This window comes from Leopardus geoffroyi, chromosome C2 (genome assembly GCF_018350155.1).
Source record: "Leopardus geoffroyi isolate Oge1 chromosome C2, O.geoffroyi_Oge1_pat1.0, whole genome shotgun sequence".
Lineage (NCBI taxonomy): Eukaryota > Metazoa > Chordata > Mammalia > Carnivora > Felidae > Leopardus > Leopardus geoffroyi.
The window spans coordinates 146424146-146496234 of record NC_059333.1 but is presented as its reverse complement, the minus strand read 5'-3'; the positions used below and the strand labels follow the sequence as shown (position 1 = coordinate 146496234).

Genomic DNA, 72089 nt, shown 5'->3' with positions numbered 1-72089 from the left:
TTGACATCTTGGGATGTTTGTGGGGGAGAGGGAAAGAGAGAGGAAGAGAGAATTTAGGGAGATACTTCTTTAGTCATTTTCTGGATTCCTTTTTTTTTTTTTTTTGGTCCAAACCCACACCTAAATTATTATGTCTCTGCTTAGTTTGTATGTATGCATGTATACATAAAGCATTGTACATATGTGTCAGGCTTATTTCATGCAGGATAACACTAACAAGGTGATTTTTGTAGGCAGGGTGCACTTGGTGGATGGAAGGAAAGAAGGAGAGGAAGTGTCACAGAAAGGGCTTGTATGTACCTGCACTCGCCATCCCCACGTGATGGCCTCAGTGCTGGGAGAAGGGAGCTTACATGCCTATAAAGGGAATCCATGCATAAACATCCTGAGGCCCTATGAAAGGCAGGGTGGTAGAGTCTGTTTAGGGTAAATGATTGCTCCTGCTTCCTGTGGTCCAGAAGTGGAAGAAAATAATCCTTTACAAGAGTCCTCATCCCTTCTGGGAAACAGTGTTTCCGGTCTGATCAAGAGATGAACAGCTTTGAGGACAGAAGCATAGAGAAGATGGGCGGATCCGTTCTTGTGTTGGAATTTTTGGCAGAGACTACTAATTAGCGCCCAAAGGCATTCTTCTCTGTGGCAGATTGTATCGTTGCTCTAAATACTTTCCGTCCCTCCGTCTCAGTTTGGATTCCCAGAAGGAGACCCTGAAGCAAAAACTCAAGTGCAAGTAGTTTATTTGGGAAGTGATCATAGGAAATACTAACATGGAAATGAAAATCAAGACAAAAAATGGACAGACGCCAAACAAAGGGTGTGTTATGAAGCAAGTTACCGCTGAGAGCAACTGGAGCTTGATTTTATCCCAGTAGAGACCATGAACTTCAGAGTTGCCCTGAGGGATGAGAGACCTGGGATGTTTACTGGATGAGGTTGCCCATGGGAGCGGTGGGAGGAGGCTTTATTGGCTCAGCATTATGGGCCTGTTCTAGGCAGGGACAAGGAAGAATCCATGCTAGCAACTGGATGTAAGGCTGATTTGTACTGAAATAGCAAGCACTAAGCAAATATTCATAGCGGGCTCACTGTATCCACTTTACCCTCCTGACTACTTAATTCAGAATTATTTTATATGGAAAAGAAACACAAACTTTAATCTCTTTAAGGCCACTGGAATTTTTTATTTCTATTACTAATATCTGAATGCGAATTGAAGCTGATTTAATGTAGTCATAAGACTCAGAGGAGGGTTGGCTCTAGAAAATGTCCAAGACTTTGGCGAGCATGGGCAGAGTTTGATCGGTGTGCATTCCTCTGGGAAGGCCTAGATTGAGGCACCAGGTTGAGATGAGGAGTATGTACCTCCATGCCAGGGGATGCTGCAGTGTGGTTTGTGGATGGGCTAGCAGGAAGGGCCGGGACAGTAAGCGGCTGGCTTAGCTGATGGTGGCCTGAAACATCAGCCGTTAGTTCTCCTTAGGCTTGCCTAGGAATGGCACACAGTACAGCTCTGGTAGGAGTTTGTATTGTCTGCCAATCACTATGAGTGATCCTTCAGGACGAAGGGGTTATTCTTCTCATTATTTGCATAGTAATTCCTCTTGTAATTATTTGTGGCAAAATGTGAGATGAGGACTCACTTTTTTCATTATCTACCTCTTCCTCTTGGTATTTTACTGTACTTATGGAGTCATCTTGAGCACATTCTACAGAATTCTGATGAAAAGCATGCAATTCCATGACATGGAGAACTCGGTGATAATTAGCTTTATGTTTTTGACAAACAAAGGAGTGCTTGTTCAGCACAGAGATGGGGCCGATTTAGGGCAAGTATGGATTCCTTTATCAATACTGAAGTTCACCTTCCCCTTAGTGAACACATCCTGTAGCTACTGGCCTCACAGGACTGTGAAAGCATTAACAAAACCATTGAAACATAAAATAGGCCTTCTTTTTCTAGGGTCCATTAATTATTTGCAAAGAATTGCCATGTCTGGTTAGTAAAGAAAACCTCGATAAATTCCAAATGTGTGTGTGTGTGTGTGTGTGTGTGTGTGTGTGTGTGTGTTGTCATGGAAAAAAAAAGTGAGAACGTTACTTCACTAGATTCACAAGTCACTAGACTTCAGCAAATATAAAGCATTGATTTGTTTAGATTCAGATTCAAACAAACCAACTATAAAAAAAAAGGTTTTTGAGAGAGTTGGTCAAACTAGTTATGGACTAAGATTTATATGATGCCAAAGAATTATTGTTCATTTTGTTAGGGTGATAATCACAGCACTGATTCTTCCTTCCAAACGTATGAGTTTCTAATAAAATAAAATTTGTTGAGTGGGAGGCAGAGGATTTGGCTACTGTGGACAACCTGTCACAGCCTGGCCCTGCCACTTCTCCAGCACCATCTGAAACCATCATAAGAATATGTGTTCCAGCCAGGCTGCTATCCTTGAAATTACTCAAACACACTCTCCTTTTCCAGAATTCAGTACCTTTGCAAAAGCCATTCCCAGGAGTTTGCCTGAAACCCCCTAACCCTGACAAAACTATCCTGTAAGACTCAGCTCAAAAATTGCCTTCCTATGTTCTTTCCTCAGCAGATGTGGCACATAAGTCCTTGTGTTCCCACATTTTTCAAGCACTTACGCCATTAGACAGTATCTATTTCTTGGAACACCTGTCTTTTCCTGGTGTGCCCTGTATATGCTTCCATCCTGTCACCTCAGTCTGTCCATTTCCTTCAGAAGAGAGGAGTCTCCATTTTCTTAACCTCTCCTTACTTTACTCCACACTCTATTTCATTATTGCTTCCCCACCCACCTCTTCAGTGAACTGATTAACAGTTCCAACCTTGACTAAGGAAATTACAATTATGGGCCATAGGACTTCATCTTGCTAACAACTGTGTAATGAGCTATGAGGGTGCACTTGAGAATGTCCATCCTGAGGTTCATAAGAAAGTCATATTTACTCACCATTTTCCATCCCCCACTGGTCAAGAGTTGCTCCATCGGCTGTTAACAACCTTGTACTTCTATGCTTCCATGAGTGGAAGACTTGTTGAGTGGATCCTTGCAGGTGCCCTTCTTGCTGATGGCAGCAAATCCCCACAGCAAAAATTTCCAGTTACTTGTTATAGCTGTGACAAGATACTTTCAGATTACGTTTGAGCTCAGCTGGTTGCTCCAAAAATGACAAGGTTAAGAGTGGAAGTCCTAGCCTCAGCAATCAGACAACAAGAAGAAATAAAAGGCATCCAAATCAACAAAGGAAGAAGTCAAACTCTCACTCTTTGCGGATGACAAGATACTCTATATAGAAAAACCTTCACTGTTTGCGGATGTCAGGATACTCTATATAGAAAACCTAAAAGACTCCACCAAAAAATTGCTAAAACTGATACATGAATTCAGTAAAGTCACAGGATACAAAATCAACATACAGAAATCTGTTGCATTGCTATACACAAATAATGAAGCAGCAGAGAGAGAAATCAAGGAATCAATCCCATTTACAATTGCACCAAAAACTATAAGATACCTAGGAATAAAACTAACCAAAGAGGTAAAAGATCTGTACTCTTAAAACTATAAAATACTGATGAAAGGAACTGAAGATGACACAAAGAAATGGAAAAATGTTCCATGCTCATAGATAGGAAGAACAAATATTGGTAAAATGTCTCAGTAATCTACACATTTACTGCAATCTCTATCAAAATACCACCAGCATTTTTCACAAAACTAGAACAAATAATCTGTGTATGGAATCACACAAGACCCCAAATAGCCAAGGCAATCTTGAAAAAGAAAAGCAAAGTGGGGTGCATCGCAATTCTGGACTTCAAGTTTTATTACAAACTTGTAATTACCAAGACAGTATGGTACTGGCACAAAAACAGACACATAGATCAATGGAACAGAATAGAAAACCCAGAAATGGATCTGCAAATATATGTAAACTAATCTTTGACAAAGCAGGAAAGAATATCCCATGGAAAAAAGATAGTCTCTTCAAAAAATGGTGTTGAGAAAACTGGACATCAACATGTAAAAGAATGAAATTGGACCACTTTCTTACACCATACACAAAAATAAATTCAAAATGGGTGAAAGACCTAATGTGAGACAGGACCCCATAAAAATCTTAGAGAACACAGGCAGTAACCTCTTTGACATCAGCCATAGCAAATTCTTACTAGATATGTCTTCTGACACATCTAGGAATCAAAGAATAAATAAACTATTGGGAAACAAAAGCAAAAAACAAAAAAACAAACAAACAAAACACAAAAAAACTGTTGGGACTTCATCACTATGAAAAGTTTTTGCACAATAAAGGATACAATCAACCAAACTAAAAGACAGCCTACATAATGGGAGAAGATATTTTCAAATGACATATCAGATAAAGGGTTAGTATCCAAAATCTATAAAGAACTTATCAAACTAACATCCCCAAAACAAATAATCCAGTTAAAAATGGGCAGAAGACATGAATGGACATTTTTCCAAAGAAGACATCCAGATGGCTAACAGACATATGAAAAGATGCTCAACATCACTCATCATCAGGGAAATACAAATCAAAACTACAATGAGATAGCACCTCATACCAGTCAGAATGGCTAAAATTAACAACACAGGAAATGACAGGTGTTGGTGAGGATGCCAAGATAGGGGAAGTCTCTTAACTGTTGGTGGGAATGCAAACTTGTGCAGCTACTCTGGAGAACAGCATGGAAGTTCCTCAAAAAGTTAAAAATAGAACTACCCTATGCTACAGCAACTGTACTGCTAGGTATTTACCCAAAGGACACAAAAATCCTAATTTGAATGGCTACATGCACCCCGATGTTAAGAGCAGCATTATCAACAATAGCCAAATTAGAGAAAGAACCCAAATGTCCATCGACTGATGAATGGATAAAGATGTATGTTTATATATACATATAGTAGAATATCACTCAGCCATCAAAAAGAATGAAATCTTGCCATTTGCAAGCTCATGGATGGAGCTAGAGAGTATTCTGCTAAGCAAAATAAGTCAGAGAAAGACAAATACCATAAGATTTCTCTCATATGTGAAATTTAAGAAACAAAACAGATGAACATAGGGGAAAAGAAAGAGAGAGGCAAACCAGAAAACAGACTCTTAACTATAGAAAACAACTGAGAGTTGCTAGAGAGGAGGTGGGCAGGGGGATAGGTTAAGCAGGTGATGGGGATTAAGGAGGGCACTTGTGATGAACACTGGGTGTTGTATGTAAATGATGAATCACTACATTCTACACCTGAAACTAATATTACACTGTGTGTTAACTGGAATTTAAATGAAAATTTGAAAAAGAAAAAAACAAAAACAAAAAAATGAAATAATAAAATAAATGCAGAATTATAAAAGGAAGGAAGGAAAGAAGGAAGGAAGGAAGGAAGGAAGGAAGGAAGGAAGGAAGGAAGGAAGGAAATCAGTAGGGCACAAGAAATGTTCATTTTTTTCCTGGATCCTTGTACCCTACTAGTCACTTACGTATTGGTGTTCCTCAAGGCTAGTCCTCAATCAAATGCGACATATTCATTCATCCTTTCATTCATTCAGGAAATATATATTGCAAACCTATTATTTTCTAGGCAGTTGAGATTCATTAATAGACATCATATAAAGGTACCTGCATTTATGGGCTCAGCATTATGGTATTACATAATAAATAAGTACATTAGCATATTAGAAATATTATGCAAAAAAAATTAAAAGAAGATTGGAGAAATCAGGAGTTTTGGGAACAGGGGTGGGTTTGCCAGGGGAGATTACATTAAGGAAGTGACATTTTAATAAAGTCTTAAAGGAGGTGAGTGCATTCTCTATATGAACATCTGGAGGAGGAGATTTCCTGACAGAGGGAAGAGCTGGTTCAAAGACCCTGAGGCAGCAGCATGACTAGCTACCATGTTTGAAGGCTAGTGAAGAGGCCAGTGCAGTTGGTCATGCTGAGCGTGGAGAGGGTGGTAGGAGACAAGAGCAGAAATGTAACAGGGACTGGATAATGTAGAGCATGGGAAGCCGTTGTAAGAACTTTGGATTTTACTTGGGGTGAAATGGGAGTCATTGTAAGGTTTTCTGAAAAGGAGTGACATGACCTGACTTACAAAGACATCATCTGGCTGCTGTGTTGCAAATAGGCTGCCAGGAACCACATGCAGCGGTAAGTTAACCAGAGAGGAAGCTGTGGTAGGCAGGCTACTGAGAGAGCCCCCAGTGATTCCCAACTTCTGGAATTCACATTTTTCATGGGATATCCTACCCTTGAATGTGGGCTGGACCTAATGAACAGACTATGGCAAATAACGGATGTCACTTCCCAGATTAGGTAATAAATTCCTCTCACTTGCCCCAACGAAGCAAGCTGGCGTATTGTGAGCCACCCTACAGAGAGGTTCATATGACAAAGAACTGCAGGAGGTCTCTGCTCAGGAGCCACTGAGGAGCTGAGGCCCTCAGTCCTGTCGTCAATCCACAGGAAATGGATCCTGCCTGCAACCTCATGCATGAGCTAGGAAGTAGATCCTTCCACGTTTGTGCCATGCTAGGTAACTCCAACTGACACTTGGAGCCTGTGAGAGACTGCAGAGTAGAGATGTCAGCCAAGCCACCCCTGGATTCCTAACCTACGGGAACCGTGAGGTAATGGGTGTTGCTGTTTCAAGCCACTAAGGTTTGGGGGGAATTTGTTATACAGCAATAGATAACCATATGGCTGTTATTGCTGTATTCTGAGTAAGAGGGGATCATGGTTTGGAATAGGGTGCTAGCGGTGGAAGTGGTGAGAAGCAGTCAGCTTTGGCTTCGAAGGAAGAGTCAGGAGGATGTAGGAAATGAGAAAGAGAAATGGGCCAAGAGTGATGTGCAAAGGGCTCAAGTGACATGAGTGACAGAAGGTCGTCAGGTGAACAGGTTCCCTGTTCCTAGGTTGTCTATGAAGGGATATTCTTGGGCCAAGAAGCAGATGGATGAGCTTAAAGAGAAGGGACCTACTCTCCTCTTGTCCTCCCTTTTACAGGAGGGGGAGGGAGAGAGCAGTCTTACCAGTAAGGATAAACAGATCTCTGAGGTGTCAAGCCGGCTAGGTGTAGGTCATAGGTATTTACAAAAAATTGCTACAAAGGCCAACTGCCGGGGTGCCTGGTGGCTCAGTTGGTTAAGCGCCTGACTCTTGATTTCAGCTCAGGTCGTGATCTCATGTTTGGTGAGATGGAGCCCCGAGTCAGGCTCTGCACTGACAGCGTGGAGCCTGCTTGGGATTCTCTCTCTCCCTCTTTCTCTGCCCCTGCCCAGATCTCTCTCTCTCTCTCTCTCTCTCTCTCTCTCTCTCTCTCTCTCTCTCTCCACCCTCTGTCTCTCAAGATGAACAAATAAACATAAAAAAAAAAAGCCAACTGCTAACTCCTGACAAATTTATGGGAGGCTGAGTTTGAGTGCAATCTCTCTAACTGTAATAAACTGGACCAAAATATGTATTTTTAAGATGGGAGAAATAACAAGATTTTCCAATGGCAATGATCCAGTAAAAGGGGGAAAATCAGATAAGGAAAGACAAAATTGCTGGAACAAAGTCCAAGAGTAAGGGATCCACTACATGAGTTTGGTTTTAGATAGGCACACACAGCATTTCATCATTCTGTCTACATGTTCTCTCTCGGTAAAGCAGGAGCAGTAAAATCAAATTAAATGCCTCCATTAGACTGTGGCATGCAGGAGAACACCCGCCTTGTCCAACAGAGTCACTTTCTAGACACCTCAAGCTTCAGCCAATTGTTGACAGCTCAGGAATGTGGACCTGGCCTTGCCAAGTCTTTTGATTTTCAAAAGAAGCCTGTTATGCTGCTTTTATGTGAGATCTTCCAATTTTTAAATGCTTGCCAACTAATTCGGAAAGGGGAAAAAAAGCACTCCACAGGCCAAAGCACATTAGCAGGTTGAATTGAATTGTGGTCTTTGCCCTAGGTAATCACATGCAGGTTCACTATTTTAATTAACATCTCCTTTTCCACATGGTAGCTGGAGTGGGTTTTTAGGATACAAATCTAATCATATCACTACCCTGCTAAAAATCCCGTCAGTTGCACGAGGGACAAAGTTTTGCACACTGGATAAAGTTTAAACTCTATAAAGCAGGTTTTCCCCATGATTGTGCCTGAGCTAATTTTCCCAGTCTCGGCTCCTGCCATTCTGCTCTTAGACCTGACACTCCAGCCAATGGAACTTCTTCGTCTTCCTCAAGACTGCCATGCTCACTCCTGCTTTCTGGTCATTGCACACAAAGCTTCCACTGCTTAGAAAGTTCTTTTCTTCCCTCCTTTACTAACTTTTCCATTTCTACTAACTCCTCAGGTCTTGTCTTCATTTTCTTTTTTCCTAGGCTGCCTGCCCCAGTCCCCTTCCCCCACCCATGCCACCTGGAGACCAAACTCTGTAAGGAACCCTTCCTATGTTCTCGTCATACCTTGTATTTCCTCCAATAGCATGAGTATCTTCTGCTACATTTGCCTTGTCATAAATCCCCTATTTAAATCCCCTAGATTCTAATACCTTTGGGGGTAGGGACATTTTTGATCTTATCCACTGGGTGTCTAGTTTAGTGACCATTATGTGGCAGGCATTAAGTAAAAAAGTGATAGAATTTGGTGCTATCCATATCTTGATACCAATTGTTTCTCCTAAGCTCTGTAGGGCCATTCTCCAATTATCTCTGCATATCTGGATGTCTACTGGCCCTCCAAATTCAATATGCCCCCTCTCCTTATTTTCCTTTCTCAACTGATGATACCAAAATCCATTCATTTACATGGGCCACAGAACTGAAGTCTTTCTGAGCCCCACATCAGGCATCACCAGATTCTGCTGACTATTTCTTGACCATCTCTTAAGTTAAGCTGTTGTTTTCCTTCCCACTACTACTGCCTCTGATAAGATCCTCTTATCTCTCAGCTTATATATATACCCAGAAACATCTCCCTCTACCTGTCACCCACTCATCTCTGCATCTACTCACAACCCCGTTGGCAAAACCAGTCCTATTTTCTTCTGCTTCAAGTGCTTCACTGATGCCTCATAGGCATTTAGGTCTACTTCAAATGTGGTAAGGGGTTCCTGACATTCAACTCTTACCCATTCATGACCTACCCAGCTTACATTCCCTATGGCCTCCCACCACACTGCCCCATCTTGCACATTATGCTCTAAAATATCAAGCCTCTTGTAGTATCCTAAATGTGATTTCCGTACCATGTCTTAAGTGCACTTACCCGGACTGTTATTTCTACCAATATTCTGTTTCATCTCTCCATAGAGACTGTTACTCATCTTCTGAATTTGGCTCAAATATCCCCTTATCTAGGAATCCCTTTGTAAAATTTCCCTCTAAGAATTACTCACTTCCTATGAGCTGCTTGGATGTTTATTTATATTTCTGTTGTACTTACTTATAAATCTGTTTCTTCCCCTAGACTATGAGATCTTTAAGAACAGAGACCCGGCTTCACTCATCCCTGTTGTCCCAGCGACAAGCACAGAACCAGACACACGGTGATTGTTTATAGACTGTGTTTCGTTTAATGGCGGCCATACTTTTTCATGGGCATCTCGAATGTACCATTGATTCTGAGACCACTAAATACTCCTGCTTGTATTTAAAGTAGTTACCAAAGCGTTTAGATTTTAATGTACAAGGAAATAGAAAGGATCTTGTTGCCCTGCACTTGAAGTCAATAAGCATTTATCTGCTCATATCTGCTGCGGAGTAACCAGGAAAAGTCTATGCAAAATTGTGAGGAAGTGGAAGTTGTCTTTGGTATCTTCCTTGTTTCCTTTCTACGGTTCATTTTTCTCTTCTGAAATGTTTTTCCTTCTAACTTTCTCTCTTTACCCCCAACATGCTTTTCATATTTTCTCTTCCCAAGGCACATCATTTTCTGGAATCGCACAGTATCAGAAATTTTGATCAGCAATAATCTTTAGAGTAAATTGAGTTTCTTCTTTGAATTCTTGGTCTGAAAGGAAGGAAATCACTGGTGAGAACAGAGGGACAGGATGTTTGAAATTGAGTCTATTCCAGAAAATGTATGATATATGTCCCGTGTTACTGAGACAGGGAAACTGAAGGACTCCATAAAAATCTGCTTTTTGCTCCTTTTCTTGTTTCTGTTCTCACTAGGACCTGCACCCCAACCCCACTTTACATATGCCTTGTAATACAGATGGCATGTGTCCTCCCTGTGAGGGACAAGGAGCTAATGATTCTCTAAAATAAATAGCATCTAAGGAAGGACCAGTTGAGAATGATAGGACGAACCTATCATATGCAAATTCCAGACCACCTAAGCTAGACATCTCTACACCAAGGCGCCCTTGGCTCCAAGAAATAGCACCTGGGTCCTCATCTTTGTTCTAACTGGTTCCTGGATGCCTGAGAGGATGCATACACCAGGCCACCATAAGCCCCAGACCCTAGACAAAGATGAGATCCCTTCCTTTTCCAAATCTCCCAGATCCTCTGAGTGTCTATTTCATATATCTTCAGTAAACTCTGCTTTCATCTCCTGCTGGCTTGCATTTGACTTCCATCCTGCAAGAAAGCCACGTACCCTCTTGGCGGGTCCTGCAGGACCCCCTCTGGGTCCTTGGACCCAGCCTGCTGGCATCATCACCAGAAATGACTTTGCTTCATACTTTATGGATGAGAAAGCCAAAACCCTCAGACACTGCCCAAGGCTGCACTGCTTAGTGGTTCCAGGACAGTCTTCCATACTGCCATTCACAAATTCTCACAAGGTATTAGGCAGGTAAGAGCAAATCGTTTTTCTACCACATTTCCAGAGGGAACTCTTAACATTGGAATACCATAGAGGATATAGATAAATAAATCTCCACTGATAAAATTCTGAACACAAGTGAGTGAATATTACATGACATTTAATTACAGGCATTATAATGAACCACAAATGCCACATGGCACAAAGAAGAAAACAAAGTCAGGCCAACTTCCTATAATTTTTCTGTTCAGAATCTCAGAGGGACAAAAAAAGTGAGCACACAAACCCAGTTCTGGTTTTCATGTGACGAAATTTGTGATGGCACATTATAGGAAATACCTATTGTCACTAGGATAGATCTGGGAGGTTTTCTTCTTTCCTTTAGATAACAACCAATATGGTGGATATCCTTTGGAGAAGATAGCAATGGCATGGTTTTATTTATTTATTTATTTATTTTTAATTTTTTTTTTTTCAACGTTTATTTATTTTTGGGACAGAGAGAGACAGAGCATGAACGGGGGAGGGGCAGAGAGAGAGGGAGACACAGAATCGGAAACAGTCTCCAGGCTCTGGGCCATCAGCCCAGAGCCCGACGCGGGGCTCGAACTCACGGACCACGAGATCGTGACCTGGCTGAAGTCGGACGCTTAACCGACTGCGCCACCCAGGCGCCCCAATGGCATGGTTTTAAACAGCTGATACCTCAGATGCTACAAATGAGGACAAAAAAGGCTGGTAAGATTTTGGAATTGTGGCTAATCAACAGGCCTGGCCTTGCTAATCGTAGTGAGTGTCAAACTGCAAATTTTGCTGATTGCAGGGCCTGTCTGGGAACTACACACCCCATCTCATAATGAGTGGGAACAGCATTAATAATCTTCTGACAAACACCTTCACCCAGCTCTTTGTTTTTCTGTTCAATTCCTATAGCTCTTTTCCCTGGGTTTTCTCTCTGGAGTTGGAGTTAGGAAGCTAGATGATAAACACTGAATACTAATTATTCACTAGTCACTGTGAAACATGTATTATTTCATTTCATTATTAAACAAGCTACAATAAAGCCCATACTCTCATCTACAGATGTGGAGACTGAGGCAAAGTAAGTTTAAATAATTTGTTAGAGATCATAACAGCTAGTAAGCACATCGCCACATCTTTGACAAGCCTTTTTTCCCTTAATTTGGAGATACAGGTGTGTAGTGGGTAGGACCTTCAGTTCCCAAACTCAGGTGGGCAAGAAACATAACTTCAGGTTTCCACACAGAACACAATTTCCACTATAAATCCTCGATCTGACCAGTTGATAGAACCTTCGGCTCCATCAATTCTGGATTCCTCCTCTTTGCCCTTTCCTTGGTAGAAATTTATTTTGGTCAATTATTTCTCTCTTGCTTATTTCTTGGAGTGCTGTCTAATTCCTGGAAGGCTTGTGTCGCAATATCAGTGCTTCAAAGGAAACACAGAGGGTGGGCCATCAACTCTCCAAGCTGGCACCCACTAGGATGGCTTCATTCCGGCCTGTCTTTGGGTGCTGATCCAGGCAGGTCCTTCCTGAGTTGGTCTTAATAACCAGGCTCAATCCCCATAGCCAGGTTCCTTTGGATCCAGCCCTCTCTCCTTTAACTCTCAGAACCTTCTTGGGATTTGGAGTCATTTCCCAAATCCAGACTACCCTGGGATTAGGAAATTTGGTTTGACCACCTATGGCTCTCCCGTTATTTCCATGTTCGTTTTGGATGCTTGCACACCTCTACTGTGCCTGTGTCACAATGGAGCAGTGGGCAGATTTTGAAGCTGTCAGTGCCTCGTGCCTGGACAGTCCACACAGCCATTTCTAATATTTTTTTTTAATTTTTTTTTTTTCAACGTTTATTTATTTTTGGGACAGAGAGAGACAGAGCATGAACGGGGGAGGGTCAGAGAGAGAGGGAGACACAGAATTGGAAACAGGCTCCAGGCTCTGAGCCATCATGAGCCATCAGCCCAGAGCCTGACGCGGGGCTCGAACTCACGGACCGCGAGATCGTGACCTGGCTGAAGTCGGACGCTTAACCGACTGCGCCACCCAGGCGCCCCTCACACAGCCATTTCTATTCAGACATCTTGCTATTACCCTGAGCTTGGTCTGTGAAAGGGAGCATAGGTTTCCCCTGCACTGGACTCTCCAAAATTATCTCAGGTGACTTGCATATCTGTATACCCCAAACTGATGCCAGAAAGGGGCAGGCTCCAGCCCAACCCATACCTCCATGGCTTATACCACCATTCCACCCCGTGTTAACTCTTTCAATCCTTTCTTCTACCTCACCAGGGTGGTTTTCATTTGGGGAGGGTAGTGTATCCTGATTCTTATTCAGAGTAAATCCATCTTTTGTCCCAATTCTTCTATATATTTTACACGTATACTTCTTTTCTCTTGAAAAATCTAGATTTTTGAAAGAAAAAATGTAATATATTCCTTTATTTTATCTGTTAGCATTTCCACCTTTCCTTGAGGCAATGACCATAGACCTCTCTAAACATCTGCGTGAAAAGAAGGATCACGAAGTAACAAGAAATCTATAAGATGGGAAGCACATTGGTTAATTTTTCAAAAATATTATTTGACCACATTCCAACATGGAGGAATTAGTCATAAAGAGTTAAGGCTGGACTGTGATTGGAAACGGAAGAGAACACAGGTGGTATAGCACAAATTAAATGAAAGTAGATTCTAGAAAATAATCAGCGGTATAATGTAAACCTAGAGAAGCACCTGTTTTGTGTCAGGCTCACTGCTCTGTACTTTTAAGAAATTCCCTTTTATCTTCTTCACAAATCTACTGGACAGGTTTCATGGTCTTCATTTTACAGATGATGAAAATCGAAGTTTAGAGAGAGAAAATGACTTGTACAAACTCATCTTGCATAGCATTTTCCACAGTTAGAAAGGACTAGAAGCACAGATACTAGTCATGTACAAATTCTTCCAAAAAATATGAATAGAAAGGAAATTATCCCTTTCTTTTTGAGATGCTAGAATTCCAAAACTGGATGAGGACTATAAAAGAGAGATAATTATCAGGTCACTTCATTTATGATAATAGATGTAAACATTTTAACTAAAATATTAACTAACTGAATTTAATAAAATATTAAAATACATCATGATCAATTAGGGTGTCTTCAAGGAGTGCAAAGAAAGTTTAGCATTAGAAGATCTGTTTATGTTAATCACCTCCAGGATTGGGCCCAAATGAGGTATGTGAGGGATCTAGGGTGTACTATTTAAGCACTCCCAGGCTGAGAACTTGCTTACATTTTGTGCCCTACACTCTCGGTTTGCCTTCTTTAGTCCTGGCTCTGATGACCATATGAGGGATTGAAGAAAAAATTCACATCTGCTACATAAACAGCATTAAACAGCATTAAACATCAACCAATTTGTATCAGAGACTCTCAGAAAATGATTTTGAAAAGGGAACTACTTTCATTCATAAAAGTTGGACATCCAAAACTTAGATAAACATCAAATATGAGAGAAATTTTAGATGCCTTTTCTTTTAAAATCCAGAAAAAGGTGAAGGACCTTGTATCGCCATTATTGTTCAACATAATTTTGAAGAGTCTGTCCAATTAAAGCACTAAATGTTTCAAACCCAGGAAGAGAAAAGATAAAACTGTTATTATTTGTAGATGACTTAATCATCTGCATAGAACCATTAAAAATCACAAATTATTAGAATTAATAAGAGAGTTAGCAGGGTTGCCAAAGATAATATAGATAGAAATTGATAGTGTTCTTTTCACAGTAATAATCCAGGAGAAATTATAAACAAAAATAAGATAACATTCTCAATGTGCTACAATATTTAGCAATAAACTTAACAAAGACAATAAAAGAACCATAGAAAGGAAATATTTAAGCTCTATTATAGGAGATTGGTAAGAAATTTGAATAAATGGAGAGCTATACATTGTTTATATTTGCAAAGACCTGTAAAGATGTCAATTCTATAATGTCAACCTATAAAGATTGAGTCAGTTCTCTCAACGTTGGCTTATACATTCAATAAAATTCCAGAAAGATATTTTTGAATAAAATGGCAAACTTATTTTAAAATTCATATTGAAGAATGGAGGTCTAGCCAATTTGAAAAATAAGAACAAAGAAGAAGGGCTCCAGCGATCAAAGTCTTTGAGGCAGTGTGGTGGGAAAGGATTTTATAAATCAACGCTATGCCCTCTTTCACGAATCATAAGGCAAAGATTAATGAACTTGACGAGTCAAAATTACTACTACAGCAAGTTTGTGTTTAGTGCAGGTCACACCGAACAAAGCTGACAGATGTCATCCTGGAAGATGATATTTGCAAAAAAAAAAAATGGCAGTTGTTAGTGCGAATATATCAGGAGTATTCTAATCAACAGGACGAAAAGACAAAGGTTAGTAGGAGAGATTAGAATCAGCAATCGCCCAAAGGGTCAATAAGGATACAATATTGGAAGTGGGCACTGAATTTGGAGCAAAAGCCAAGGATAAAAGGAGCTAGAAGCACAAATTTAATTTGTCTTGAAACTCTGACATGGAGCTGGCATGTCGATGTTTAAATGATTAATGTTTGCAGCTGCTTCCCATGGCATGTGCTGCTGTGATAGGATTTGTAGGCAACTCCTACCACATGGGAGGGTCGAATTTGGAATTCACAGATTGGACGGTGATGCACTCAGCACCTCCCCCCACCATGAGGGGTCTACTTCTCTTTTATTTACAATCGTGTTTCCCATTTGGATAAGGGATTTCATTAAGGGTGGGGACTACCGTTTACCATTACAATTGCCCTATGGACACAGCATAGCATTTGGCACATTGTTTGGGTGTATGATCAACATTTGAAACACCACAAAATTCAGTATTGGCTAAGGATGACGGTCGAAAGGAGCCCTCTAGAATGACCTTTGATTCTGCAAGTGTTGCACACCTCTTTTAATAAAAGAAATATTTTTACAATTTGCCCTTAAAGAGGAACATTCCCTATCTCATTGCTTTTTTAAATTGACATATGTCAGATTAAAAGCTATATGAAATAGGCATGTAACACGTTCTCAGAAATAATCTGTGTTACCTGCCTTATATTTATTCAGTTTCCCAAGCTGTAGAAAAGTGTGTTAATTTCTACTTTAAACAGAAATCTAAGCAAGATACACATGCATTTAAAAGAGTTTTACAGGGCACCTGGGTGGCTCAGTCAATTGAACATCCGACTTCAGTCCAGGTCATGATGTCATGGTTCTGGAGTTTGAGCCCTGCATCAGGCTCAGTGTTGTCAGCTCAGAGCCTGCTTCTGATCCTCTCTCTCCCTCTCTCCCTGCCTTTCCCCATTCACTTCCTCTCTCTCAAAAATAAATAAAACATTTTTAAAAAACCCAGTTTTGGGGCGCCTGGGTGGCGCAGTCGGTTAAGCGTCCGACTTCAGCCAGGTCACGATCTCACGGTCCGTGAGTTCGAGCCCCGCGTCAGGCTCTGGGCTGATGGCTCATGATGGCTCAGAGCCTGGAGCCTGTTTCCGATTCTGTGTCTCCCTCTCTCTCTCTCTGACCCTCCCCCGTTCATGCTCTGTCTCTCTCTGTCCGAAAAATAAATAAACGTTGAAAAAAAAAAATTAAAAAAACAAACAAACCCAGTTTTATAGTCTTTTTATTTCATCAGTTTATTTATAGATTTATTTATATATATGTACATATATAATATGTATTATAAATTATAATATTGTATAATAATATCTTACAAAACATTAAACTACATACTTTTTTTTTTTCCTTTCAGCATTTCAGCTCCCAGTATAGTTACTAGCTTTGAAATGGTGAATATATTGACTATTTCTCTCAGGGGAAAATACTAAGCAAATATCAGCTGCTTTGAGAGTCTGTTTTTATTTTTTAGTGCCTGACGTGCTCTATCCATGAAACTATAGAACGTCTACAGTAAAAGATGATGCTATGCTCATAATGAAATATCTTTATGTTTGAGTCTAAGCCAATTCATGTAGTAAACAATGTGAAGGGAACATAATTAACATTCTTGGTTTACTGTCAAGGCCTGAGTCATGGGAAAAAAGGTGGCGTATATGGCAATGTCTTTAGGAAAGCATGTTTGAAAAGTCAAAAAGACTAACAAGTAAAGCTAAAGGAAGGAAAAAGCAGTATTTCATTGGTTAGCAGGTTTTGAGAATAAATTTGTATTCGGCACAGTCTTGCGTGGCTTGCTGAATACTAAACATATGGAGAATGATATTAACACAGATCCCACTTTGCCCTTTTATGTTAACCAAATAACCTAAAAAATGGAAAGTTATAACTGAAATACTAAAGCCATAACAATGTGTGAAGCAAACAAGCATCCCATTTTTAAAAGAAACTTGTGATTTTTAAGAAGGATGAAAGCTGTCCTAACACTGCAATCTGAAGGGGCTGGAACCCGCCCCAGTTGTGGCTTACTCCTTTCCATGTTAAACAAAACCTGAAAAAAATTGTTTAAAATAAATAGATCATCTTTTCTCCTCACATTTATTTTATCTACCCTGTTTCACTATGTTTGCAAATGGGTTCACTTTTATTCAAAGACAAGATGCACTTCATGTCGGTTTCAGACATTATGAACAAAGCAAGAAGCATTTCTTAGCAATTCTATATTTTCTGTTCACCAAATAAATGTTTTCCTATTCTTTTATTTGTCAAAGAGGAAGTGTTTTCAGGAAAACTGGGTGTAAACTTGGATGGTCCAATTGACATCGATCTAAGACTTTGGTCTGGAAGACTGCACTGAGAATTTGGAAAGATTAGTACAATTCAAACCCAAACAAGGGGATTCTGACTCCTCACGAGTCCGTTCCACTAGAGGACATTTGTCATTTGTTATTCAGATACAATTTTAAACCATGTCTTTGTGTTCACTGAGTTGTCTAAGATAAGGTGAATGGTTTATTTGTTGTGTCTTTATAATGAATATTGTTGCCACAATAATCATGAGGAATCCATTACTGGGTAATACTTTTCTATTAGTAGTAAGGCACTTCAAATTAATTTTTAAAAATAAATTTCTTAGCAAATAATGCAAATATTTGTTCCACCTTTTCATTCCCTATAAGTAAAAAAGCAATTTGATTGGTAAGTCAAGTATCAGTGCTAGGATATGAGACTTTTCTCATTGGGGAAAAGAATAGTAACTTGGATAATTAGACTTGAATTTTACCCTGGCCTGGCCCCTTATTAGCTGTGTGAACTAGACCATCACACTTCCCTTCTATGTGCCTCAGTTTCCTTTTCTGTACAATGCCCACCTCTTAGGGCATTTGTGAGGAGTGAATAAAATCACACTTGTAGAAGGCTCCAGTTGTTAATGTGCGAGCTGAATCCTGCCCATCAATATGGTTTGCCTCTCTTATACAAAGTTTAAAATTTTTTAAATTTGTTGATATTAGTTAAAAATTAGATAATTCAGATTTTTGCCAATTTGCTTTTAAATCTAAACACTGCAAAACTTACAACTGGCTGGAACTGAGTGTTGGCTTAGACACATTCATACCACCATCTTTTGTGTTCACCCATAGTGCCTAATAGATGTTTCCCCATTATTATTATTATATATATATATATATATATATATTATATATCATACAATATTATAATAATATACACATGCATACACACATATATTTATTGGCTACCCTAGTGACATCCTATTAAAGAAAAATTTTTCAGACAAGATCTCGAGCACAACAGGAAAGTAGTGACTATTCCAAAACAGGAGAGGAAAGAGATGCGTACCCAGATGACAGAATGTTCATACAAGCACTGGACAGTGAAACACAGATACTGGTTTATTTCATAGAGCTGTAAAACCATCTCTTTTACAATTGGTGTGGATTACATTTTTAGGACATGTGTGATTTGAACCATCCACAGACATGAATTAGCTGTTCATCAGAAAAAAATAAGTCATCTGTGTCAGACATAATAAGTAAATTGATCTGTGGCTAGTAATTAGTAATAGCAAGCAACAAGGATTTATTCCTTATACAGTGAGTGAGCGTGTATGCTGCAAAGAGTGTTAAGTACAGTTCAGCTAACAAAAACATGGGGTCCTGATTCCTCTCAACCAGCTATGAAAACTTTCTCCACATTGTGAATTAAATAGGTAAGCACAGTTTGATTACTTCTCAATTCAGACATAAATGCATTTTTCAACATCTTCTATCACCCCAGAGATCAATATTTCTTTTTTTTTCATATTTTCATCAAAGTATAAAATTATACAGAAAAGTGCGCAGGTAAGTGTCCAATTCATTGAATTTTCACAAATTGAACACACCTATGATCAAAAGCCAGGATAGTTGTCCTGAATGTCTGCTACCTCTAGTGTTCCCTCTGGACACTACCTGCCCACCCATTGCAAGGGTAACAGCTATCATGACTTTAAATACTTTTGCTTGCTTTTGAGCCTCATTTAAATAGAATCGTAAGACCTTTTCAATCTCTACTTTCTCGCACATATCATCATATTTATAAGATTCAACCATATTTTCAAGTATAGCTGTAAACCCTCTATTCACATCGCTGACTAGGATTTCATTGTGTAAAACTGCCACAATTTATTTATGCAACTACTGTTCATGGCCATTTGGGTAGTTTCCAGTATAAGAGCTGTTATCAGTAGTGTGTCTAGGAATATTATTGTACATCGTTTTTGGCGCACACATGAATGTGTATCCGCTGAGCTTTCCCAATTATTCCTACCATCCACTCTAAGAGATTCGCCATATGCAGAGTTCAGCAGAACTCCTGGATGCCCTCACAAGGGCTGTCGTCATTATCCTCTCTGAGGTAGAGGCTCCTCTGGGTTTCAAGTGTTCTTAAATTGCTGCTCTTCTGACCCCCTGCCTTCCTGGAGCATCTTCATTGTCCTCCTCTCTGTCACCTGACTACTCTCTCATCTGACTGTTTGCTGGTTCTGTTTTTCCGATGACATTTCTTGGGTCCGATCCCTCCTGTTTTTCCCTTCCCTTCTTGTCTTTCCTGTCCTTGTTTGCCATCTTTGTCTGAAGCACTCCTGTGCAGCCAATGATCCTAACATAGTTCTTCAGACTTTGCCATGTTAAAAAAACACTTGCCCATTAAAATAAGTAGGAAGATTGTAGAGCAGAGAAACGAAGAGCACAGGCCCTGAAGCCAGACTTTCTGGGGGGATAATTCTGGTTACCATTTACCAGCTGTGGAATAGTAGGGAAGTTTGCTCAGGGCCTCACTTTTCATATTGTTACAGTTTGAGAACTTCTATCCAATGATGCTTGTAATAAACTTATCTCTCTCTCTCTCTCTCTCTCTTTTTTTTTTTTTTTTCTAAACTACTTTTATTCTTCTTGACCCTATCTTGTGTTTCTGGTGGTTTCATGTTAATAACTCTTTGTGTATTTTGCTTACCCAGTCCTGTGTTCATCTCATTTCTCTTTACATGCATATCTCAATTAGCATTATCTTGCATAGTGATTAATCTTTATAAAGCTTGTTAACCAGAACAGCATCTCTCTTATGAACCAGACCGCGCGAGTCTCAGTTTAAGGCACAATGGCTGCATTCCTTTCCTGTTATTGCTCTGACCAATTGCCTCACATGCAATGGCTTAAAACTACATAAGTGTATTATCTTACAGTTCTGGAGGTAAGAAGTACAAAATAGTCTTGTGGACCTAAAATCAAGGGGTCAGCATTCGATCTGGAAACTCTTGGAAAGAATCTGTTTCCTTGTCTTTTTCAGATTCTAGAGGCATCCTGAATTTCTTGGCTTGTGGCCCCATCCTCCACCTTCAAAGCTCATCACTTCAATCTCTACTTCTGTCCTCTCTTTGATCTTAATCTTCTTGACTCCCTCTTAGACAGACCCCCTGATTAGATAGGCCCATCTGGATAATCCAGGGTAATTTCCCATCTTAAAATCCTTAATTTAGTCACATCCACAAGGTCCTTTTTGCCACACAGGCTAACATAGGTTTGGGGCTCTAGGATGTGGACATCTCTGGGAAGCCATTATTCAGTCTACCACAATGGTCAAACCATTTGTTTTAACTACCTAAGGTAGTCTTTGTTACTTTCTTTCCCTCAGGGAAGACTTACATTCACAGAAAATGATTTGCTTTCCAAAGGAATGAAAAACAAAAAACAGTATTATCCCAGTGACTAATGTGCTTGCTAGATATTAAAATTTAACTTTGTTATACTCTGGCAGGTAAATATCAGGAGAATGTGGGTTATGCTCTGTGTCTGGCTGTGCCTACACTTGAATAATACCACCTAATCTCCAGATAATAAAGACATCAATCAATGAGCATGTAATTACATATATAATAAATTCAGCATGCGGAAATTCCTCTACATAAGGATTACATCACAGTGGCTCTAATAGCCTTTATTCATTTAGCTCAAACAAATCCTCAGGGCTAAATGAGATGGGCCTGTGTCTTTTTGCTTTAACCTATTTACTATATATAGTCCTACCTCTTAGGAACATTTTTTAGGAAACGTGACTGCCCTAGGAGACCCAGAATGGGATAATCTCCACACATTTCCCATTTGTGACATCTATTCATCTTTACATTTTAGAGCATCTTTTGGCTGAGGTATCAAAAAAGAGAAATATAATTAACTCCTTCCTAAATTTATCCCTGCTTCAGCTAAGACTAAGCTTCTGCTTTATTCCTACTATTCAGTAAAGCTCCAGAAGATTCCTTAGAGCATTGATCTGACCCAGCACTAGATGTATATCTGGTGGCCTTCAGAGAATTTAGTATCATACATAAAGGGCCTAACAAGTTATTAAAATATAGACTGTGGACACAGAATCGCCTCTTGCTCATTTATCCTCTTTGGGGCCTATTTGTTGCCCAAACAGAAAACTTTTTTCTGAATTTGTGGAGACACATTTTTTTTTTTTTTTTAATTTATGTTCTTATATATGGAAGCCAATTGCATGGAGTATGATGCGACATTCTGGATAATAAACTGGTTCTGAGCATGGGGTTTGGACATGCATTTAGGATATAATAGAATAGCAGGAAATGGATGTATTGGGAAAGGCGTGGGCCTTGCTCATGACAGGGACTGCCATTCTGACCCATGATTTACATGTGAAGCAAGTCCAAGGAGGTCATAGCAACAATTTTTTGAAGTCAAAAATGACTTTTTAGGGGTATCTGGGTGACTCAGTTAAGCATCTGACTTCGGCTCAGGTCATGATCTCGCCGTTTGTGGGTTTGAGTCCCGCATCAGACTCTGGGCTGACAGCTCAGAGCCTGCAGCCTGCTTTGGATTCTGTGACTCCCTCTCTCTCTCTGCCCCTCCCCCGCTCGCATTCTGTCTCTCAGAGATAAATAAACATTAAAAAAATTTTTTTTGAAGGCATTTAAAACTAACACATGAAGGGAAGCAGCAAAATACCTCTTTGCACCAATCCTTTTCTCTCATCCACGTGCAAAGAGCTAAATAGAGACTTTAACAATTACTAAGATAATTCAGTTGCAAAACTTGATAATCAAACATGTATTAAAGAATCGAACTTACAGATACAGAGAATATATTTGGTGGCTGCCAGAGGTGGGGTATGGGGTGAGTGAAGGGGGTCAAAAGGTATAAACTTCCAGCTGTAACACAAATGATGGGATGAAACGTACAGCATGGTGACTTTAGTTAGCAAAACTGCTGCGTATGTTTGAAAGTTACTAAGAGCAGATAACTAAAAGTTATCAACACAAGAAAAATAGTTTGTAACTGTATGTGGTCATGGATATTAATCAGACTTCCTGTGCTGATTATTTCACAGCGTATGTAAATATTGATCTATGTTGGACACCTGAAATTAATGTAAGTCAATTATATCTCAATTAAAAATAATAGCAAAGGAGGTTTTGATTTTTTTTCTGACCTTTTCTATTCAAAAAAATTGTCCTCAGGTTTGAGGTCTGGGCAGTACTGTAAGAAGAATGATATGGGATACTTGTTAAAAATGCAGATTCCTGGCTCATGACACACATATACATCTGGAGGCAGGTCTGGGGAATCCTCAGTTGTTCTGATATAAATTGACGTTTGACACTTCCTGATTTAGGGGAAGGTGTAGGATTGTAAAGGTATAGAAGTGAGTTTGAACTTTTTTTTTTTCAACGTTTATTTATTTTTGGGACAGAGAGAGACAGAGCATGAACGGGGGAGGGGCAGAGAGAGAGGGAGACACAGAATCTGAAACGGGCTCCAGGCTCTGAGCCATCAGCCCAGAGCCTGACGCCGGGCTTGAACTCACGGACCGCGAGATCGTGACCTGGCTGAAGTCGGACGCTTAACCGACTGCGCCACCCAGGCGCCCCGTGTTTGAATTTTTAAAAATTAAATGACAATTTCCTCATTTGTAGTTTCAATGAAATATTTGTGACACTCCTACAGCAAACACAATCGTTAAGTAATGGTATTGTTTCCACGTTAGACAAAATCTTCAATGGCCACAATTTGTGTCAGCACCAAAAATTGCTTTCCCACTTTGAAATGGCCTCACTAATTATGAACATATCAAGTCAATCTGCTTGTGTCTACTGAAGGTGCACCCTATAGGAGGTATGTGATAACCACTGTGGGAATTATAAAAAAAGATAATTTTAAATGCCCTTTGTTGTAATTCATTATTGCTAATACAGTACTACCAACAATGCTAATAATGATATTAATAATGATATCTATTTGCCTATGGGCTAATCATTTGCTATCTTTGTCTTATTTACTTCTTACAAACCCAAAGGTAGGTACTATCAACATCAACACTTAATGAATAAATTAAATCTAAAGGATTATAACTAAACTTGTAAATGTCGCATAAGTGGTAATTCATGGAGCTGGTATTTATTTATTTATTTATTTTTATTTTTTATATTTTAATTTGTGTTTTCATGGAGCTGATATTTAAATCCAAGTATGTCTAACTCTAGATTCCACAATCTTAACCAGGGTGTTATATTATTTCCAGATAAATTTCCACTTTAGGGATTGCCTGAGACATACTAAGGCTCTCTCCTTGACTGAGGCAGTCTTAGGAACAGAGTCCTGGGGGTCAAACAATGAGTACTCTAAGCAGCCTGAGGCCACGAACTTTGGAACCAAGAACCACATATTTGATAGTCATCAGGCCAAATCTATAGCTATGATTACATTGTAATCAATCAAGTTGAAATCTTGGGGAAAGGGTGAAAAAATAGCAAAAAATGAGAACAGATGTCAGAAGGATAAAAATAAATATCAGAGAGGGAGTAAAAGGTGAGGACTGGGTTGGAGCTCAGGACTCAGGTCAAAGACTGTGGTCTGGGAGCAACCATGGAAGAGAATGTAGAGGACTCGCCCTGGGCTAGACTGTGTGCCCTTCCCCGCGCCCCCCAACTGGGAAATCTTGAACTTCAGAGTTATTACAGGAGGATGTTTCCATCCGGGTGTTTACTGATTCTCACTCTGCTTGCCTGGGTGGGGGATGGCAAAAGAGAGAGATTTTCAAAACCCTGATGATTATCTTTAGAGTTAAACTGTATCTTTCCTTCTCATTGAAAACCTTCCTTCTTTTATGATGATCCACAAAGCATTGATGTCTGCAGTTTGGAGGGCTGTCTCTGTATAACTGGTATTAGGAACAAGCCAGTTTGGAGCATTTTTATTAAGTATAGCATGAAGGTGGAGAATCTATTTTTCTGTACAGAAGTGATTGAACTGCGCGGGAAAACAGAGCCCAGTTCAATCAGGCAGTGTTTGAAAAGTGAAGGCAATTAGCAAACTGGCCATTGTTCACATTACTAACAAATGTGTTTGTTATTCAGGACACTATCCAGAGATGAAAGTTAAAATAGCTTTGTGGCTTTTTCAGGGAAAATGCTAAGCTGTTAGAAGTGAGAGCTAACTGTTCTGGGCATGGAGTCTGGTTCAAGAGCTTGGTTCAAGGCACACCTTAGATCATTCGCGAGCGTCAGGTTGATCTGAAAAGAAAAAAAATTACCTGAAATGAAGAGGGATAAAATTAGTTTTTCCTGGGTTGTATAAATAGGTCAAAACAGGCAAAAAGGATGTAATACTGTGAAGGCACATATCCACGTGAAGAAAAATAAAGATGTATGGAGCAAATACCCAATAACCCATTCTAAATTACTTGCCACTTTTGTATAAAGAGTTAGGAATTTGTCTCCACTATCTTAAATTTGTATGCAAACAGGTAGAAAATCCAATAATGGATCAACAACAACCACAACGACGACAACAACAACATTGAACTTAAAAAGGGGAATTCATCTATTTTGTTCTCTCTCCACCACCCCCCACCCCCACTTCTCCCCAACTGTTGTGCATCTCACTGACTCTTGATTTAGATTTATTTGACTCCAGGAAGGCTTCTGGACACTTTAAGCATAGATAGGTTCTTTCCTCATTTATAATTCATAGAAATATGAATGTATGTTTGAGTATACATATTACAGAATATGCATTATTATATACTATTATTTTATGTAAGTATCAGTTGGGCTTATCTCCCACTAGACTATGTGGGGCCAGGTGGCCTCTGGGGTTCTGTCAGTGAGTTTGGGTCTGTTTGTTGACTCTTACACTTTTTTTTTTTTTAATTTTTTTTTTCAACGTTTATTTATTTTTGGGACAGAGAGAGACAGAGCATGAACGGGGGGAGGGGCAGAGAGAGAGAGAGACACAGAATCGGAAACAGGCTCCAGGCTCTGAGCCATCAGCCCAGAGCCCGACGCGGGGCTCGAACTCACGGACCGCGAGATCGTGACCTGGCTGAAGTCGGACGCTTAACCGACTGCGCCACCCAGGCGCCCCGACTCTTACACTTTTTAATACCCTGTACAGAACCCAGAACTTAAGAGATGTTCCAGAAATATCTGACGAATACCAGAATGAAAGCAGATTATCTCCCTCTTTTATCAATAGAAGAAAATACGATTAAGAAGTCAGGTGCTTTGTCTGAAGACAGCAGGAAAGACAGAAAAAATAAAGGAATGTACATAGACATTCTTAGGAAAGAGTAAAAGAGAAACGACTCGAAAGAAAAGGTGTTGGTGCAATTAACTCTCTTCAACTTCTATTTCCCATTCTATGAAACTGGCCAGTGTACTCACTGGCATTCGCTGCCTCCAGTCCTGCCACCCCACATATTATGCTGGTTCTAGGGAACAGTCTCCAGGGAGGCTCTGTCCTCACTGAGCCAGCCATTCTTCGACAAGAAAGGGCTGTGAAAGAAACTTTCCAGGGCTCCTCAGGCTGCTGACATCTGAGACACAGGTGGCCATCCAGCAATGCTATTCCCCTCCTGGAGCTCTGGGGTTTAAAAATGTGTTCTACATTTCAGGCAGGTTGGCTTGAAGTTACGTTTAAATATATCCACGCTAATGTCTAAAAATAGCATTCATCTAAAGCTGGACAATATTGGAATGAGTGAAAAGAAGTAGAAACATGAAAGTCAAGAGCAAATAATGTCTTGAGGGCATCAAATTATAGAACTGGTATCTGGGCCTCGGCTTTCCTGTTTGGCCGTGTGACTTTATCTAGGAATTGACATTCACATTTAGTTTTACAGGGTTTTGAAACCATTACAACTTTCTTCTCTCTTTTTAGAATCTACCGCCAATGAATTAAGTGACTAGAAAACTTGGTCTCTCTGTTAGAGAAAACATGTAAATTGTTAGCTCTGTAGCAGTTTTTAAAACTGTCCACAGAGTATTTTGACTCTTGTCTCATTGAGAATCAGGATCTGTGTTCCCTCTCCTTCACTCTGGCAGGCTGTGGCTGCCCCCGCCAATGAAGCAGGGTTTCTCAACCTTGACACCATTGGCATTTGGGGTGACAGCTTCTTTACTCTTGGGGGGGCTATCGTAACAGACAGGATCGTGCACTGTAGAATGTTTGGCGGCAGCTGGGGCTTGAGGCACCAGATGCCTCTGGTCTTGTCCCCTACCACTCCCAACTTGTACAAACCAAAACGTCCTGTGGGGGGCAAAATTGCCCCTGACTGAGAGCTACTGCAATAGGGTATAGTGGAAATGAGGTTACAGGATGTCTAAAGATAGATCGTAAAAGGCCACTCAGCATTCTGGTTCTCTTGGGACACTTGTTCTGGGAGAAACCAATTGCTATGGAAACCTTACTGCCCTGAAACTGCCATGCTGGAGAGGCAATATTCTGGGGGACCATTCCAGCTGAGCCCAGGTGATAGTCTCCCCTGAGTCCTAGCCAAACTGTTAACCCACAAAACCTGCGAAATGACGAAATTGTTGTTTTACCCCACTCTGGGAAGGGCAGTGCATTAATACAGCAATGGCAATTGAAAGAGAGTTATGGGGAAAAGGAGAAGAATACACAGTCAACTGCAGAGCCAGGTTTGACTTGCATCACATGTGTAGCTTATCAAATGAGGAACCGATACACAAGTACCCACAGACACGGATTCTGCGCCCTCGGTTATGCGGGTGTGTACTTGTGGTATGCTGAGAAAATAAGAATTGGCATCCGAAACTTGTTCTATTCCCTTTTTTTCCCTCTCTCAAGAGAAAATATTTTAAAGATGTGAGAGTTAAAGAAAACATCTGGTTTATGGGAAACTCATAAGAACATGTTCTCCCCTCCCCCACTTCCTACTACTCCCTCAGTGGAGCATTAGCAGAGTCTCAGACCTTAGCAACAGAATCAATAACAACAGGCTAACATAATTACACTGTAGAGGGCAGATTGTGTCGGCTATTACTTTATTAAGAAAGAACAACATGTGTGAAAGAACAGCATCCTGCAAGGACGGAAGACTCGAGAGAATGCAGGAAAGAGGGCAAGGCGGTTCACAAATATGCTGAATCGAAAGAATCAGGATCACACCCTGAAACAGCAGGAAAATGAATGTTTGCTTTCTCTGGCTTATTATTTGCTTAGTGAGACTTCGGCGTTTCTAAAAGATAAATGCCTTGGCTGTTGTTCTATCAGTCTCTCTGCTTTATTTAATTTTACAAAGAGGAATGCTCAGATGTTAAAATATTTGTTCTCTTTTCACTTAGGATTTGCTTCATTTTCTACTCAACATGGAATGACCCTCCGAGGTAAGATTTCAAGCACAGAGATTACTTCGTGTTCATCTGGCGCTGTGATAAGTTCCTGGCATATTTTCACTATTTTACAAAACACCCCTGGGAGGCGTTTTGAAACGAAATGATTTGTCCCCTTTCTCCTTGCTCGAGAAGGTCAAGATAAAATATTTAGAACCTCAAACCTTCCATACTAGCCCATTTTCCCTTCCGTTTTTTTCAACACTGAAGGTGAAGAAGCAATTCATATTGGGAGTGGCCTGGTCATTTGCCCGTTTGCCCTCAAACCCTTTTCCTTGCTTTCCCTTGCTTTCCTTGCTGCTGTAGGGGCTGCACCCACCACGCCGCCTCTCCTGGACTCCTCTGCCACCTGCTTCCACTACACTCAGCCACCAGGAGACACGGGAAGGACTGAGGTGGGGGGGAGAAGGGAGACACAGCCATCCCTGCGTGGTCCCAATCTCTCCAGACAACTCTAGTCTTGGAAGAGGTTTTAATCTAGCTCTGCTACAACATCTCCTCTGACTGTCCTTCCAGGCCTGGGGCAGGGAGTAGCTAATAGGTCCAATATTAAATTTCATCTGCAGGACAACATGTCGTAGGTTCTGTGTTTTTCTCCCCGGGCTCACTAATACCGGGAGAATCTCATTCCAAATGAAGTCCGGCTTGAGACGTAGATATTATATGTTGTGTTTTGAGAGAATGTAAAAAAAACAAGAAAAGCTTTGCGGGTTTTTTAAACTGTTTATTTATTTACTTTGAGAGAGAGAAGGAGAGAGAGCTTGAGCAGGGGAGTAGCAGAGAGAGGGAGAGGGAGAGGGAGAGAGAGAATCCCAAGCAGTCTCCTCACTCAGTGGCTCAGTGTGGAGCCTGACTTGGGTCTCCATCCCATGAACTGTGAGATCACGACCTGAGCCTAAATCAAAAGTCTCTTGCTTAACCAATTGAGCCACCCAGGGGCCCCAAGAAAACCTCTGTATTATCTCTTGGAGTTTATTCATTGAGTTTACAATTTAGGTCAGAATGCTTTTTAGAGTAACATAAATTAAAATTCTAGAGAAAGCCAAACTAATGCACAGTGACAGAGAATAGATCAGTGGTTGTCGTGACCCAGGGATAGGACAGATGAACTGTAACGTGCACGCTGTGAACTTCTTCGCACGATAGAGATATTCCAAATCATGATTTTTGTGATGGCTCCATAGGTGTGTATATTAGTCAAAATTCATCAAGCTGTACACATAAAATGGGGCATTTTATTGTATGCAAATTATACTGGGGCGAGTAGCAACCAATATTCCCCAAATCTTGTCTGCATCATTTATTTCTACGGTCCTTTCTCCATTTATTATTAATTTGGACACTCCTGTGATGAAGAGCTGTGTCTTCTCCCATATTTATTTATTTGTTTCATTATCTGTCTACCATTACGGACTCATGGATGTTTAATCACGGATTAAAATCCAGCTTTGTTCCTAAAATTTTGTTGTCAATATTTTCCCAGTTGGGGCCATTAAGGCCTCCTTCAAGTGGGCTCCTGTGTGCTATTATCAAGATTCCACCGACTTTCTGAGCATATTGGCACCACACGATGTCACTGGGTCACTTGATATTACAATGCTCCACCCCTAGGATTAATCGCTCTTGAAGGAGCTCTGGTTCTTTTTATTTGAATGTAGTGTTTAGAGCCAGTATCTGGGTGTTAGGTATTCTCATTGTTATTGGGGAGTCATTGCTCTGACCTTCAGGCAGACAGAGCTAGATTTTTTATGTATGTATACTTAACCCATATGTACATATTATATATTATGAATCTATATGAACATACATTAAAAATCTATATGGACATACATTAATACTTCTATCTCTGATTCTAAGTTTATACCATGAGGTTTATTTTTTTAATCTTTTTTTTTAATTTATTTATTTTTGAGAGAGCACAAACAGGGGAGGAACAGAGAGAAAGGGAGACACAGAATCCAAAGCAAGTTCCAGGCTCTGAGCAGTCAGCACAGAGCCCAATGCAGGGCTCGAACTCACAAACCGTGAGATCATGACCTGAGCCAAAGTCGGATGCTTAACTGACTTGAGCCACCCACGCACCCCCCCCGTAGGGTTTATTTTAGTTTCCCTTTTTCCTTATTTATAAATTCTTTTTCTGACATTAAGAAACCCTGGCTTTCATTATCTATGATCTATTCACTTTTTTTTCCCACTATAATCATGAAGTAATTTCAGAATTGCTAGACATTACCACTGTTTAAAAACAAAAGCAAAAACTTAGTTCCTGACTAGGTTATAATTTTTATGTACAGTTATTTTTGTCTTTAGCCTTACAGTATCATCAAGGTATAGGTTCCCATAGCTACTTTGGATGGTTCTTTTCTTCCCATGCCCTTAGGTGTGGGTATGTTATTTGTTTGTAATATAGTCAGGTTCATTTGCTAGTGTTTGCACTCCACTCTGAGTTACCCACATGTCCTGATTGCTTTTAATTATTTGTTTAATTTGGGGGTATGTAAAGGATATATGAAACATTACTATGGTTTTAAGAGTCTAAGTTCTACCAAAAGTTATGTTCAAGGAAGCGTAACTCCTTCTTCAACCCTGATACCCTATTCCGTCATTTCTTTATTCCCAAACTTTTCACACAAACTCCTGTCGCTAACCATTTTCTTAGTCTCCAGTTTATCTTCCCAAAATTCCTTCAGAAATGTAGCAAACAGAAAATCACTGCTAGACAAATGAGGAGATATGGGTATATTATCTTACATGCCTTTCTTACATAAAGTATTAACATACTGCAGACAATTTTTGAAGGTTTAGCATTTTTTTCTCTTGAAGCTATGTCTTGGAAATCCCTTGCTATTAATTCAAAGAGATTTCCCTCGTCTTTACATTTTTTCATACCCGCATAATGTTCCATCAGGTTATGCCTGGAATTTTTTATTGACCTTGAGCTGCTGTAAAACTTATGTTATTAGAGCTGGATACTTTTGTATTCCTATATATATATATCTCTGTAAGCTTTGTACTGAGATTGCAATGAAGTTCCTTGGAAACAGTCTGATCTTTTAGAGTCTGGCTCTCAAGTTTTGTTGGGCAGGAAGATGAAAGGCACTAGTGGGGCAAGACCCATTGGCCATCTACCCAAAGCCCCAGGAATCAGGAACGTTTCCACTCTGGCCGGTGGGAAATGGCACAGTTTCTAGACCTGTGTGAGTGCTGGGAACTACTACCTCTAATTCTTTGTGTGACTCTTTCCTGGCTTCTGGTAGTTTCCTCGCATGCACTGAGCAGTATTCTATTATATACCCTGCATAAATCCTATGTTTTCTCTTTATGCAGTTGTCTCCACTCCAGTAGGCTGTCCAGTAAATTCTGTCTGCCATGGTTCTTCTGGACGTCTAACTCCATCTCCTTAACTCAGGGAGTCCTTTCCCTGGGTTCCCTGCAACCCGCCCCGTCTCTTCAGTACAGCCTGGAAATGCTCTTCTGACGACAGTAAGATGAAGCCATTATGACTCATCTCATTTTCTTCTGTCTCTCGGGGATCACCGCCCTTCTTTATCTGATTTCAAATATCTTGAACGCTTTGGTTTTATGTACTTTGTCCTTTTAAAAAAAATTGTTTCGGGAGGAAGGGTAAATCTGGTCTGTCTCATTCTGCTAAAAGTGGATGTCTTTGCTGTTGTAAATAAAATTTATTTCTCAATTTCAATCTCCACTTGTTCACTGCTAATGTATAAAAGCACAGTAGGTTTTTGTGAGTTGACTATTTATTTTGCAAAATAGCGAAATAGTTATAGTAGCTTCCTTTTGGTAGATCATATTAGGGCTTTTTCTATGATCATGTTGTCAGTGAATAAAGACAGTTTTACTTCATCCTTTTATTTATTTTTGTCGCCTTATCTATGATCTGTAGCACAATGATGAATAGAAATGGAAAGTGGATATCCTTGCCTTGTTCTTGATCTTAGGAATAAAGCATTCAGGATTTCACCTTCAAGGATGATGCTATCTGTAGTTTCTTTGTTAGATCTTATCAGGTTGAGCTTCTAATTGTAGTTTTTTTTCTGAGTTTTTATCATGAATGGGGGATGAATTTTGCTAAATACTTCTCAGTCCTCTTTTAAGATAATCTTGAGTCTTCTTTCTTTTTCTGTTAATTTGGTGATTTACACTAATTGAAAGTTTTATAATAGCTTTATTGAGATATAATTCACACGCCATTAAAGTTCATCATTTTTAAGTATACAATTCAGTGATTTTTAGTGTATTCATTAGGTTTTGCAACCATTACCAATATCTAATTTCAGAACATTTTCTATTAATTGATTTTTGAATGTTAATCCAATTTTGCATTCCTGACAAAAATTCACTTGGCCATGATACATTATCCTATTTATAAATGGATTCAATTTGTTAATATTTTCTTAGGGATATTTGAATTTATGTTCTTGAGGGACATTAGTCTGGCTTTCTTTTCTTTTAATGTATTTCCTGGATATGGTATCTGAGCTATTCTGACCTTGTAAAATGAGTTTGGATATGTTTTTTCCTCCTCTATTTTCTGGAGGAGTTTGTATGGAATTTATATAATTTTCTCTTAACACTTTGATAGAATTCACCAGTGAAGTAAATCATCAGACCCTGGAATTTCTTTGTGGGAACACTTTAATTACAAATTCCATTTCTTTAATAGATATGAAGCTATTCACATATTCTATTTTTTCTTGTGACAGTTGTGATTATTTGTACGGCTGGAGGAATTTGTAATTTTTTCATTTAGGTTGTCAAATATATTGTCACTGAATAATTCCCAATTGCCTTAGTTATTTGATACTGTGTTTCTTAAAATGTCCTCACACTTAGGGGCTGAAAGCAGCAAAAAATATATTTTTATACTGCTAACAGTGTCTGTGATCCAGGAATTCAGGAGTGGCTTGACCGGTCCTGGTTCAGAGTTTTTCATCAGCTTGTGGTTAGAAGTCCCTCATGCTGCAGTTAACCGAGAGTATGACTGGGGTCAGCGGATCTGTTTCAACATAGCCCAACCACATGACCCGCAAGTTGGTGCTGGGTTTTGGTGGCCCAAGGGTGGGGGAGGTCTCAGTTTCCCCAACACGGCAGGCTTTTCTTAATGAGGTCTAAGAGACTAAGGTGGAGGCTCCAATGCTTTCCTGATCTAGCCTTAGAGGTCAAACCCTGTTACCTCCACAGTCTGCTAGTTGTCACACAGGTGAGCCGTGATCGACTATTTTGTTGTCTTTTCCAAAAGAGTGTTAGACTTTGTTCTCAAAGGAAGTTAAGTGACTTCAGAATCAGTTTGATCCTTCTGAAGCTTGTTTTCAAGTTTTGTAATGTTGCTATAGTGAGTCTAAGGTTGTGGCTAACGGGTAGTAGCTATGAGCCACATGTGGCTATTTAAGTTTGTTAATACGGGGCATCTGGGTGGCTCAGTCGGTTAAGCATCCAACTTCAGCTCAGGTCATGATCTCACAGCTCGTGAGTTCAAGTCCCGTGTTGGGCTCTGTGCTGACAGCTCAGAGCCTGGAGCCTGCTTCGGATTCTGTGTCTCCCTCTCTCTCTCTGCCCCAACCCACTCGCATTCTGTCTCTCTCTCTCAAAAATAAACGTTAAAAAAAAATAATAAAATAAATAAATAAATAAATAAATTTGTTAATACTAAATATGATTAAAAGTTAATTTCCTTAGTCACACGAGCCACATTTTGAGTATTCAAGGAGCCACCAATGTCTTTTGGCAAGTGCTTTGAGCAACACAAATGCAACCCACTTCCATAAATGTAGCAAGTTCTACAGGACAGAGCTGGCCTCAAGTAGCCTTTACTCTAGGACTGGTTTACTTCTATTACTATACCGTTTACTCTTCTTCGGTCTCCACGGAATGCCCCGGCTTCACGGCTTCACTAAGGACCCTCCCCACTGGTTTCCCAGAATTGCAGACTTCTGCCAGCTCTGTGAGATCTCCAGAGAAGCGTCAGTTTCCAGATCTCCAATCATTTTTGCCCAGCTTCATAGATTTTCACCATATATTATGTGGCTTAGAACTCAGCAACGCATTCAAGACCCTTATGTAGACCTCTGGAGCTATTTCTCTGCACGGCTTCCTCCTTTCCATTCTGCTCCGCAGATTCCAGCTGCCCCAGCCTCCCCCCTCTCATCTCCGTTTCCTTAGCTCAGTCCAAATGCCGTAATATACTTGGATTGCCCTCCCTGCACGGTGGTCTGGAATATGCTATGAGGCAGAGAGCTGTGGTAATTCTAGGGCTCCCACCATTAGTCTCTTTGTCTCAAGGAGAATGTCCTGCTTTTTCCTGTAGCCCAATGTTTAAAAGATGTTACATGTATTTTTTCCAGCTTTCTAGTTTTTATGGTGGTAGTCTGGTTCTACTTGCTCCATAAGGGCTGGCAGCAAGTTCGTTCCCTTCCCTTTGAAGATATATATAGATATGTGTGTGTGTGTGTGTGTGTGTGTGTGTGTGTGTGTGTATAATTTTACTGTATTATTTGGCATGTTGATATAATTATCCCTGATCTACTTCTCAACTCTCATGATTGTTACTATATAAAAACACTGCTTCATAAAAATATGCTGTTTTGTGACAATTGTTTTGGTTTTATTGGGGTAGAGGTGCTTTCATTTTGTGTATGATTTTTTTGTTGTTGTTTATTTAAGTTTTTGAATTTATCAAATCTGCCAAACATGCCAACCTATGCCAAAACCCAATAAATATGAAGAAAAAGTCAGTGAAAACTTTCACCTTTATCTGTTCTTTCATTTACTCAGTCACCAACCCCCAAACAGGTAACTATTCTTATTAGTTACTAGTGTATCTTCTTAGAAATACTTTTTGCTTATTCAAGGCAATAAAAATATAGGGTCATATTTTTCTTTTCTTTTTTTAATTTTTTTTAAAAATTAAAAGAATTTTATGTTTATGTATTTTTGAGGGAGAGAGACAAAGACAGAGCACAAGCAGGGGAGGGGTAGAGAGAGGGAGACACAGAATCTGAAGCAGGCTCCAGGCTCTGAGCTGTCAGCACAGAGCCCAACACGGGACTTGAACTTATGAACTATGAGATCATGGCCTGAGCTGAAGTTGGGCACTCAACCAACTGAGCCACCCAGGTATCCCCTATTTTTCTTGTTTAAATAGAATATCTTAAAGATCTTTCTGTAACAGACAGTAATATGGAATGAGAGGCAGAAGCATTAAAATGTTCAGAAAAACCTACTTTTTAGTAATTTTTCTCCTAAGTTATCAAGTAATCCCTAAATGGGGAAAAAAAATGGAATTTTAAAACTTGAAAGATTGTGATAGATTGAGAAAATAACATCTTTTAAACCCAAAAGACTATGATAAATTTGCAAATAGAATATGGCTTCTCCATTCCTCACACCTGTGTCCTGGTCAAGATGGTGGTGCTTCTGAATCATAAGAACATTCGGTAACCAAACTAGTAATAGAGGCGATTCACGCCCTAGTAACTGTATACTCTACTTTCTTCCAGATATATATTTCAGAAGTTCAATGTGTGGCAATGCCACACATCATTGCAAGTTAAAATTAGGGCAAAAGGAGAGAGGTAGAACATAAAATTGGCATTAAGATGTAGGTGGAGATAAGACGAAAAATGCACTCTGGAGTCATAAATCTGGCTTCGCGTATTCTGAAAACCACATTTAAACATTTTTTTTTTCTTTTTAGCTCCTTAGGGTAAAGACAGACAACTGCCCAGGGAAAGGATAGCTGATTTGGGAACAAGGCTCTGACGGGGACTTTTCCTCAGGGTGCTTCATAAAGAAGACACTGGGAGGTCGTGCTCAACTTCGTTGGCAGCAGGTATCCTAAATCCACTCCTGTGGCCTTAGCAGGCATGGCTGCCCAGTGACCAGCCTGTGTTTAATCATCAGCCTGCTGAGGTGATTTATTTTGTATCTTGTATTTTTTATTTTATTTGTTTGCCTTCTGCTGAGTTCTGACCAGGCAGCGGTCCATGTAACAAAAAGATGATAACATTATGAGAAGAGAACACGTGTAGAATGTTAGCGGTGACTCAACAAGAGCTGGAGATTTCTAAAAGACAGGGTGAGAATACGTGATGTTTAGAAACCACAAATGGGACCCCTCTTCGGGTGGAAGCATATTTCCAATCAATCTGAACTATGTGCTGTTGCATGGGAATAGACTTTTGAGAAGTATGGGATGAGGTGATGAAGAAAATTTACTGTGCTTAGGGAAGGCAAATGATTGGTAAAGCATCTTATCTAGGGTAGTTAAAATACATACACACACCATACTTTGATCAATTCAGCCTAGGCACAGGGGCATAATTGACATACCAGAGTCAACAAGGTAAAGAGTAGAATAGGGGAATCAGTTGTGGCATATTCATACAATGGCATACAGCCACGTGCCATAACATGAGTTAATCTCACAAACATGTTGAGACCAAGAAAGAAGCCAGACATAAAGGACTATAGATTTTCGAATTCCATTTATATGGAGTTCCAAACTAAGTAAAACTTAACAAGAGTATTAGAACCTGGGATCATGGTTAACTTTGGGGAGAAGGGTGGGTGTTTTGCCTGATAAAAGACATAAGCAATATTTCTGGGGGTGTCAGTAATATTCTCTCTCTACATCTTAGTGATGGTAACATTGGCATTTGCTCTGAGAAATTCATTGTGTGATTCATTGAACTTCACAATTACGTTCTGTGTACTTTTCTATATGTGTGTTTTATTAAAAAACCAGAAAGAAAACTTTATTTAAAATTTTGAATAGTGAAAAATATTTTAAAGCTCAGTTTTTAAAATCAAAACATGTTTATTTTTAAAATTAAAAGTGTATACAGTTATCCTACAGACAATGGAAAGCAATGTTAACTATTTAACTAGAATTTTGGAGGACATTCTGCAAACACTCCCTTCACCTAAATATATATGTATAAAATGAATAGAATGTCAACTATAAGTAGTTTCTGGCTATCAATGGAACGACTTAAGGTTAATTGTATAACTTGGTGTATTTTTTTAGTGTTATAATGGGGAACTAAATGTGTTTCAGAGAGTAAAACACTGAAAGATTCATTCGGGACCCTTGGTGAATGAAGGGGTTTTGCTTTGTGTTCAGTTCTATATCTCCAGTTCTCAGAACAATGTTTACGACATAATAGGTGCCAGGTAAATAGCTGTTGAAAAAGAGTAAATGTGTATTTGAGTATTTTGCTCTCTGAGAGGAGAAGATGGTGACCGTACTAGGGTGTGGCTGACAATCTTACTTCATGTCTATTAAATGCAGTGTTGCAATTGTAAATAAGTCTTAGCCTACTGGACATTTTTGTCATTCTCGTTGCCTTGGGAACAGAGATGAGGCAGAAGAAAACAACACTGGCCAAAGGCAAGGGTGTGGAACAGCCTGGCTCTGAGTGGGGAAGAGTGAGTAAGGAATTCCTTTTGGCTGAAGGGTAAGGGTTGGGGGGAAGGGAGGGAGTTAAGGATGGAAGATGGTAGAAATCATAAAGTTAGGATAAGGCCACTGTGTGACATTCAACATCAAATGATAGCTCCACCCTTTTCATTTGCGCTCACACACGCCTGCATGCCATCATTCCGGCCCCTAGTGCCACAGTGAAGGCCAATGAGATGAACGGGCCCCATGGTAGTTTATGTTCAATTTTCCTAAAACCTGCAAAGCTTTTTCTAGAATGTATCTGGGTGTCTAGAGAACATCAAGATAACTGGGAGAAAAAGGATCTGATTGCTGCTGTGTGGTACTAAATGCTTGATTTACTCTTTCATTCATTCAAAATGGGTCTACTTTTCAATGAGTAAATGTCTGAAGGTTGCAGGCATCTCCAAGACTCAGTCTTAGCTCTGGCCATCGCTCAAAACCACAAGACTTTTGGGGCACCTGGGTGGCTCAGTTGGTTAAGCATCAAACTTCGGCTCAGGTCATGATCTCATGGCTTGTAGGTTCGAGCCCCGTTCAGGCTCTGTGCTGACAGCTCAGCCTGGAGCCTGCTTCTGATTCTGTGTCTCCCTCTCTCTCTTTGCCCCTCCCTCGCCTACGCTCTGTCTCTGTCTCTCTCTCTCTCTCAAAAATGAATAAACGTTAAAATATAAACAAACAAACAAAAAAAACTGCAAGACTTTTGAGTCAGCCTGGTGGTATTCTAACTGGTTTGGCAAGGTCTTCTCTATGTGTCTTAACAACTATCAGAAAGAACGCATAACCACAAGAGTGCCTCCTGGAATGCCTTGATTTCATGCATCGTAATAAAATGAATCATGTACGCTTAAGGAAAGGATTTAAAAAATGTAAAGGAAGCAGCACAAGCCCAAATGACGCTGCTACCATTGAGCAGTGCTGAACACGCAGTTACATGCTGAACGATAGGGATTAACAAATCAGGCCGAATGCTCGTGAGAAAACGGTCCTCTAATTAAATAAAAGGAGAATCCGAGTTTCTTGTTGCAGGGATTGTTGGTGGGATTAAAGGATTGTTCTGGAGCCCAGTGCACAGAATGAGAGACCTGGCGGCCTGCCTCAGAGCTCTGCAGCCCCCACCTGCTGAGACGCCCCAAGCCCTGAGACCAACTTGGTTTCACTAAGTGGGAGGATTAAGACAGATCTTGACCATCGCTCCCCCTTTGGTGAGGCTTTCATCATCTGGGCCACTGCGTGGCACAGTCCGAGCACTATACAAGAGTGCTGGGCAGGGGTCTGGGGGTGGGGCAGGAGTCTGGTCCACAGGCTGGTGCCGAGCCGTGTGCCTTGGGGCAGGGCTGTCTGCCAAAGTAGTACCTTATTCGAATTCACTTAAGGATGCTCTGAATCCACAGGGCCTACCCATCTCTCATACTTGTTCTCTGGGGTTAGGGAGTCTCTGGCTCTACACCAGGCCCAGCTTCACAGCTTCTCATACCCAGTGCTGGACCTTCTGAACTGATGACCTACATCATCCCTCGTAGCATGAGCCCAGCACCCATCACTGGTTATCTCCTGTCCTCAGCACCCTGCTTCTCCTGCTTTTGGAACCTATCAGACTGAAGGTTCTGCCTAGTCTCAGGGGCCCCCAGACACATTTCCAGTTGATTCTGTGTACTGACCCCATTTAGGCTGGATGTTAGGTTTCCTATAGGTACAGGGGAGTGCCATAATGTATACATTTAACATAAACCCCAACTCTTACAGGTCAGCAAAGAAAAAGAAAAAGAAAATGAGGAAAACAGCTCATTTTTCACTTGTCATTTCACGGAATGAGTCTAAGACCCAGGGTAAGCATACATCCCATAGTGAGAATATATTGTTTAACTGAGTATGATTCTGCTTTTCATTTTTTACGTTTTTAAAGTTTATTTATTTTGAGAGAGAGGACGCACATGAAAGGGGAAGGGGCAGAGAGAAAGAGGGAGAAAGAATCTCAAGCAGGATCTGCGCTGAGCCGGACGCAAGGCTCAATCTCACGACCATGCTGAGATCATGACCTGAGAGTCGGACACTTAACCAACTGAAACACCCAGATGCCCCTAATTGTGCTTTTTAAAATAATATGCATATTTTTACATAACCCATCCCCTAAATGCAAGCCAATTGTCCACTCTGGAATTCAACTAAAGAATGATTTTTTTTTTTTCAGTGCTGAGAATTAAAGGGCTGGGGGTGGAAGGCATCTGTTGAATTTATACCATACTAGAAGCTATGGGAAGTCTTGGATATTCTCTAATGTTATTTTGACTATCCATGATTTTTGCCTTATTGCTTAGAGCCTACCCTGCAGTATAAAATATGAATCTGTTGCAAATATCTTTAGGTTTTTACTTACGTATTCTCCCAAAGGCTCATATGAAAGCCTTGCCTCTGACACTCTTGGCATGATGTGGGAAAGAATGATGCTTCTCCCATTCTCCAATCAGGGTCCTCCTGTTCCCAGTGGTTTGTGCGATAAAGCTTCACTCAGCAGGATGCAGAATGTGTATAGAATCCTTGTAAAACACCAGGAAATGTTTTCCTCAAAACGCTTTATTTGGGCTCAAGATTGTGGCCTTGTCTGAAATCCTGCAGCTGGAATGGGTCAGAAGCCTGGTGAGCTGGGACTGCAGTAAACCACAGAGGGGCAATTAAGACACAGAAGCAGAAAGACAAGAGTTGAGTCCAGCAGGCAAGCCATGCACAACAGTCAACTGAAAGAAAAATCTAGCTTAGCCTAAAGTACTCTGGACTCAAAAGACCAGCCATAGAAGATTAGAGCTGGATTAACTTCAGTGAATCAAATTAACAATAAATTAAGTTTAATAATTGAGTACCTTCTGTATACCAAGCACTCGTCTAGCCTTCAAAAATTCATAGACAAGCAGCCTCATCCTACCTTGCCATTTTAGAAATAAGCACACTAAAGCCCAAGGTGGCCAAAACTTATTCAGTTATACATGAGACACCAATGTATAATTGAAGGCAAAGGCTTTGTTTCCTAGAAAGATTTTGTTTTGGGGGACGTGGGTGGCTCCATCGTTTAAGCATCCGACTTCAGCCCAGGTCACGATCTCACAGTTTGTGAGTTCAAGCCCCATGTCAGCTCTGTGCGGACATCTTGGAGCCTGGAGCCTGCTTCGGTTTCTGTGTCTCCCTCTCTCTCTCCCCCTCCCCCGCTCATGCTCTGTCTCTCTCTCTCTCTCTCTCTCTCTCTCAAAAATAAATAAACATTTTAAAAGCTTTTTGTTTTTTAAACAAAGATGTTGTTTTATTTCTACATGGAAACCTCTTTTTACATTTCTTCAGTTCGTTTTCATCCAATGTTCTCTGTTACCACCATTTTTTTTTTTTTAAAGACTTCTTTACTGTTATTTTTTTAGAGCAGTTTTGGGTTCACAGCATAATGGGGAGGAAAGCATAGAGATTTCCTATCTACTCCCTCCCCATCCACAGGCACAGCCTCCTCTACCTCCCCCACCACAGTGGCACTTTTGTTATAATTGATGGACCTCCATTGACACATCATTATCACCCAAAGTCCAGAGTTTACATGGAGATTCCCTCTTGGTGTTGTACATTCTATGGGTTTGGACAAATGTACAATGTCATGTATCCACCATTATACTATCGTGCAAATTTTTTTCACTACCCTAAAACTCCTCTGTGCTCTGCCTATTCATCGCTCCCTCCTTCCTAACCCCTGGAAACCACTGATCTTCTCTCTCTCTCTCTCTCTCCCTCTTTTTAAGAGAGAGAAGGGGTGGGGGGAGGCAGAGAACGAGGGAGAGAGAATCCTAAGCAGGCTCCATGATGTCAGTGCAGAGCCCAACTCAGGGTTCGATCTGATGACCGTGAGATCATGACCTGAGCCGAAACCCAGAGGCAGACGCTTAACCGACTGAGCCACTCGTGTGCTCCAACCACCGGTCTTTTTATTGTCTCTGGAGTTTTGCCTTTTCCATAATGTCATGACTATAATTTTCTTTAAATTATGAAATAATAAGATAAGCTGCTTTCAGTGTATTCAAGTGACAGAATTCCTCCTCCAGTTCACACAGGAATACGGCTTTCGTGCATCTTTAGAGCAGAACTGAGTAAATAATGATGTGCGTGTCGTGGCCAAAAATGGCAGAGTAATCACAGAGCACGTATGTGTGCTCTACCCCACGCTGCCTCATACCAAAGTACTTTTAAAAACACTGTTTCTTAGAGTCAGTATTGAGAACATTTTATCATATACACAGAGTGTGGTCAAGTGGCTGTTTCAAAGAGACCCCTGACCATGCCCAGTCAGTCCTATCAGAAAGGAAGAAGCCCAATGCTCTTAAAGCGCATAAATAAATCAAGCCCCAGCTTCATAGTCCAAGGTCCTCTAAGACTCCTGAGGAATATGCACATTTAGACAGATCGGAAGAACACGTGGTTGTCCCAAACTAGCTTCTGAGAGGCAGACTGTGCAAAGGAGGCCTCCCGGAGCCCAGGCCCTGCAGAGGCTTGGCTTGGGGGCACATACCCTGGGAGAGGCTTGCATGACTCCAGCCACTCATGCTCTCCAGCTGCCATGAGAGGTCAGGCTCGTCTCGGGAAGGGGAGCCAAGAATAGTTAGATGCTGTTCCACTGGGAGCCCAGGTCCCCAGAGAGGGCTATTCTGGGAGGGAATGCATAGTTTACAGCATCCAGGTCATGGGGGCTGGAGCGCTAGTTGATCATACCCCCGGTGCCAGGGCGGGGGCTGTGTCCTGTGTGTTCAACTACCCTTAGCATCTCCCCCAGCATCTAGTCCACAATAGGCTTGCAGTGGATGCCTTCTGAGTAAATAAACAGCATTTTAGCTAATCCCCGAATACCAGATATCCTCTAAATGCTCAAAATCTTTCTTTGTCTGGAGTTCTTAATATAGTCAGCCACAGAGACTGCTTCTGTGTTCTAGCTGTCAGCAAAATTGGTCCTATTATTACTGTGGCTGTGTATCGTTTCACCTGGCACAGAGCTGGCACACTGTGGACCTTTAATTCAGCTCAGATAATAACTGCAGGAAGCAGTGTGCCTGCTAATGTGTACGGAAGGACGTGCTCAGGGCGGTGGCTTCTCCATGTGCGCGCTTTTTTTTTTTTTTTTTCCAAGTAGGATTTTTAAATTCAAAACATATGACTTGAATTAGAAACTTAATAAATAATATTACTTCTCTTTCTTGGTCATCTGTAAGAATAATGCCCTGAGATTATTTTCTTCTGGAATAGTTACAGTATTGCTATTTGGGTTAAACCCATATAAGTTATTTTGTCCTTTTTGTAGGTGATTCAATAAATAGATCATGGGACATTAACCATGGAGAGCTCTTTGGATTGCACATGGGAGTGCAATTACATTCACAATTATGAGAACATAAGTAGGCGTGTGTAAATTGTAGTAGCTTTTACCATAATTTTTGAGCAATTACAGCCCTATTGCATTTTGCTGAGAATGTTGCATTTTGCTTTTTGATTCAGATACACTAAATGGGCTTCCTTAGACCAGAGATTGACAAACCTTTTCTGAAAGGTCTGGTGATAAATATTTTATGGTTTTGCAGGCCATGTGGTCTCTGTTGCTTGAGAGCAGACATAGATAATCCATAATGAATGGCTGTGGCTGTGTTCCAATAAAACTTTATTTATGGTCACTGATATTGGGATTTCATATAATTTGCATGTGTCATGAAATATCATTCTTCCTTTGACTTTTTTTTTTTAACCATTTAAAAGCTGTCAAGTTATTTTTAGCTCATGGACTATACACAAACAAATGGCAGGGCACATTGGGCCTATTGGCCATAGCTGGTTGACGCCCGCCTTAGACTCTCTCAACATCACTATCCAATGCCTCTCATTCACTTGCTTTTCCTCAGTGGCTGACTGATTCCATTCGGATCCGTCCATGGTGAGTTCTACCACCTGGGGCCAAGTACCTACTTGCACTGCCCTTGGCTACTACTGTAGAGCTAGCCTCACCAGTCACACACCTGGAACTCTTGTCTCCTCCTCCCATTTTTAGAATAGGGTTAAAAAACCTGCACTTCAGAGAATAAATCTGGCATGATAGAAGCCATGGAAGGGACCAGATCATATAACTCAGAAGCATAGAGAGGTTAACTTCCAATGGGACAAACTTGGACCAGTGGGACCCAGTAGGTGGGAAAGAGTCAATCCCTCTCTTTCTTCCACCTGTGATAACACAGTTTCTTATACAAATTGACCTGTGACATCTCACAGGGCTGAGGGTTTGCACCTGCCAAGGTCAGTGCTATGCCCAGCGACATGATACATCTCCTAGCAGCTGATTCCTGTGATTTCGTCTCTCACTTTCCTCTTTCTGTACTCTTGTTGCCCTAGGTTTGCACCTCTCAAATAAAGCATCAGCACTTAATCCTTGCCTCAGGCTCTAATCTCTAGGGAACACAGCTAAGACATTCTTAAGAATATATATAAACATTTACTAAAAGTTTCCCAGTCAAAAAGAAAAATGTCTACCAGTGTGTTCAAAATACATGGCAAGGGGGGCGCCTGGGTGGCGCAGTCGGTTAAGCGTCCGACTTCAGCCAGGTCATGATCTTGCAGTCCGTGAGTTCGAGCCCCGCGTCGGGCTCTGGGCTGATGGCTCAGAGCCTGGAGCCTGTTTCCGATTCTGTGTCTCCCTCTCTCTCTGCCCCTCCCCTGTTCATGCTCTGTCTCTCTCTGTCCCAAAAATAAATAAATGTTGAAAAATATATGGCAAGGATTGCAAATTAAGCAAGGGCCAGGTAGCTAACATAAATGCACTAGACAGTCAGGGGTGGTGGTAAACTGGAGACCCAAGTTTCATATAAAGAGGGGAAATAAAATTTGGCTTTGGTCATGACAATGCCACACAGGAAAGAGGGCTCAGTAGTCCCAGATCTTTCTATTTTTCAAGACTAACTGTCAGGCATTTTTGTGTGAATGTTCCTTATTTTTATTTTATTGTTTTAACTTAATTTATTTATTTTGAGAGAGGGGGAGGAGAGAATGTGAGAGAGGGAGGGGCAGAGAGAGAGAAAGAGAGAGAGAACCCCAAGCAGGCTCCTTGCTGTCAGCACAGAGCCTGATGCAGGGCTGGAACTCATGAACCATGAGACCCTGACCTGAGCTGAAACCAAGAGTTGAGTACTAAACTGACTGAGCCACCCAGGTGCCCCATTTTTTCTTATTTTTAAATGTTAGAAACTGATTTTAAAACTATTAGTTCCAGGTAGGGTTAAGCATATCTATCTGTGGGTTGGAACTGGTTTGGGTAACCTCTAGTGGATAATCTAGGGAGGGAGATTGGAAGGATTATAAAATGTAGAAGCAGCCATCAAGGAGAATCGGGAGGGTGTCACTGAGTAAAAGGTGTGTCCCAGTAGCTTGTCAGCTCCCCAGACAAATGAACAAAGCGCCCAAGTATTCACATTTTGGGGCTCTGTCCTGTTTCTTAAGCCGTAAGGACTTGACCTCTGATTTTTGGAAAGAGCATGTACTCCCAGTCCTGGGATGGTGTTTATGATATGGATTAAGACAGGAAATGACTGTTGACATCATCTCTTTTCAGCCTCATGCCCAGTGTTTGCCTCTTCTTGGTGACATCCCCAGAAAGGAGGAGCCTGACTTCCTTGAAGACCGCTGCTCAAAACCTCTCAAAACATTTTATTTCATGTTTACATTTTTTGGGATATCCATACTATATTCAGAATACACTTATTTCCTCTACCTTTAACTCTTTCACTTTATAATTCATCCCCAGGCAATTCGTTTCAAATTTGCCCTATTCCATGTAGGAGCTCTTTATATTGAAAACAGTTATTCTGTCTCATAAAATCTCTCTTCTTTAGGTCGAAAGCATTCAGCTTTTTCAGCCATTCTTCCCGAGGCACTATTTTAAGTCTTTTCACTATTTTGGTAATCTTCACTGAACATTTTCCTGATTGCCTGAATCTTTTAGGACCTAGAACCATAAATGGAATAAATATTATAGAAAGGACCTGATTAATATACAGTAAAATTAAATGATCAATTTCCACATACAGGATACTAAATCTTTATTAATTCAGTCTAACCCTACATTTGTTTTTCAGGCCTTCCTGCTGCTGTTACCTGTTATACCCAATCGCACAGGAATTAATTGCTTGTATTGTTTTAAATTTGTACATTATTTAAATTTTGCTTCAGACTAGCTCTGTTTCATATTTTGAGTCATATTTTTCCTCTGTTCTGCTTTCATCATCTGTTTTTATTTTATTTTATTTTATTTTGTTTTGTTTTGTTTTATTTTATTTTGTTATGTTATTTTATTTTAGTGTACTTATTTTGGAAGCTCCCTCAAAGACTTTTGGAAATGAAATGGAGTATAAACAAGTAATATATGAAACACTGTAGCCAATCATTCTTATTTCTCAAAGTTACAGAGAGCAATGTTATTTTCTTCAAGCCAGCCTGGATTAAAGGTTCACATTTCAGTATTCCTGTGGCAGCCTATCAATTCATATTTATTTACAGAAATGAGTCCCATGGAGATGTTTGCTAGTGAACATGTTGTTTTTCTAACTTTCTGTGTGTGTATATACACTCATATGTGTGTTTATAAATATATAGAGGTCTATACATATTAAATGAACATGCATTCCTTGCAACGTTATCTAATCCAGAATTCTCAAGGTTTTCAGCTGTCGGTTTCATTGCCTTAGAATAGAGTTTATTGCCATCTGCTCCTGTCCCATTCTTCAACTCTGTAATTATGTTTTCATGAGTTAATTTTATCCGAAAGCTCAAGAGCTCCATTTTGCCTTATATCAAATCATCTGGTAAATAACCAGGTCAAGCCCAGCACCAAGAACACTGGTAAATTCTCTTCTGGAATTTAGATGGTGTCGGGCAGAGTCTGACCAGAGAAAAAGAACCACTAGGAGTGATATAGAATAAACTGTCTTTTTACAGAAATTTAACCATTCACAGTTATGGGAGGAGGTTAAGAGGTTTATGGGCAGCTGTTGTTTCTAACACCGCGGCCGGAGTCTGAAGCCAGCGAGGCAGGCAGTCAAGAAGGAAAGACAGACGTGAAGCAGGAGAGGGGGAAAAAAAGACAAACAAATGCAAGAGGATGAGTTGGAATCCCCAACGACAAACTGAAGGGCCCAGCAGCCTGTGTCTCGAGCCTCCAGCTTCAATGATGTGAACAACCCACCGGAGAAACCTGTGCTTCCTCGCGGTGCTAAGCACGCATTGGCTTGGGAGCTGGGAAGCTAAAAGGGGCTGTGTTTGGGGACCTGAAGGGCCCATGTGCCTGGCTTCTGCCCAAACCCACTTGTGTATGTGCTGACCTTCAGAGCTTTAAAAGAATATGGTTTATGCTTAATTTCCAAATGCCACTATATGTATTTCTTGTGGCCCATGCTAACATGGAATTATGCAATGGAAACAATCCTGATAAACATAGTTCCTGCTCAGTTCAATTGACTCAGCATCAATGTGCCACATAGATTATCCACCCAAGCCATTTCTCCCTAGAGACAGTCTGAATTAAGAGTCTTAGAGTTTTGTCTTATTTATTTATTTTTTCCCCATCCTAAATCCTTGTCAGGTTCTTCTGGCCCAATTCCCAGCTGTGTCTTGGGGAGGACAGGCATGGTGGCTTCTTCCTGAGCACCGCAGTCCCAAGTTCAGAAAGAGATCATGTTGCGGAGGATGGGAGAAAGCCCTGGCGGGATCACAGCCTTTCCCAGATTGGGTTGTTTCTGCCCCCCTTGCGGTTGGGGCAGCCGCCTGGTTCTCATGGCAGTTCCCAAGTAAACAGCCCTTACTTCCTGGCTTTCTCTACTCAGGGTGGCAGGGGGATGTGTCCACCTCTGCAGCAGCCTTCCTGTGTTGACAACACTGTTTGTTCTTCCCGTCTCCCCAGGGAGAAGCTGCCTTATCTTTTCTGTGCAACATATTTGGGAAAAACACATTTTTCTCTCTTAAAGGAATTGATTATTGTTTCTTAAGACTAAAAAGAAAAGCCTTTCTGGATCCAAACACTGACTTAAAAAGATAACCTAAATTCCACTTACAGAGCAAGAGAAAAATTTGTACTAGTGGTGACTGGTGGTACATTTTGGATCATTCTGTGCACTTAAAATATACTGTGTGTGTGTGTGTGAGAGAGAGAGAGAGAGAGAGATAGAGAGAGAGAGAGAGAGATTTGAAATATTTTTCAAACATCAGACCTACAGTTTTTGGTTTAAATAAACTGGGAATTTGTAGGTGTTTGTTGAGGTGTTTGTAACGATAACCTTTGTGAGACAGAAGTTTAAAAAATATATTTAATATAAACATATGTTAAAATATGTACATTTGCAATTACAGAAAATTCATCACTACCTTTGTGTTTCAACTGTTTTTTTTTTTTTTCAGGTGGATTCCCATCTTTCATTTATTACAGAGAGCTACAGGAATTTCCTCTCCGCAATAGGATTCTATGTGCAGGACTATTGGTCTGTTTTCCTTCCTTGATGTATTCTGTGAGGTTAATTAAGGCTACAAATTTGGGAAGAGGGTGGAGTTGCCTCTGTGTCTTTCATTGATTAGAATAATACATTGTTCCCTTCAAAATATTGCATTGTCCAGTGAAGCTATGTGTACATTTTCACTTTTGAGACAAGTTTGCTGAACTACAATAAGTTACCTGCGTGTGTGTGTGTGTGTGTGTGTGTGTGTGTGTTCAGTGTCTTATTGTCCAAGAAAAAAAATATTTTCTGGTCTCAATATTAATTAAATAGGCACAGTTAACATTATTTGCTGTGCTGAAAGCATTAGGCTCTATTTGGAATCAGAGATGAGTCCTCAAGAATTCCCTAAATTAGCTGGGGAGATGGTCAATGCAATTAACCACAGTACCAAGCAGAAAGAACTAAGTGATGCAAGTAGGGACAGAAACAATGCATTTTGGGAATTTAGAGAAAGGGGGAATGATTTCTCTGATTTTAGGTGCTGGAGCTTTATTAAGGTCAAGGTGAATTGAGCTCAGCCTTGAAAATAAGTAGAAAGGAGATAGGAGATGGATAAACTGATTTAAAGGAACGCATAGCATTGGCTGGACCAAGACCTCTTGTTTCATTTTCTTATAGATATTTCTTCATCATCTTTTTCTTGTTTTGGAACATGTTGGAACACTGCTTAGGGGTGTTTTTTTTAAGCCAAGCTATAGTTCAGAGCAAAGATTCAGGTAATGAGCAGGATGTAATATTGAGAGCTAACGAACATTGAGTACCTACTCTTTGCCAAGCACTTGGCACGGACTTTTTAACCCCTGCCATCAACCTGCAAGTGACGCCATTTGAGGCTTTGATGGATCAGGTAACTTTCAAAAGACATGGTCAGCAGGTGATGGGACAAGGATTCAAATCCTGGCCGTCTAAATCTGGAGACTGAACTCTTCAATATGCTAAAATGCTGCCTTAACAGAGAACTTGATGGCCTACGATTCTAACGCAGGTGGATCTGAAATTTGCACTGGCCCAGCCTTGACTGCTCATTTTTGTCACCTAGCAGACTCATGTCCTGGGTGTGGCTGTGTACTAGAGTGAGTCACCATCCTCTCTCCTTCCATGCTCCACATTATCCCTGGAGCCTTTTTCTCCCCCTCTTGCTACCATGCAGTAAGAACTTGATTCTTGTCCCAGCTCTTACCCTCAAAGCCACCTGCTTTTTTTTTTTTTTCTGACTCACATTAGGAATCACTTGAGATTAATATCTCAGTGATTTTTATTTCAAATTTTATTTTCCAGCTAATAGACATAGAATAGAAACATACAACTTCTATGAGCCAGAAATCCTCATCATAATAAACATTCTTTATGTTATATCTGAGAATGATGTCTTCAGGATACACTGTAATCCCAGAAAGATCTTCTAAGATGTTTTTTTCAAAATAACATAACCTGCCTTTATAAACCTCTGTTTTTTAAAGGGTTAAATGAAACTGGCCAAGGCCTTAATTATTAATTTCCTAGGACGTGACATTCATTCATTTGATTTTATGCCCTGGATCCTGGGTACATTGAGAAAAAAGTATGAGACTAGCATAAAGCAATCTGATTCTGCTACTCATCATTAAGCTAACATCTTCAAGATATGATCAGAACATAGGTCAGTCTTACTACAAACAAAGCCTATGTTCCCCCCACTAAACTGTAAACATCTTACTTTGAGAGGACCACACACTGTACTTTTCAAAATTCCAGGCAGGAACAGGAGTTTCTTTTTCTGTTGAGAAAGACCTCTGTTGATGAGCCTCAGATGATCCAACTCCATGTAAACGTAAGGGACTGAGGCTTGAATACTTGTCTTTACAAAATAGCCCTGGGTACATGGCCTAGACACCTGGCCATATATTTCACTTCCCTTGGCGTAAGCTGTCCATTTTTCTTGCAGGTGGAAAATTACTAGTATTAATACAGTCTTGGCCCAGTTAATGAGGTGTACTTGAGCCCTCCCAGTGGGAGCAGGGCCTAATTGCATTTGCAAGCAGCCACCTGCAGGCATAAATTGTCAGTTCAGAGCTGCACATGGTGCTTCCAATGCTGTTCAGTTGTCCCTATGGACACGCAGTTTGGTTCAGAATGCTGAATGTGTGTAGGGGTGTGTGTGAGCATTCGATTTGTATGTGCAAGAAGGGGCATGTGGAGGAGTAGGCAAAGAACAGCAGAGAAAGGCAATTGTCTTTGATGTAGAATTTAACCTACTCAAAAAATCCAAGCCTTTTGAAAATACCTCTTTAAAAACATCACAAATGTTCGCTTCCACTGAAGAAGCACTGATGACCACTCCAGGGACCATCTCTTCCTTAGAGAAGTTCGGAACCAAGTTATTTACCCAAGGATTGCCATTGACCCATACAGAACTGGACTTCTGGGGACTGGTCTAGGCCATGTGCCCACTTGCTTAGTTTCTTGGGAAGTCTTTCAAAATGAAGCTCGTTTAGTAAATATAATGTGAGAATAAATAAAGGAAATGGTGAGATCTTTCCTTTATTTGGATATTTTCCTGTGCTCTACCATTTAAAAGGAATTTGCCCCAATTAAAAAAAAAAAAAGCAAACTTGATTTTATTTTTATAGACTGGATTGTAATATTAACCAGAGATTTTAGTATGAGTTTTGGTAAAACATCTTGGGAAAGATCAAAACTGGAATTAAATTGAACAAGGGTAAAGTCGTGGTGACTCAATCAGCTGAACATGTTAGAAGTGGTCCGTAACACTAGGATGGAAACTCATCTCCTGTCAGAATTGATGTCCTTCTAAATAATAAAAAAAATATTGTCTAGCAATTTGAAATTGGCAGGAGAGGTCATTTATTACAATGCAGGAAAAAAGAGAGAGCCTGTTTCAGTGCCAATCTTTTCTGCCTTTACCCTTGACTTCATCTCTTGGTCTACCTTTTAAAAACTTTTCTCTAACAGTTTCCTCCTCTTGCTTTCAGTAGCATGGGAGTCACGTGGAGCTGTGACGATGGCACTAAGAAAAATCCGGAGTTAAAAAAACTCACCTGGATCTATTGAACTACACTGCCACCTGCTAGGCTGTGACATTGGGAAAAATACTCAACCTCTCTGGTGTCGATTTCATCATGATAAAATGGGAATAATGATCAATCTAATGTCATGAAGTTGTTGGGAGAATTCAGTGATTTGAATTATATAGGGCAATTAGCTACTGTAACACCTGCCCCATTGGAACTGCTTAGTACGGGACAAGAATTACTGTTACTACTTTCAAGAGACCAAATGAATATTTTCTTCCTTAATAAAATGGTAACCTCTAAGCTATCCAGAGGTTTTAGTCAGGGAAGAGATAGGTGTTATATCATTTGTAATTTTTTATCACAATATCGTTACCTGTCTATTTAAGTATTCAGCATATAATATGTATATGTATATGTATATGTATATGTATATGTATATGTATATGTATACTTATGTGCACCTGTATATGTATGTGTGTGTATTGTTATGGCTGCAATGCTTGTATCCTCCAACCCCAAATTCAATTCTTTGGGGAAATCCTAACCCCAAAGATGATGATATTTGTAGGCAAAGCCTGTTGGGTGATTAGGTCATGAGTGGGGAACCCACACAAATGGGATTAGTGCTAAAGAGACCCCACAGAGTTCCCTAGCCTCTTGAATCTTCCAGAATACTACAAGAAGTCTACAACACAGAAGCTGGCTTTTTGACCTCCAACTTCCAGCCTCCAAAACTGTGAGCAATACAGTTGTTGTTTGTAAGCTGCCCGGTCTGTGGTATTGTTATATACATCGCATATTTCTATAGCAGCCTGAATGGACTCACATATATGCATATGCGGATAGGTACTTAGGTAGCTAGCTAGCTAGCTAGTCAGACAGGTAGATAGATATCCATGTAACTAACACTCCGATCAAGATATGGAATATTGCCATCACCCCAAAATGTCCCTGTGTATTTCTTTCCAGTCTGTCATCCTCTCCTCTGGAGTCAAACCCTATTCTGACTTTTATCCCTGTGAACCAGTTTGTCTGTTCTTGGACTTCCATATAGATGGACTCATACAGAAAACACTTTTTACTTTTGGCTTTTTTAGTTCTATGTAGTGTTTTTGAGATTCATCCATGTTGTTGCAGGCATTAGTCATCTGGTTTTTTTCATTCCTGGATTATTCCATTGTGTGAATATAACACGTTGTCTCTTGTTCATGGGCATTTGCGTTATTTCCAGTGTTGTTTGTAATTTGAAGTGCTTCAGTTGAGATGGCATGGTATATATGCGTTTGCATTAGATGACTTTATTCTACATCTTAGGATATGTCACATTTTATAGGCCTTTCCAAGCTTAAATGAATAGGGTATAAGAATCCATTAAACCTAGATTGTATGCTTCAGAATGGAACTTTAGATTCTAAAGGAAAGATAGATGATAGATAGATAGATAGATAGATAGATAGACAGATAGATAGACAGAGGTGTAGATAGATTCCAAAATAGCCCATTTACAGTTGTAGATTCCTAGGTTTTTTGTTTGCCTGACTCCTGCCAGTGAAATATTGTTGCATTTATCCTAAGGGGATCTTGCTGTCAGAGCACTTAGGACAGCGGGCTGACACTTTTTGAGTTTACTCATTAGTTTATAAACTGTTACACCTGTTTGATAATAAATGCTTATATGTGTGAAAGAATTGGTTCTTAGACTTATTTCCATTGCAACCTGGTCATGATAGTTGGGAAAGAGGCCAATGGCCCTCCTGTGTCACTAACAATTGGAAGTTCCTGATACTGCCCCCCAAAAAGCATGATGGTTTTGAATGGCTTAATACAAAGCAATATATTTTAGGAAATTTAACTGTAAAACAGAATCATTATAAAGCAAATGCCATTTTGTTTTTCATTGAACTAACCATCTTTCCAATGGCACCAGGTGAGGGTTTTTGTTTAGCAAGGGTTTAGAGTTTATACAAATTAATGCACCTTAGACATTAATTTCCCATTTCCAAGTCAAAAGAAGTTATGGTCAATGTGGACCAAGGGAGGCTCACATTTGGCTGATGCCCTTGTAGATATGATCTTTTGGGCCTCAGACTCCTCACCTAACCACCGTGGTCCTGTTTCTTCATTGCCTGCCAAGGACTGTCTTGGGGATTATTTTGATCCTACTATTATGTTTAGAACCATGCCTTTACACGGTTTTCTGGTTTTTGTCTGTCTGTTTGCTGGATATTTTGCTTGCTTATTTTGATTTGTTTTCCCCTCCTTTTTTTTTTTGATACTTTAATACTAAATGGGACCGTTGGTTGAATTATATGCCTTTACCCATCTTATCATTACCTTTCCTTCAAATGAAAGTTTGCCATTCACATGCCCTTACTTCCTAATGATCTCATTCATGAAAAAAAAAAAAAAACCCACAAAAAATAAAAATAAAAAACTGAAACTTGGAATCTGAGGCACAGATTTTTCTCTGACTCAGTTTCCTGTGTTCTGAAAGAAACTCCTTTTTCCTAAGTGAGTTGTCATTCTTCCTTTGTTAAGACTTAAGTGGTGTTAAGGTAAATTCTCATGTTATCCTCTAATGCCAATTTGAGCCTTTAAAAATATTGGAAGCACTCCCACCAATGAATTATGTTCCCACAATTTCCTAGCATCATTCGTTGCTCTCATTTCACAGATGCAAACACAAAAACACATCCTTTTGCACATAACAATCATAAATACTTTCCCAAGGTCAAGAATATTTGTGTCAGGAAAGCCTTATTTTACCAAAGAACAGGATGTCCTGATAAATTCAATATTCTGAGAATTATCATATGTACCTATCAAGGTTCCTATTGTGAAACCTTCTACTCTCTTCGCTGAGAAAGGGGTAAACCCTTGGTCCGTCCTCACTACCTTCCAAGGGATCCAAGTTTTAACTCAAGGGTTCACAAATTATGAGAGACAAATATTTATATCACAAGGGAAAAGAAGGAAGCTTTGATGATTGAGCATTTTTAAGGTTATCCCGATATATTAATCCTGGTACTATTTTTGCTTTGACCCTAATTTTATTTTGTTTGGTTTTGAGGGTTTTTTTTTTTTTTTTGCTTTTGACTTTCATCTTGATGTTTATTTTTGTCAGCTCTAGAATTTCTGTTTTTCACTGTTGGATGGACTCCTGTGCTAGTCAGTTTTTGGTTGCTTTTATTTTTGTTGCTTCTTTTGGTGGTTGGCAAGGCATAACTCCTTACCTCAGCCAAAAGCTGATCCTGACCCAAAGGATTGATCACTGGAGTCTAGGTCACTTTGTTATCATATTTCACGCATTTACTTAAGAGTGCTCTTACTTTAGGGGCGCCTGGGTGGCTAGTCAGTTAAGTGTCCGACTTCGGCTCAGGTCACGATCTCATGGTTCATGGGTTCGAGCCCTGCGTCAGGCTCTGTGCTGACAGCTCGGAGCCTGCAGCCTGCTTCAGATTCTGTCTCCAGCCCTCTCTGCCACTCCCCTGCTTGTGCTCTCTCTGTCTCTCTGTTTGAAATAAAAATAAACATTAAAGGAATAATAAAACAAAAGAGTGCTCTTACTTTGTGAGAAGTTAATGGGTGTTTTGTAACAAACAAACAAAAACAATGCCAGCTGTTTTTTGCTTTAATAATCTAAATATATATCAACTATGAGAAAAAGAGATCACACATAAATAGCTGTTATTACTCACAATAATTTACCTTTCAAAATGATAAGAAAACAGGAAATTACAAGTAGGTAATGTGATGGTGACATTATTATTCAGACAAGATTGCCTGACAGAGTGTGGATTTTCCCTAATTTGGAATCAGGCTTAGATAACTGATCTGTCCCTCCCAAGAGTGACTTGTTAGTGACTCTTAGAAGACACTAGCATGGAAAGGTTGGACCCCAGGGACTTTGGAGTCAAACGTATTAGCCCAAGTTTTTTGTCCAGCTGTGATATCCTGAGCGTATTCCTTACATGTTTGACATTTGGTTATTTCTTTTGTAAATGAGGATCCAAAATCCATCTCACAACATAGTCGTAAAGACCTAATAGCCTAATGTATACACACATGCATACAGCAGATAAAATGGAGTAAAATTGGCAGCTCTGATTATCCTGATAATGATCATAAGGCAGAATTTATAGGAAAAAAAAACATATCTGCTAAGAGGCTGAGAAATTTATAACTTGTAACTCACGTGAGTTAAATTTTATTTAGAACCTTTGTTGTGCAAACATTAAAGGGCAGAGGCAATCAAATCCAGTATGCAACTTTTACATGAGGCAGGTTATGATAACCCAAGGTTCCCATCTCACAGGATGAGGGTATCTGCATCCAGGACCACACAGGTGGAGACACAGAGAAGGGGCATTCTTGATTTGAGTGAGCATTGACAGCATTTCCTTTCCGATCTCTCTGCACCCCTGTGCCAGGACATGTTCTTGCATTCGTGAAGACCTTCAGTCTAGGTCTAGGCACACTTTGCTGGTCTTTGATAAGCTCTCTCACTAAAATAGTGCTACATTCCTTTTCTGATCTATTTTGGGAAAGTACACCTCTCTTTACATTTACGTGCTTAATAGTTGGGAGACTCAAGATGGCAATTAGGTTTCTTACTGAATAATAAGAAAAAGTGCAGTGACTAAGGAGGGTGTGAGAAGGTTCTCACATCACATCCACTTAAGAGGGAAGGGAGTAGCATGGCTGATAAGCGATGGGTGGGTGAAGGGCTGGGCAGGGTTCAGGGTGATGGCTGAATGCAGAACATTTGTTGACACTGCTTTAGATCCTACACTACAGCCTGGGCCCTTTGCATGTCTGATAATTATTTGCCTAAACCCTTTTCTTATGAAAGTGGGAGGCAGAATATGCACTATCATCTTTCATTTTGGGGGCCTCCATCTTCCCTCTCAGCTTACCCCTTGTCAACTTTCTTTGTACTTCCAGATGCAAGCCAACTTCCAGAGGCCGATTCACTGAATGCCCAAGTCAAATGCATTCAGTGTGACCGATCCACAAAACTTCCACTTTCTTTTTTTTTTTTTTTTTTTTTTAATTTTTTTTTTTTTCAACGTTTATTTATATTTTTTGGGACAGAGTGAGACAGAGCATGAACGGGGGAGGGGCAGAGAGAGAGGGAGACACAGAATCAGAAACAGGCTCCAGGCTCTGAGCCATCAGCCCAGAGCCCGACGCGGGGCTCGAACTCACAGACCGCGAGATCGTGACCTGGCTGAAGTCGGACGCTTAACCGACTGCGCCACCCAGGCGCCCCAAAACTTCCACTTTCTAAAGCTATTTTTGATGGACTACTTTTCATTTTTGCCTTCGTAACAGTGGGCTAAGGCATCTTCAATATGTTTCTGCCCTGCTTTCTGCTGCTACTAGCTGGAGAATGAGAGAGACAGAGACAGAGACATGGAGATGGGAGACATAAGAAAGATATTTCACCTGGGTAATTACTGAATATGAAAATGGCTATGCATATATCATTATGCACGAGGAGATTATATTGGTAGGGATTCTTCACATACTCAAAAAAGATACACATTCTGGAATATTTTCTTGAATATCAGGAACGATTACCATTGTCTGCTTGTATGAGTAAGGATATATTCTTGAAAAATATATTCATAGGAATGCTTCATATTTGAGAATATAGTCTTATAATATGTCCCTCTTACCTCTGCAGTGTTTCTCTTCTGCCCCGTGGCTTCCTTTTCCAAGTTCTCATTCCTCCCCTGTTCCTTTGGGTTCCTCCTCTCTTTGCCCTTTGGCTCCAGCGAGAGCAGTGGTGACTGTGACAAAAACAAGTTAAGCATTCCTTAAAATGCTGTAACGAGGACAAAAACAAAACCCATGAGCCACGGCTAAATAGTTGAAAAGTCTAAGTAAATTCGATGTATCAGCCATTTGGCGAATTCTCTTTTCTACTAACTGGCTTTAGGCGAATTGTCCACTCAGCAAATGGACTTCTAGTGACTTCATCCAGATGCTGGGTTTTGTGAAAAGAGGTCGCCTGGTGAACACACGGAGCTTGGAAGAGATCAGTTTTTTTTTTTTAACATAAATTGCCGTGGGAACCTACAGTAGAATGTAGTTCTGTCTAAGCAATAGTGGCATGGCTCAGCTGATCCCCGGCCTGGATATGTAGGTGCTCTAGTCATGTCCAGCGCTGATGATTGAACATGACTTAGTATCTCTGTGTTCACTGGGAACCTCATCAATTTTATCGAATTCAGGAAATAAGGAGAATGAGCATGGCAAAGTTTCTGTGATGTGTATAACCAAAACTGCTTTAAAAATAATTGGCAACGCGGGGCACCTGGGTGGCTTAGTTGGTTAGGTGTCCGACTCTTGTTTTCAGCTCAGGTCATGATCTCCTGGTTCGTGGGATCAAGCCCCAAGTCCAGCTCTCTGCCGACAGTGCTTGGGATTCTCTCTCTCCTCCCCCTGCCCCTCTACGGCTCACACTTGCACTCGTACTCTCTCGATAAATAAGTAAACTGTTTTAAAAAAATGGCAACAAAGATTACTAAAGTGCCTAATTACTTCATTTGGCATAATTTAAAAATACAAAGCTTCAAATGATTTTTGTTTGGTGGTCCTTGTTGAAATGCCAATGCTATATAGCTCAACTTCAAAGAGTCATCATGGTAACTCTAGGAAGAAAACACTTTTATTATTCCCCTTTTGCAAGGGAAAACTGAAGTCGGTGAATTTGATCTGATCACAATCTTTTTGCCAGTAAATAGGGATTCAGAATCTGAACAAAGTAGCATTACTCAACCTAGACCAGCACTCTCCAATAAAAATAGAATACGAGCCACATATGTAATTTTACATTTAAAAAGTAAAAAGAGGGGCGCCTGGGTGGCTCAGTCGGTTAGGCGTCCGACTTCGGCTCAGGTCATGATCTCGCAGTTTGTGTGTTTGAGCCCCGCCTGGGGCTCTGTGCTGACAGCTGGGAGCCTGGAGCCTGCTGCGGATTCTGTGTCTCCCTCTCTGCCCCTCCCCCACTTGTGCTCTGTCTCTCTCTATAAAAAATAAATATAAAAAATAAATTTTAAAAAGTAAAAGGAAATAAGTGAAATTAACTTAATTTTAATAGCATATCTTATTTAATCCAGTATAACCAAAATGCTATAAAAATATTAATGAGATATTTTGTATTCTTTTTTTCATACTAACTCTTTGAAATCCCCTGTGGATTGTACATTTACTGCACAGTACGGGTCAATTCAGAGTAGCCACCTTTCAAGTATACTGGATAGTGAAAGTCTGTTTCTCAGAGTGTTCCATGGACCAGCAGCTTAGCTATTACCTACAAGCTTGTTAGAAATACAGGCTCTCAGACTTACCCCGTTTTTACTGAATCGGAATCTTCATTTTAACGAGATGCGGAGGTCACGTGCACATTGGAGTTTGACAAGAACAGCTCACGAGACGGTGCTTTTCACCATTTTGCTGCTGGTGGTCCAAGGCGCTCATTGCTACCTCACTGCACAAATGGGTACTGAATATCTACTACCTGGCAACTGTTTGCAAGGTAACGTTGATGACAGTGTGTTACACTGTGAAAAGTGCTTTGGCTTAGGAATAACTGGATCACTGGCTGTAATATCTTATGATTATGCACAACTTTTTAACCACAACAAACCTTAATGTCCGCATCTGTAACATGGAGGTGACATTGACATTAGTTGCCTATTAAATATCATTCTTCTCTTCTTTGGCTACAGGCTCTCAATTTTTTAAGCCAGCACATGGTCTCCAGGAATACATGTGTTTCTCAGTGTCCTTGTAACTAAGTTCTCACCAATAAGATGTTAGCCTAAGTGTTCCTTCCTAACTTCTGAAAAAGGTTCTTTAAAGTTTCTGACACAGTTGAGAGTTGTATCCCCTTTCCCTTCTTCTTTTCTCTTTCATTCTGGAACAAGAATGTAATAGCTGGAGCTCCAGCAGCCATACTGAACCCTGGGACGGTCTGGAGGCTGGAAGTCACACACCAGGATGGTAAAGCAGAAACATAGAATGCTCCCAGATTCCTGGCATCCGCACAGTGGAGCATTCGTACAAGCCTAATTGCCTTCTTTGTACTTCTTTTCTGTGTTGCACAGGTAAAATAGGTTATTATATGTATATAGCCTTAGTAAGCAGTAAATAAATGTCTTATAGACACGAGAGACATGGTACTGGCCCTCAAGGAGCTCAAAAGAGAGAGTGGACAATAAAGTAAATAAAAATTTACAATAAATGTTTATCTGGCATGCTGTGAACTATTTCTTGCCCTGGACATGTAAATGTAAATGCATATCTAGTGACCTACTAAAATTTATAATAGTTTAATGTTATCACTGATGCCAAACATATCTGTGTCTAGGTAAGCGTCCTTCCTCGAATTAATAATGAGATATTGCCAGTAGCAATGATGCATCTTAGTTGAATCTGTCTCTATTGAATTGCTTTAACGTTTTTATGTGGTATCTGCTACCTTAGCAACATTGCAAAGATTACAAGACTCTGGAATCACATACTCTGGATTGCTCCTGGTCATCTATGAGGAAATAGATCTATATTTTATGATCAGTTGCCATAGAACAAGGAAACAGAGCCTTTATTTAGGTGTACTTATCATCCGTTGTTTGTCTGAGGTTGAAGGATATACTTGGGAGAGAATGGACACTTGGATTTATGGAAACCTTAGAAAAAGTTTTTAGGTCACGAAGAAACCTTGTAGTAAGCTCCTCCAACCATGTTACAATATAGGTGAGGAAATTGCAATCCACAGATGGAAAAGGGCTTATGTGTGTTCATGGCAAGCTGCTTATAAGGAGCAGAGCTGGCACCAGAGCGCAGCATCCCTGCTTCCTAGTGCAACGTGCCTTCTAGAGCGCTAGTCCACGTACACATACGTACAAATGTTCCTGTGTACATATATGTGGTGGCCGATGATTTTTATACACGGGCAGTGCATTACAGCTTAACAAAGTGCTTTTACAAACATGGTCACGTGGGTTCTGAGAAGTACAAATTCTTTTCCTATTCTACAGATAAGGAGACTGAGATACAAAAACTTAAGTCACTGCGAAAAGCCATCACACACTGTGGCAGACCTGGTCTTGCAAGGGGCTCTCCGATGTTAAGAGAATAAAGCCCTGAGTAGTTTGCGGCACAGAGCATGGTTTTTGAAGACATCTCCAAAATCATCAAATTTTGGGTTTTGTATATACACGTGGATCATCATACTGCCTAATTTTCTCTCACTATGGCTCACATAAGACAGTTACTAAAAGAACTCTTAGAGTATATCCTGGGATAGAAAACGGGATCTGTCTACTCCATCAAGTCTCAGAAATATTAGGAGAGGATACATATACGTATTTCAGGGGTAAAAGTTTGTAGTTTTAGAATATATATTCAAAATATGTGAAAAAACATCCAAAATGTTTTTATGATATGAAACTCAAAATAACATAAAACCTTGGTTTGCGAGCATAGCTTGTTCCAGAAACATGCTTGTAATCCAAAGCACTCGTATGTCAAAGTGAGTTTCCCCATACGAAATAATGGAAATTCAGACAATTCATTCCACAGCCCAAAAGTATTCATATAAAAATGATTACGATACTGTAATATAATACAAAATAATAAAGAAAATACAAAATATAAAGACAAACAAATTAACCTGCACTTACCTTTGAAAACCTTTATGGCTAGTGTGAGAGGGCAAGACAGAGGAGGGTTATTGAGTAGGACGGCTTTCACTATCACCAAGGGAATCACCACTGTCTATTGGCTCAATGGAATGTTTTTCTTTTCATGCAAACAGGAAACTATCCAATGATACTTGCCTTTGCCTCCTTTCGAGGATTTCGCAGAAATGTGACATTGGATTGAGGATCACCCACAATCCCACAGTGAGAAACAGAGAACCATTGGCTCAGTTGGGATCATGTGATGTTCAGCATCACCTACTAGTCATATTGCAAGACGTTGCTTGTTTATCAAGTTACAATTTATTAGAAATATTTGCTCATCTTGTGGAATACTCGCAGAACAAGTTACTCACAATGCAAAGTTTTACTGTACCTTCTTAATGGAGAGTCAGAGAAGATACGATGATTTTGTAACAAGAAGATAGTCCCTTTAGGAGGCCAAACCGTAATATTTGAAGAGGGAGGTCTGAGGTTTTCAAATTAGGGTAATAGGTGAAAACAATTGAAGTATCGATCAAGATGTTGCATGGCTTGAAAGATCTAAGTAGCACCAAAGAACTGACAGTTCACCTTTCTTCTTCCCAATGAAACTTCAATATTGACGCTGGCACTTTCGGAGTGGGGGGTAAATGCATGGAGTTAGACCCCTTGAGGGAGGGCCGCGCACCGCGTAGTCTGGGTGAATGAGTGGTGCCTCCAGGAAGGGTACAGAACCCAGCTGGCACTGGCACTGTGTAGGGGGCATCCCCAGGCACCTTAGATGTCTCTTTTCAACACACAGACTGAGAACACAAGGAAGGAACAAGGATGGACTTTGTAGCAGGTTTTCATATGTGAGACTTGACTTCTTTCAGTGGTAAAGGAGAATAATAAAACTTATCGCTCAAGGCTCCTCCAGGTTGCTCTGTAGAGATTAAGGCTTTTAAGAACAGCAAACAACTTCAATGTAGAGGCAAAATCATTCACAGAAATGATGTTACTTGGTCACTGAAAATGAGAAAACAAAAGAGACATTTGTGGTCACTGAAGTGAGGTTAGGTCCTTCGTCCTCTGGGGCGAGTTGTGACACAGAGTTAAAACAAGGAAGTATCGTGGTCACTGTAGCAGACCCTTCATGCTCACCCATATCCCCAGGATCCCTTTTACTCAGCATCCTTCCTCCAGCTTCTGTGTGCCTTTGCTTCCAGTGTGGGGGAGGAGGAGCTCCTACAGCTCCCTTCAGAGGATGCCCCTTAGGCTAATGGTGCCACTTTTCCACTTTGCATGGAAATCTGGAGGTGCTTGGGAGAGGATAATCTCTAGGGAAGACCCCCACGCTAGGACTGACTCCCGCAGTTGTGCAAAAGCCTAACTCTTGTGCCTTGAGGCCAGACAATGGTGAGACGTAAGTTGGTCTCCAGGGTTCCTGTAGTCTCAGTTTGACTGGGACTTTGCCTGAAGTCACACTCTCTTTTAGACTCTTCCTTTCCCTGTCCTGTTTCCCCATGCCATTACAGGATTCTCCTGGAAGCTTCCTTGATAAACTGCTAGCACACAAGCTCATGTCTCCAAGGCTACATCTAGAGAACTGGACTGGACACAAATATCCACTAGGGAGAGGCATGATTAGAATGGACACGTGGGTGATGCGATGACTATGGAATGTTCCCACTTGCTCAGAACCCAGTGTTGGAGATCACTGGATAAATCAATGTCAATTTCAAAATAAAGTCCATTCTGCCACAAAATCTGGATGCTCTTGCAAAATTAGATTCTTTTTTAGGTTACTGGTTTGGGGATTTCTATATAAAGTTATAGGCTAGGGAGAAAAGTTAATTGCTCATGCAATCCAGATGTCACCTGGAGCCCCGCTGTGCAGGGAAATTAGGTTCAACTTGGCTGAACCCCAAGTCTGAGTCCTGAGAAAGTGAAGTCCAGCCAACCATCTCTGCGTGAGTCAGGCTCCACTTCCATGGGCTTCTCTTCTTTTCCTTCCACCCACATCACTTGCCTCATCCTGCTGATTATTTCAACACTTTCAGTGGCTTTTGAATTATTGGAGAAAATGGAATCATAAGCTTTGTAGAATACCTCAGAAAGAAACACAACCGTAGCAGAACTCCTGCAGGCTAAAAAAAAAGAAGGAAAGGAAAGGAAAGAAACAAAGGAAAGGAAAGGAAAGGAAAGGAAAGGAAAGGAAAGGAGGAAGGAAGGAAGGAAGGAAGGAAGGAAGGAAGGAAGGGAGGGAGGAAGGAAGGAAGGAAGATGGAAGGAAAGAAAGAAAGAAAAAAAAAGAAAAAGAGACAATGAAATAAAAGAGAAAGAGAAAAAGAGAGAAAGGAAAGGAATAGGAAAAAAGAAAGAAAAGAAAAAGGAAAAGGAAAAGAAAACAAAAAAAGGCTTTCTTGAATAGAATCATGACTCAAGAGAGCTAACAGCTCTCAGTGAGAGCAGAGGTGGTATCCATTCATCCTGCACAGGGCTTTGTTTTTTCTATGAATATTTGCAAGTTGAAAGTTATTGAGTATACAGATATATTTTAGGTAAAAATAGAAGAATTCCAGACCAAGTGCATGAGTGCATGCTATATGTCATACAAACACGGAGACAGATATGAAGGAAATATTCCAAAATGTAAAGGTAGCGCTGAGTTTTGAGGGGATGAATGATTTTAAAAGCTCAGTATTTATTGAGGTACAGTGTAAAGTGTTTAAACTATATCATTTAATTAATTTTTTAAACATGTGTTCCCTATGTCGTCATCAGCCACAGGCTGAGCTACCTGGAAGTCTCCATTGTGTCTCTTTTAGTCAATATAACCCCCTACATTCCTCTATACCCTTTCTGAGAGACTTACTCTCTGACTTTTATCATGTAAGGCAATTTTTAACATCTATATACTTGTGGTAATATTTTCAGGATTTTCTACAGTAAACGTGGGTTGTTTTAATAATTACTACATAGAGCAAAGTGGATAAAAGGATAGCTTTATCTAACAGTCTAGGTGTCTCATATTAAGGAGGAAAGTGATTTCCAGAATTCCAAAGCACAGGCCGCTAGCAAGGAGGAGCATAGGACAGTAGGATATATTTGCCAATGGGGTAAAGGGAGCAGAAGAGGGTTCACAGCCAGAGGGATCTTGTCGAATGAGGCCTGCGTTTCCACCCCTGTGCTTTTGTTGTGAGGAGAGGCTCTCGGTGCTCATGGTGTCATCACTCTTACGGACCTTTTGCTTTCTAAGCGGTAAAATGGGATTACAGGTTTCAAGGATCCGGTTCTTACTGATCTACCTCAGACCCATGTATTTCCAGCCTGTCATTATTCAGTTGAAGAGTCTGATGTTCCTGAGGAGAGGCAAATGATTGCCTCTGAAGAGCTTTGCCGGCAGAAAGGAGCACATCACTGCTAGGGTGGGCCACTAATTATCTTCAAGTCCGTGCTGAAGTCTACAGCGGCAAGACTGAGAGAAAACTTCATTACACCTGTAAAGCCCTTCATTTTGGAAGGGGTCTGATGACGGGGAAGTAACCATCCTGCCACAATTGAAAAGCTATTGCTCTGCTTCTGAGCGCCTTCTCTTGAAGGTTTCAAAGTTGGGAAGAATTTCTGAGACCCTGAGATGAGATTTTTCAAAGAATCGCATTCGGCCAGCCTGCCACCATTTTCAAACTCAGACAATTCTTAAATAGGAGTTTTTGTGCTGATTCCTGAGGGCATTTTCTATTAAGATTGTTCATTTGTCCCCAAATTTTAGAGGCAGAAGGGGAAAAGGGTGTGTTGTGGTACAGCGAGAAAATAAATTATTCATTCAGTAAAGTCCCATGTTAGCACCTTGGCCTGGGAAATTACATGTCCTTAAAATTTTGTGACACCCTTCTTAACATAATGAAACAATATTTAATAGAATAAACAAGAGATTTGGAGTCAAGCAAGGTCCAATTCAAACCACATGGAAAATTATCTCGGACAAACTGCGTTTAGTCAGCACCTAAGCCTAACAGATTTATTATTTTTTTCAGCTGTAAATCAGAAATAATACAATTTTCTCACAAAATTATTATGGGGATTAAATTTAAAAAAATAGAAAAAGAATCTAAAGCATCAAATGGAGACTCTAGAAGTGTCGGTTTCATCTCTCTCTATCTTTAATGAGATATCCTAAGAAAGAGATATTAAGGGAAGTAGAAGACTGACAAAGCTGGTAACATTTTTTATTTAGGCACAAATAGTTTCAAAAATGATCTTCCAAATTCTCGCTGTACAAACTTGGACAGGTTACTTATCCTCTCTGATCTTTGGTATCCTCATTTGAAAAAGCGGATTGGGATTAACTACTAATTTGTAGGTTAAGAGAATACATAAGATAAACATCTATGAAGTTCTTAGTGCAATGCCTCACACTTAGAAAAAAATCAATAAAGAACAGTTTTGTTATTTAGATTAGACTTTAGCTGCTACCTATTGTCCACACAAGTGGAGAGGGATACTAATATTTTCATGTTACATTAAATGAAACTTCTTATATATAAATATGATGATTTCTGTAAATATGAGAACATTTCTTTTTTTTTTTATATAAGTTTATTTATTTTTGGGACAGAGAGAGACAGAGCATGAACGGGGGAGGGGCAGAGAGAGAGGGAGACATAGAATCGGAAACAGGCTCCAGGCTCTGAGCCATCAGCCCAGAGCCCGACGCGGGGCTCGAACTCACGGACCGCGAGATCATGACCTGGCTGAAGTCGGACGCTTAACCGACTGCGCCACCCAGGCGCCCCTGAGAACATTTCTTAAGGGTGGTATTAGAACCTGAGCCACAGTACTCAAAACCTCTGCTCAGTGTTTACCCCATTGACTCCTTAGATTTACATTTCCTTCTTAATTTGGCATTGTCTTATTAAGAATCTCTTAATTGGAGGGCGTCTGGGTGTCTCCTTTGGTTGAGCGTCCGACTTTGGCTCAGGTCATGATCTCACAGTTTGGGAGTTTGCGAGTTTGAGCCCTGCATCGGGCTCTGTGCTGACAGCTCGGAGCCTGGAGCCAGCTTCAGATTCTGTGTCTCCCCCTCTCTCTGTCCCTCCTCTGCTTGTGCTCTCTTACTCTCTCAAAAACAATTAAACATTTATTTTTTTTTTTAAAAAGAATCTCTTATTTCAGTAAGGACATAGAATTCTTAACATTAGCTGGAAATAATAGATATTCCTATATAGAACGGAACTCCTTAGAATGACGTGTACATGTGTAAGTCTGTAACCAGTCCAGTCTCAAGCAGAGGAAACCTCTATTTGTTAAACCATGAAGGGAAATTAAATGTTCAGTGAGAAGGACAGTGATGACAACATCCAATTCCAAAGGCAAATGCTGTGCCCTTTAATCTTGAAATGCCTTTATTAAAAGAAGAGTTCATTCCTACATCCATTATCGCTCGTTAGAATCCATTTGTCTCGTGGTGACCTATGTAATACATCATATTCTACAATTCATAAAAATACTTCATTCTCTCTTTTGGCATATATCAGTTCGTGATCTGAAAGGATGAACACTTCAATAATATATCTATGCTGATAATTTTGTTTTGTTTTATTTTGTTTTAAGTACCCTATTTTTAGAGCAGTTTTAGGCTCATGGCAACATTGAGCAGAAGACATAGCCTGCCCCATTATCGACACTGTGCTCTATGGCGATACACTTGTTACAGTCTATGAACCTGCACTGACACATCATTATCACCCACAGTCCGTAGATTACATAAGCGTTCACTCTTGGTGTTATATAAACTGTGGGTTTTGACAAATACATAATGACAGGTTTCCATTCTTGTAGTATCATACAGACCAGTCTCACTAAAAATCCCCTGAGTTCTACCTATTCATCCTTCCCTCCACTTTAATTCTTGGCAATAACTGTATTTTCACAGGCAACGTAGTTTATCTTCTCCAGAATATCATATGGTTGGAATCACATAGTAAGCAGCCTTTTCAGATTGTTTTTTTTTTTTTTTCACTTAGTAATATGTATTTAAGTTTCTTCCATGTCTTTTCATGCCTTGACAGCTCAGTTCTTTTTAGCTCTGAATAATGTTTCATTGTCTGGACATTCCACAGTTTATCAACTCACCTACTGAAGGATATCTTTGTTGCTTCCAAGCTTTGGTAACTCTGAATAAATTGCAGGTGCAGGATTTTGTACAGACATAAGTTCTCAACTCATTTGGGTAAATACTGAGAAGCGAAACTGCTGGATTGTGTAAGAATATTTTTAGTTTTGTGAGAAACCACAACTGTCTTCCAAAGTGGCTGTACCATTTTTTATTCCCACCAGCACTGAATGAGAGTTCTTGTTGCTCCATATCCACACCAGCATTTGTCAGTATTTGTCTAGAACATGTCTTCGTGTAGTGACATATCGGTTCCTATCAGTTTTCCTTTTAATTTGTGTAGTTTTCCATTCATTTTAGGAATATATTCTATTTTGACTATTTTTTAAATTTTATTTTTTATTTTTTAAAATTTACATCCAAATTAATTAGCATATACTGCAACAATGATTTCAGGAGTAGATTCCTTAGTACCCCTTATCCATTTAGCCCATCCCCCCCCACAACCCCTCCAGTAACCCTCAGTTTGTTCTCCATATTTATGAGTCTCTTCTGTTTGTCCCCCTCCCTGTTTTTATATTATTTTTGTTTCCCTTCCCTTATGTTCATCTGTTTTGTCTCTTAAAGTCCTCATATGAGTGAAGTCATATGATTTTTGTCTTTCTCAGACTGACTAATTTCACTTAGCATAATACCCTCCAGTTCCATCCACGTAGTTGCAAATGCCAAGATTTCATTCTTTTTGATTGCTGAGTAATACTCCATTATATATATATATATATATATATATATATATATATATATATACCACTTCTTCTTTATCCATTCATCCATCGATGGACATTTGGGCTCTTTCCATACTTTGGCTATTGTTGATAGTGCCGCTATAAACGTGGGGGTGCATTGCATGTGTCCCTTCGAAACAGCATACTTGTATCCCTTGGATAAATACCTAGTAGTGCAATTGCTGGGTCAGAGGGTAGCTCTATTTTTGATTTTTTGAGGAACCTCCATACTGTTTTCCAGAGTGGCCGCACCAGCTTGCATTGCCACCAACAGTGCAAAAGAGATCCTCTTTCTCCACATCCTTGCCAACATCTGTTGTTGCCTGAGTTGTCAATGTTAGCCATTCTGACAGGTGTGAGGTGGTATCTCATTGTGGTTTTGATTTGTATTTCCCTGATGATGAGTGATGGTGAGCATTTTTTCATGTGTTGGTTGGCCATCTGGATGTCTTCCTTGCAGAAGTGTCTATTCATGTCTTTTGCCCATTTCTTCACTGGATTTTTTGGTTGGGAGGTGTTGAGTTTGGTAAGTTCTTTATAGATCTTGGATACTAACCCTTTATCTGATATGTCATTTGTAAATATCTTCTCCCATTCTGTTGGTTGCCTTTTAGTTTTGCTGATTGTTTCCTTTGCTGTGCAGAAGCTTTTTATTTTGATGAGGTCCCAGTAGTTCATTTTTGTTTTTTTTTTTCCCTCCCTCCAGAGACGTGTTGAGTAAGAAGTTGCTGTGGCCAAGATCAAAGAGGTTTTTGTCTGCTTTCTCCTTGAGGATTTTGATGGCTTTCTGTCTTACATTGAGGTCTTTGATCCATTTGAGTTTATTTTTGTGGATGGTGTAAGAAAGTGGTCCAGGTTCATTCTTCTGCATGTCGCTGTCCAGTTTTCCCAGCACCACTTGCTGAAGAGACTGTCTTTATTCCACTGGATATTCTTTCCTGCTTTGTCAAAGATTAGTTGGCCATACGTTTGTGGGTCCATTTCTGGGTTCTCTATATTCTTCCACTGATCTGAGTGCCTGTTTTTGTGCCAGTACCATACTGTCTTGATGATTACAGCTTTGTAGTACAGTTTGAAGTCCGGGATTGTGATGCCTCCTGTTTTGGTTTTCTTTTTCAAGATTGCTTTAGCTATTCGGGGTGTTTTCTGGTTCCATACAAATTTAAGGATTATTTGTTCTAGCTCTGTGAAGAATGCTGGTGTTATTTTGATAGGGACTGCATTGAATGTGTAAATTGCTTTGGGTAGTATCGACATTTTAACAATATTTGTTCTTCCCATCCAGGAACATGGAATATTTTTCCTTTTTTTGCGTGTGTTTTCTTCAGTTTCTTTCATAAGCTTTCTGTAGTTTTCAGTGTATAGATTTTTTTTACCTCTTTGGTTAGATTTAGCCCTAGGTATTTTATGGTTTTTGGTACAACTGTAAATGGGACTGATTCCTTGATTTCTCTTTCTGTCACTTCATTGTTGGTGTACAGGAATGCAACCAATTTCTATGCATTGATTTTATATCCTGCAACACTGCTGAATTTATGAATAAGTTCTAGCAGTTTTTGGTGGAATCTTTTGGGTTTTCCATATAGAGTATCATGTCATCTGTGAAGAGTGAAAGTTTGACCTCCTCCTGGCTGATTTGGATGCCTTTTATTTCTTTGTGTTGTCTGATTACAAAGGCTAAGACTTCCAATACTATGTTGAATAAAAGTGGCAAGAGTGGACATCCCTGCCTTGTTCCTGACCTTAGGGGGAAAGCTCTCAGTTTTTCCCCATTAAGGATGATATCAGCATGGGGTCCTTCATTGATGGCTTTTATGATCTCGAGGTATGCTCCTTCTATCCCTACTTTCTTGAGGGTTTTTATCAAGAAAGGATGCTGTATTTTGTCAAATGCTTTCTCTGCATCTATTGAGAGGACCATATGGTTCTTGTCCTTTCTTTCATTGATGTGATGAATCACTTTGATTGTTTTGCAAATATTGAACCAGCCCTGCATTCTACTTGGTCGTGGTGAATAATTTTTTTCGTATGTTGTTGGATCTGGTTGGCTAATATCTTGTTGAGGATTTTTGCATCCATGTTCATCAGGGAAATTGGTCTATAGTTCTCCTTTTTAGTGGGGTCTCTGTCTGGTTTTGGAATTAAGGTAATGCTGGCTTCATAGAAAGACTTCGGAAGTTTTCTTTACGTTTCTATTTTTTGGAACAGCTTCAAGAGAATACATGTTAACTCTTCCTTAAATGTTTGGTAGAATTCCCCCGGAAAGCTATCTGGCCCTGGACTCTTGTTTTTTGGCAGATTTTTGATTACTAATTCTATTTCCTTACTGGTTATGGGTCTATTCAAATTTTGTATTTCTTCCTGTTTCAGTTTTGGTAGTGTATGTGTTTCTAGGAATTTGTCCATTTCTTCCAGATTGCCCATTTTATTGGCATATAATTGCCCATAATATTCTCTTATTATTGTTTTTATTTCTGCTGTGTTGGTTGTGAACTCTCCTCTTTCATTCTTGATTTTGTTTTTTGGGGGTCCGTTCCTTTTTCTTTTTGATCAGACTGGCTAGTGGTTTATCAATTTTGTTAATTCTTTCCAAGAACCAGCTTCTGGTTACATTGATCTGTTTTGTTTTTTTGGTTTTGATAGCATTAATTTCTGCTTTAATCTTTATTATTTCCTGTTTTCTGCTGTTTTGGGGTTTTATTTGCTCTTATTTTTCCAGCTTCTTAAGGCATAAGGTTAGGTTGTATATCTGACATCTTTCTTCCTTCTTTAGGAAGGCCTGGATTGCTATATACTTACTCTTATGACTGCCTTTGCTGCGTCCCAGAGGTTTTGGGCTGTGGTGTTATCATTTTAATTGACTTCCATTTACTTTTTAATGTCCTCTTTAACTGCTTGGTTAGCCCATTCATTCTTTAGTAGGAAGGTCTTCAGTCTCCAAGTATTTGTTACATTTCCAAATTTTTTCTTGTAGTTGATTTCGAGTTTCATAGCGTTGTGGTCTGAAAATATGCACGGTATGACCTCGATATTTTTGTACTTACTGAGGGCTGATTTGTGTCCCAGTATGTGGTCTATTCTGCAGAACGTTCCATGTGCACTGGAGAAGAATGGATATTCCGCTGCTTTAGGATGAAATGTTCTGAATATATCTGTTAAGTCCATCTGGTCCAGTGTGTCATTCAAAGCCATTGTTTCCTTGTTGATTTGTTGATTAGATGACCTCTCCATTGCGGTGAGGGGGGTGTTGAAGTCTCCTACTATTATGGTATTACTATCGATGAGTTTCTTTATGTTTGTGATTAATTGATTTATATATTTGGGTGCTCCACATTTGGCACATAAATGTTTACAATTGTTAGGTCTTCTTGGTGGATAGACCCCTTGATTATGATATAATTCCCTTCTGCATCTTTTGATACAGTCTATTTTAAAGTCTAGATTGCCTGATATAAGTATGGCTACTTGGGCTTTCTTTTGTTGACCATTAGCATGATAGATGGTTCTCCATCCAGTTACTTTCAATCTGAAGGTGTCTTTAGGTCTAAAGTGGGTCTCTTGTAAACAGCATATAGATGGATCTTGTTTTCTTATCCATTCTGTTACCCTATGTCTTTTGATTGGAGCATTGAGTCCATCGACGTTTAGAGTGAGTACTGAAAGATATGAATTTATTGCCATTATGATGCTTGTTGAGTTGGAGTTTCTGGTGGTGTTCTCTGGTCCTTTCTAATTTTTGTTGCTTTTGGTATTTATTTATTTATTTATTTCCTTATTTATGTATTTACTTATTTATTTATTTTTTCATCTTTTCTCCCCTCAGAGAGTCTCCCCTTAAAATTTCTTTCAGGGCTGGTTTAGTGGTCACAAACTCCTTTAATTTTTGTTTCTCTGGGAAACTTTTAGTCTCTCCTTCTATTTTGAATGACAGTGAAGTAGACTAAAATAAAATGATGCAAGTAAAATAGAATTTCAAAAAATTTACACAAAAGTAAATACTATAATAAGAAACATTAAAGAAAAATATATTTAATAAAAATTGGAAATAAAAATGAATTTTTTCTCTTTCTGTATTCAAGAAAAAGAAGTAAAAAAGAGAAAAAAGAAAGAACGAAAACTGAATAGATGGACCTGCTAACAGATTGAAGTAGGACTGAAATGATTTCGTTTTGCCCTACAAGTCAGTCTATGTAGCGCTTCAGTGTCCATAAAATAAGCAGGCGGTGAGACTTGTCTTCTTGAAGCGCAAGGTTGGCCCAGTTGGGCGGGGCTCAGTGTAACAGCTCCGCTCTCCACTAGATGGCGCTGCTGGCCTACTGGGGCGGAGCGTTGTGGCGCTTGTAGGTGCGTATGCGCATCCCCCGGAGCGGTTAAAATGGCGTCACCCAGCCACCCAGGCTGTTCTCCTGGGTCAGCAATCACGCACCCGTCCTCTGTCTTCAGCTCTCATCCACTCCTCGCTCTTTCACTCTCCATGACCAGGCCCCAGGCAGCACCTCTCTCCTGAGTTTGTCTCAGATGCAGCTGTTTT

At 40.1% G+C, this 72089-nt stretch overlaps 1 long non-coding RNA gene across 4 annotated transcripts; it reads left to right on the top strand.

Moving 5' to 3' along the window:
• Window positions 1-27553: 27553 nt before the first annotated feature.
• On the top strand, window positions 27554-52669 carry LOC123575735. 4 transcript variants are annotated; one of them, XR_006700964.1, is made up of 6 exons: window positions 27554-27960; window positions 31294-31449; window positions 35681-38631; window positions 39173-39255; window positions 47873-47952; window positions 50943-52669. It is a non-coding gene; the product is annotated as an uncharacterized LOC123575735 (long non-coding RNA). The 4 variants fall into 4 exon arrangements; XR_006700965.1 differs by having other exon boundaries at window positions 50940-52669; XR_006700962.1 differs by having other exon boundaries at window positions 45036-47952.
• The last annotated feature ends 19420 nt before the right edge of the window (window positions 52670-72089 follow it).